The sequence below is a fragment of the Carassius auratus genome, chromosome 4 (genome assembly GCF_003368295.1).
Source record: "Carassius auratus strain Wakin chromosome 4, ASM336829v1, whole genome shotgun sequence".
NCBI classification, from domain to species: Eukaryota; Metazoa; Chordata; class Actinopteri; order Cypriniformes; family Cyprinidae; genus Carassius; species Carassius auratus.
The window spans coordinates 992,235-1,064,323 of record NC_039246.1 but is presented as its reverse complement, the minus strand read 5'-3'; the positions used below and the strand labels follow the sequence as shown (position 1 = coordinate 1,064,323).

The 72,089-nt window shown below is 37.1% G+C and overlaps 3 protein-coding genes and 1 long non-coding RNA gene across 7 annotated transcripts; all 4 read left to right on the top strand.

Moving 5' to 3' along the window:
- Positions 1 to 2,323: 2,323 nt before the first annotated feature.
- On the top strand, positions 2,324 to 19,905 carry LOC113066523 (gastrula zinc finger protein XlCGF52.1-like). The gene is made up of 3 exons (XM_026238406.1): positions 2,324 to 2,380; positions 16,624 to 16,943; positions 18,793 to 19,905. Exons 2-3 carry the CDS (start codon positions 16,682 to 16,684, stop codon positions 19,785 to 19,787), a joined length of 1,257 nt encoding a protein of 418 aa, XP_026094191.1. The 5' UTR covers positions 2,324 to 2,380; positions 16,624 to 16,681; the 3' UTR covers positions 19,788 to 19,905.
- Positions 19,906 to 33,913: 14,008 nt separating this feature from the next.
- On the top strand, positions 33,914 to 54,709 carry LOC113066198 (gastrula zinc finger protein XlCGF57.1-like). Of its 2 annotated transcripts, none has more exons than XM_026237957.1 (3): positions 33,914 to 33,984; positions 34,585 to 34,828; positions 52,470 to 54,709. In XM_026237957.1, exons 2-3 carry the CDS (start codon positions 34,657 to 34,659, stop codon positions 53,837 to 53,839), a joined length of 1,542 nt encoding a protein of 513 aa, XP_026093742.1. In that variant the 5' UTR covers positions 33,914 to 33,984; positions 34,585 to 34,656; the 3' UTR covers positions 53,840 to 54,709. The 2 variants fall into 2 exon arrangements, with proteins under 2 accessions (XP_026093742.1, XP_026093752.1); XM_026237967.1 differs by lacking the exon at positions 52,470 to 54,709 and adding an exon at positions 47,148 to 49,697.
- Positions 40,878 to 42,390, top strand: LOC113067562 (uncharacterized). Its single transcript, XR_003279406.1, has 3 exons — positions 40,878 to 41,190; positions 41,283 to 41,890; positions 41,977 to 42,390. It is a non-coding gene; the product is annotated as an uncharacterized LOC113067562 (long non-coding RNA).
- Positions 54,710 to 59,751: 5,042 nt separating the features above from the next.
- Positions 59,752 to 71,528, top strand: LOC113066374 (bifunctional apoptosis regulator). 3 transcript variants are annotated; one of them, XM_026238296.1, is made up of 8 exons: positions 59,752 to 59,826; positions 60,143 to 60,407; positions 62,749 to 62,953; positions 63,050 to 63,213; positions 66,412 to 66,556; positions 70,134 to 70,310; positions 70,393 to 70,586; positions 70,783 to 71,528. In XM_026238296.1, the coding sequence occupies exons 2-8, from the start codon at positions 60,160 to 60,162 to the stop codon at positions 70,946 to 70,948; spliced, it is 1,299 nt and encodes a 432-aa protein (XP_026094081.1). In that variant the 5' UTR covers positions 59,752 to 59,826; positions 60,143 to 60,159; the 3' UTR covers positions 70,949 to 71,528. The 3 variants fall into 3 exon arrangements, with proteins under 3 accessions (XP_026094081.1, XP_026094073.1, XP_026094077.1); XM_026238288.1 differs by having other exon boundaries at positions 70,390 to 70,586; XM_026238292.1 differs by having other exon boundaries at positions 59,761 to 59,826; positions 60,120 to 60,407; positions 70,390 to 70,586.
- The last annotated feature ends 561 nt before the right edge of the window (positions 71,529 to 72,089 follow it).

Genomic DNA, 72,089 nt, shown 5'->3' with positions numbered 1-72,089 from the left:
GAGTTCTTTTTTGTTCATGTGTGCATTTGCTAGATTATACACCTTTTTGACTAATGCTTCCATTCTATGTCAATGCCTCTTCTCTCACAAAAAGAAAAAAAATACAAACAAACTTCTCATACACAAATGCGCACGCAATAGATGGTGGTGTCTGGTGAATTACTGAGATCTTATGGCACCACTTCCATTTTAGTACGGTTTATAGTTCATGTGTGCACTTGCTAGATTGCAATCTTTTTTTTTTTGTACCTTTCCGTCTGTAATAGGACATTCACAGATTGTTTTTGTTCTTGCCATTGAAAGGTTCACTGTGTGCACTTTCACTGAAGATGTTGAAAAACAAGTTGTTAATATTTTTGTGAAATTTTATGTAAAAGATGAACTGTCTTTAGAAATGATCATTTATAATTTTATTTATTTATTTTTCCAAATCATATATATGGTGATGTTCACTAATGTCAAAATCAACATTTGAATAAATCTTATTACTGTGTGTCTGCCTATATATTATTTCATGAATTTCTGTTATTCATATAACAAGGAAAATGCATAATACAGTAGAACATAAATATTGATAGATTAAAGGTTTGCAGTAATTTTATAATTGTATTTTTTGCAAACCGTAAGTGGTAGGCTTATGAAGCCGATTCGGTGGGGGACATACCCTTACGAAAAAGTACTATAGGAATCTTAAAGTATTTTGGGACAAAATATTATAGTAATCTTATAGGAATACTAGGCCTATAGTAATTTGGGACATACTACAGAAGTACGATAAGACTACTATAGAAATACTATAGCAGCTTAAAAATATTATAGAGGTATTACAGTACATCACAGAAGTATGTTATGTTCTGTAATACCTCTATAATATCCTAGAGCCGCTATAGTATTTCTATAGTAGTCTTATAGTACTTCTATAGTAATATTTTTTTCCCAAAATACTATTTTCCTAAGGGTAATTAGGCCATGCATAACAGACATATAGACGTATATTTTCTGTCATTTAACGTCGGTCATCCTCATTAATGTATTTTAAATTGTTTTCATATTTAGATATGACGGCATAGAAAAAATTCAGTTATGTTAAGTTTTTGTTATGTTAAGTTTTTCAGTGCCATTGACTCCCATTATTTCTCGCCGTTTTACTTCAGTTTTCAGTCCATAATGGAGCGTTCTATTGAGTTTCGCCTCTTGGCTTCTATACTCTTTGTCTCAGTCCTTGGTTGAAATTCCGAGGATCCTCGACATTGGAACGGTCCTTCGACGGATGTCACTGACGTAGCATCCTTGAAATTCTGGCTTCCGAAGATCCTTGACTTTGAGAAACACGTAGAGTATGCTATTCTGTGTCTGCCGCACTACACTAATATGTTATTTTAGTTTAAATCAAATTGTATGTACAACGTAGAAGACATATTTGCGCTTCATTTTTCTGCAAGAAATACAGGAAAGACGAAAAAGACCCATACCAATCATGAAACAACATTGAAACAAGGGAAAAAGAGCATCATTTGTCACAGATGAACTGTATATGAATGGACAACTATACAGAGACACAAACATCGCCAGAATGGAAGGGGAGAAAATAATCATCATCAAGTTAATCATGAAGCTAAATGCATCTCAATAATTTGGAAATGTCTGTAAATTCCCTACCAAAAACATAAACGTCACTGATGTCTAATGTTATGTTGGTTGTGTTTAAATGTGAAGTGAAATCTGGAATTGTCTTGTTCTTGTTTTTCAGTGTATAAAGATTTGCAATAAAAAGATTTGTAAAATTACAATAAAATTAATATAGAAATTGTATCTTTCCATCCAGACCTCATAGAAGACAGATTTGTTTATTTTCCGTGTGTATCTGATATTCATAGTGGGCTCATATGGGGAGGAAAATTATGTTTAGAAATCAATTTCCAATAACTGAAATGAGCTAAATAAAGCTGAAAATGTATTTATTGTGTTTATGTTCTGGGTGAGAAGCTGAGATGGAATAAGATGAATACATGGACATTTTAGTTTTCAATTAATAAACCAATTAGTTAAATCTCTTCGCAAACACAAATGTAATTTTGATCTACAGATTTATAATGAATTTGCAATATTTAAAAGTAATTCCCTATCCTGTAATTTTAAGTTTATTTTTGATTGAGAATGTCACAAATGCACTGTACTTTATAATTAATTGAAACGACTTCACAGTTCCTTGCATTTAGATATAAGACTACATGTACAGCTTAACGATATTGAAATCTTTGGGGGTTTGAATTCTGCAATTCCAAATAAACCTTATAATTTAAATTTGACTTTTATTTTGGTGTGGAGAGGTGACGTCATTGGGCGGCGCCGTACTCCTGCGTCTGTGATTCAGCTGAAGGTTTGTGCTTTTCACCGTTTAAAGTGTGTTTAAATCAACAGGACTCGTTTAGAGAATTATATGTAAAACGCGCAATTAACAATTAGCGAATGAAATGCTAGTATGTTTTATCTAGTGGTATTAAGTTATTTTGTGTGAGTAAAGCGCATCTGCACGAGTAACAGACACGGTGGGTCTCATTTCTCTTCTCGTGTCTCTTGAATCAGTTTATCTGAACACGAATTCAGTCACTAACGGCTAGTGATGAAAAACGGACCTTTATGAACCTCCCAGTCGACTGACTGACTGAATCAATCGATTCGCAAAATGATTCAGTGATTCAAAGCTCTCGAATCACTTAATCTCGCGCTAAAACAACGAGAACAACAAACACAAACGTGTGTGATGACGACTTTTACAAGCCAACTGTACATTTTTCAGTCTAATAATAATAATATATATATATATTTTTAATTCCCTACAAAGTTAACAAATACAAAATTGAACCTTATATATGGGTCATTCCTGGTATGCAGTAACATTGTGGCTTCACAAGTGTTGGAAAAAATGTTCTGGTGCATTCTACCAAAATAGAGACATGTTTAACTATTAGGAATTGATATTAGTCTAAAAAAAAAAAAATTATTGGTAGATTGTTCAGACACTGGCCACGAATATATTCCTGCTAGTTATGAACAACATGTTAATAATGTAAATGTTAAACAATAATGAGCTTTTCTTGGATAGTGTATGTCCCTTATGCAATCTTATTATTATTTTATTTGAAAAACAATAACAAAACAATTATTTATGAATAGAATATGTCTTAATTATTAAGAAAAGGTCCTTTTTGTGCCATTTCTGCAAAGAGGATTGTAAATAATAATAAAAAAATGCTTAAATTCACTCACACACACGCACACACACATACATATATATATATATTTATGCTCCTCGCCTCACAAAATAAGACAAAAGTATAGCAAACATTTAACTTTGCTAATAGAAGTCTATATAGATATATATAATTTTTGAATATATTGGCAACGGCCCATATCCGTGTTTAGTAGTGGCGATTAGTCAGGCACGTCGGCGGGCAGCCCCGTGTTATTGGTGCAGTGGAAAGTGCTGCCGCTGCATGTGAAGCAACCCAAGCCAAAACTTTTGGAAGATTCAACAACAGACCTGAGAGATAAAGGTAGTCAGGGAATTTCACTCTGTAAATGGGGAGGAGAAGTTGGCAGCTCTCACAAACACTGCAGCGAAACTTTAGTAAATTGTCTCTGACGTTACTCCGCCCCGCTCACAGACAGCACTGTGCTCGGAGAGACAGCTGTCCTGGAGCTGCCCAGAAAGGTGAATCACATTTGTTCGGGAGCATGGTTTGATGCAGACAATAACCAGTTTTCCATCCAACTCATTTGTATTTAGGGATGTCAATATTCGATAATTTCTATGATCGATCGTCGTTTAAATGAACGATCAATTAATAACCTTAATGCTGTAAAACTTTGTTGACTGTTTCCCATCAAGGAGTCCGCTGAATGTGCCTTTAAAAAAAAAATGGTTTCGTAGTGTTTGTTGTTTTATTTTAAAACGCACCTGCAATGTTTTCAAACGACATTATTGCCCTATCCTGCCTGCTTCCATTACTGCGTGCCTGCAAAGTGTGACGGTGTGACCCAGCCAACATTCTATCGTGGGGCCCATGTGGGCCCCATATGGGCTGTAAATATGGGGCCTACATGGGTTTGTCCATGGGTTCCATGTGGGCCCTATCTGAATTAACCCATATGAATCCCAACTGGGGCCTAACTGGGGCTAATGTGGGGCCCAAATGGGCAACACATATAAGACCCATATTGGTCCCACTTATGACCCATACAACAAAATAAAGGTGGGGCCTGACTGGGGCTAATGTGGGGCCCAACTGGGCAACACATATAAGACCCATATTTGTCCCACATATGACCCAGGCAACACAACAGCTGTGGGGCCAACGTGAGCCCCATATGACTTTAAACATGGGGCCCAGATGGGTTTGTCCATGGGTTCCATGTGGGCCCTGTATGAATTAGCCCATATAAATGTCATAAAGTGGGGCTAAACTGGGCAACATTCATAATAATACATCTTCTTGACTATTCCACTGGTCATTCATCTACAAAAAAATAAATAAAATTATATTAAAGGTGCAATTTAAAAGTTCAGTATATCAAGCACTTTATTATAATTTAGACATTTTCAATATAAGTTTTTCTACACCAAAATTAAAACCAAGTGTTAAACACCAAAATTACCAGTTTATTTTAAAACAAGGTGATACTATCCCAACAGCTGGTTTTACATAACCAAACGTATGTAAGATAAAAAATAATAAAAAAACACATATACATACATATATTATATATATACACATATATACACACACAGTACAGAGCAAAAGTTTGGACACACCTTCTCATTCAAAGAGTTTTCTTTATTTTCATGACTATGAACCTGAACCCAATCCAGATGGTTTAGGGGTGGCTGGACCGCAGACAGAAGGCAAAAGATCCAACAAGTGCTAAGCATCTCTCGGGGAACTCCTTCAAGACTGTTGGAAGACCATTTCAGTAGGGGTGGTGAAAAAAATCGATTATTGATTAATCGCGATTATGTTATGGACGAGTATGAATCGATTATTAAATTTTCAAAAATCGATTTTTTTTTTTTTTTTTGCATTATTTTATTTTGTGAACAATTTATACCGGGAGTTGAACGTCACGAACGCGCCCAGTTCCAGTTAGCAAGCAGCCAGAGCAGGTGTGTAAAATAGAAAAAACAGGAACGAGCAACCAACCGATCCACCCAGCTCCATCTGGGCTCAAAGCAAGCGAGTGGATTCATTTTGGTTTTCATGGCAGGAGCTCTAGCCCTCTTGGTGCCAGGGTCGAGTTACGGCACTGAATAAAACGGCCGATTTTGTCAAATAGGGTGTCAAATTTCACGCGACCTCCCCTGCACCAGATCGCAGACATGTAATACTTAATCTCTGACTCAAAAAAACGTCATACTCATTAACAAAATCTTCGAGAGCGCATTGAATCAGTGCGAAAAAAAGCGGAGCTAGTGTGAGAGTGAGCCATTTTATCTGACCAATGTTGTCAACGTCAGCGAGTATTGGCATTAGATTATTATTATTATCATTATTATTATTATTATTATCTAATGGCATCAATAAAGCTTCAATAAACCCGCAATGAAGTGTTTGGACTTCTATTCGCGGACACTGACTCTGAAGGGGAATATCTGCATTCAGAAGATGACGGTGATACTGAAAGTGAAAGTATAGCCCTACACCAAGTACAAACGGTGAATCCTTTGCCCAATGTAAATTGTCCTTTGCCAAATGTCAGAAATGTGAACAATGTTTGCAGGGGTCGGAGTGTTCATTGCAAAATTAGCAGGCGTGTTATTGTTGCGGGGACGAGGCGCAAGATTTTTTCCGCGCTAGACATGTATATTTGTCTTCTGACCGCACTTCTCCGCAATCGCGGCGACAGTATTGTAGTGGAGACTTTGTCTAATGCCTCTGGGTATATTAGACGAGGTCGAAGTATTCATAGGACAGTTAGGAGGCAAGGTGGAGAGTAGCAATGACACTGACAATAGTCCGAGCTGTGCACATTCAGCGCGTGCGCGAGGCAGATCTGGCCGCGCTGCTCATAGCAGAAGCAGAGGCGATGCGACACGGGGCATAGATTTTGAACTAAAAAGGTCTTGTCTACTTGTGTTTGTGTGTCATATGAATAATATATATGTGCCCCATACATGGAATCAGAGTGCCTGCTGCATGTAGAAAACTGAAAATCCCAACCACTACATGCATTCGGTTTGTTTCTACCATTTATTAGTAATGATTTACACAGTTTGTTTACTACTTACTGTTGTGAAATGGAAAATCAATAATCGCTAATCGAGAATCGTTAATAATCGAAAATCGACTGTAATCGAATCGGGACTTCAATAATCGTAATCGAATCGAATCGGGAAATCAGACAGATTAACCACCCCTACATTTCAGGTGACTACCTCTTGAAGCTCATCAAGAGAATGCCAAGAGTGTGCAAACAGTAATCAAAGCAAAAGGTGGCTGCTTTGAAGAACCTACAATATGACATATTTTCATTTGTTTCACACTTTTTTGTTATGTATATAATTCCATATATAATTCCACATGTGTTAATTCATAGTTTTGATGCCTTCAGTGTGAATCTACAATTTTCATAGTCATGAAAATAAAGAAAACTCTTTGAATGAGAAGGTGTGTCCAAACTTTTGGTCTGTTCTGTACTATATATATATGAAAATTCATGAATAGACTTTATATGGAGAGACAGAAATACCTTAATTTAATTAATAACATCACTTGTGTTTCAAAGATGAATGAAAGGCTTATGGGGTTTAAAGCAGCAGTGTCAAACCCCTGGAGGGCCACAGCCCTGCGTATTTTAGTTACAACCCTGTTCCAACACACATTACATCTAGTTTTAAAATAATCCTGAAGGGTTTGTTTAGCTGGATCAGGTACTTTTAATTAGGGTTGGAACCAAGTTCTGCCCTCCAGAATCAGAGTTTGACACCACTGGTTTAAATCAATAGAAGAGAGAGAAAAGATTTTTATATTTTGGGTGAACAATCCCTTTTAAACACTTCAACGACAACATAAAACACAAAAACTGTTCAACTTACAATACAGTATTAAAATACTTGGTCTCAACAATTTGTTTGGATGGACACACAAAACTGATCACAGTCCTGAAGACTGCTGTGACCTGATTGCTCTCTTTCCGCCCCTGTTTCTAGCCCCCGTGAACCATTTTGAGAGTCTTTCTGGTTCACAGTCTTGGTCATTGTGTTCTTCTTCAGTCCACCTATAAAAACAAAAGTTTACACATTTAATCATATGAAATGTCCAGCTTTAAACTTGGTTTACATTTTATTTTATAGTGTCCTTGTCACAGTGTAGGTGTACATATCACTACTTAGTAATGTTAATTAACAACATTTTACTTACTACAGTATTAAAATGTAAGTTATCCCCAAAATGAAAATTGTAATTAACTCACTCTCATGTTGTCCCAAACCCCTAAAACTTGTTCGTCTTCTAAACAAAATTGATTTGTCTTCTGTCCCTCCACTGAAATTAATTTTTTGTAGGTTTGCACTGACAGGAGGCTAAGTATATGATGAATTAACTAAATGAACTAAATTAATGTGCAGTTTATTTCAACAATACGTAAAATGTTACAAACACTGTAAAATAGTGTTACCCATATGTTAATATTTACTGCTGTAGATAAGAGAATGACTAAGCCAAATAGTAAAAAACTCATGCTTTACATACATTACAAGCTTTATCAAGATATAACTTTGATGATCCAATCAAGATTTTTAGCCATGTATTGAGGGCCTGAAATTAATTACTCTCTTAGGTGATTCTTTTTAGAGGGATGAGGGGGCATTTTATTTTTTTGACATTTTAAAATATATATATTTATCTCGCCTAAATGTTTAATCATGCACTGCATTTTTGTTTTGACATTCATGAAATTGTTGCACAATAGCTTATAGACAGCACAAGCCTGATTTCATAAGCTGTATGTGAGGCAGTGTTACACCAGGTTCACACATACTCCGTTTGCAGTGTGTACGCAGATTATGTGCAGTATGTAATTGTGCAGAAGCAGCACAGAATCTCCTTGTGCTTTCACACAGGAGTCTACAACTGATCCGTGGCTGTTTACTACAGACAGTACATTTATCCATTATTTTGATTTCAAATCCAAACATTGTTCCTGAAAATGCTTTTTCAGCTTTGTGATTTTTTTTTATTATTATTATTATTATTATTTGTACAGTACAGCAATACAATCTTTCATAGACATGTTTAAATGAAATACAAGAAACACATTATTCAATGCTTTTTACTTTTGCATTTACTCCTAGGTTGATATATTAAAAGGGATAGTTCACCCAAAAATGAAAATTATGTCATTCAATTACATTAAATAACATTAAAAACACATTTACCACATATGACGTCAAAGACGAAAATCTTTTCTTGCCAAGACGGCCAAAGAGATTGTACTGGATCGCCAATTCATTTGAAATCCGGAATCTCATCATCCTCCTCGTAGCATCATCCAGTGAAGAACCACCAAAATCTGCTACCTTTGCAGCCTAAGAACAAACACAAACAAAATCATTTGTAGATGACATGCATAAATCAGTTCATCTGCAGAGTAATCTCAGAACATGAAGTTCATTTGAGATTTTCTCTTTTTTATAGCGTTGGCAATAGTACCTACTTCGGAACTGATATTCTTTTATAATAGTAATCATTTTAATAATAATAATAATTATTATTTTTATTTATATAGCGCATTTCCAATGACCAAAATGTGGCGATACCAGCATTTCCAGCACTTGAGTTCATGCATTTAACATATGTCTGATACTACAATCATCGCTTCACCCTCCTCACTGAGCACTTACACCGATATACACAGGACAATTTGAAAGCAGCATTTCAGAGGATCTGTCTATGAGCAGATATATTAGGGATCCGCTGACAGATGTGGCTTTCATATGCTCCCGTGTGTCTGTGTAAGTGCTCAGTGAATAACATTAATCGGTGATCATTGTACCCAATCACAGAGATATCTGTTGAGCACATGAAAACAATGGCCAATCATAAATGCTTTAATCTGCTCAAAAGTTCACAAAATGCTTGCAGGATATTGCTGGTATAGTAATACTTTAAAAATTTCTATAACAACTGATATCGAAGTCCCTCCCCATTATAAGCATGAGCACATTACTGCGCAGTAGCGGGCCATCAACATAGCAGCCACGCTAAGTGGTAAACCTTACCCAGATAGCAAACAGTCATTGAAACTATGCTGAATCAACATCCCGTTGTCAACATTAAGTCATTGAATCAACATCGAACTCTGATGTTGATTCAACATCATTTTGCACCCTGATTTAATATTGAAACAATGTTGAAATTCTGTCCATAGATCAACGGAATTTCAATGCTATTTCAATTATCAGGAATATTGAAACAATGTTGAAATTTCAACTGAACCAAGGATCAACGTGATTTCAATGGAATTTCAATCGTTTTAAAATGTTAATTTTAAATGTAATGCCATAAATTAAATAGCCTGCTTTATCTACAGCCAGGATGTAAAAAATTAATGGAACATTTAAAATCTTGTATAAAACACAGAACACACCACACTATTTAAAATCAAATTTATGTTTATTAGCCTCTCTACTCTTTATTTACACTTCATTGTCATCTGATGCCTGCATAAGTTGTCGTCCAGTCCCTCCTGCCCGGTCTGGCGAATAGCGCAACCACTTTTGGGTGAAAATTGGGTGATGGTAACTGTCCCCATCTGCTGAGTAAGAGCATCTAAAACAGAAAATAAAATCACAATGCAAAACAAATATAGCATTTAAGTTAAACAGAACATACATTTGAACAAATTCAGTAGCCTAGGCCTATGATTTTTCAATGATCGGATAAGGCAATAAGTCCTCGTGTTGTAGGCTAGATCATATTTCCCCTATATTCAAAGCACTTTTCAAAACTGCCTGTTCATGGATGTATTCGAATTAAAGGGAGGCAAAAAGGATTAGCTTGCAGTGACCTCTTTCATAAGGAAAATGTATGAGGCCAATTGACTCAAAAATTTTTATGTTTATTATTTCATTGGTTCAGAAGTAGTTGTTAACTCCACAAATTTAATATAAATAACTGGATACTAATTAAATAGTTAATGTAGATTAGAGTTACCATAGACAAAAGATGTTTTGACAAAATAATCATAGACAAAAACCGTTGCATTCAGTTTTTGATGAGGTTTTGGGCTGGAAAACCAATTGCAAGCGGTGCAAGTTGTTTGCAGAAATAAAATAAAATGAAATCAAAAATGTTGTTTTGCTTACTTGGTGTGCAATAGTGATCTGTAAAAGAACAGAAAAGACAAAAATCTCTGTTAAAAACAGCAATTAAAATTCACAATCATACAGTGTGACTGTACTTTATACATATGTACTCAGGTAACCAATCTGTTATTAAAAAAATAAAAAAAAGAATATAAACAACATAATATACAAATTAAATATACAGTGGTTTATTCTTTTCAGCTACAGTTGATGTAATAGTAGCATTCAAGAAATAAATGTAAAATATAAAAAACGAAATACACTTTAATGTAGGCCTATAAAATATACAATTCTCATTAAAGCTAATGAATTACGCCCCATTAACTGGACTCCCCCGGCCTCTCAGATCACCATAAATGTTAAAGGGATTTGAATGCTAAAATATGCTATTTTTTTATGCTGCACTTTCTTCCTATAGTGAATATCAAGCTACAATATATCTGTTTGTCAGCTCAAATGTTTCAGTGGTAGAACTTTTGCCTGGCTTGTCAGAGGTCCGGGTTTGGGTTTTAAAATGAAGTACAATAGTTGTGCAAGTACAATTCTGTATCACTTGCGACGCAAACATCCAAAAGCAAATGAAAGCCGATGAGTACAACTGATGAGTAGTTTACACTTTAGATTAGGGGGTGCAGAAAGCTTTGTAAATTATTTATAATGTTTATTGAGATAATAGTACAATGTTGACATTTCAATGATTTATAAGTGATTAATAATATATTAACTAGTAAATATTAACCATTAAGGATTTTGTTTGACTCAGTTGTTTACTGAAGGCCCTGACTGAAACCCCAGGGTACTCAGGGTACTTACTGTCTGACAGCAGGTTCACTCAGACTCTGCTCATCATCACTGAAGAGTCCAGGAACAAAACAAGCCATCTGACACAGAGACAACAATATTTACTCTGCAGTTCCAGGTTCATTAGAAGGAAACAAGATAAAGCAGAGGTAAAATGCAGATAAAAGACAGAATAATATATATAACAACAATAATAACATATGTAATATACAAATTCTACTACTAATAATATAATCTTAAAATAACAGAATCTATATTTTTAATTTTAGGATGAGTGTGACTTACGTTTTGATGTCAGGGACTTCTTAAATTTGGTGAAATATATTCTGAAAAAGGCATATTAATGTATTTCATGAGCTTCTTTCATGAGTATTTCATGAGCTTCTTTTCATGAGTTCACCTGTATTTCTAAGTCAGTATCTCCCTTCAGCAACATTTCTGAAGGGAGATACTGACTTAGAAATACAGATTTACTGAAGAAGCTCATGAAATACATTAATATGCCTTTTTCAGAATATATTTCACCAATTTTCTTTTCAAAAATCTTGGAGTTTCACTTTGTTCTGTATAGTTTCTTTCTGTCCTCCTGAAATCACAGAACAATTTGTATTAATATCTGTTTATCATGAAATATCAAAACTCATGTGAACTTGTTTTCAGCCGATTAACGTTACACTCTCAGTGTAAGTGACGTCATCGATTCAGTAAATCAGCCTTTTCTAAAAAAAAAAAAAACAGACAAATCACCAGCAAAACATTCACAGAGCCATCAAAATATCTCACACACACGACGATTTGATGAAAAGCCCAGAGTTTCATCAAAAAGAGCTCAAAATTAGCCTAACATTACCTGAAAACTGCTAAGATAGATGCTAACGGACTTTTTCGAAGACACTAAACCATTTCTATAAAATAAATTTAATTGAAACATGTCAATAACAAGTAAGAAACGTGTCAGAAACATTTGTATATCATATTTGTGTGATTTTAGCGACTAAACTTACCTAAAACAGCGTAAACCGCAGCGAGAGACGGAGATTACTGCTTGCCAGTAACGGTTTTTTTTGTTGACGCCCCGCCGTTTCCATGGCAACTCTGCTCCCCGCTCGCGCAGAACTCACCGCACACACAGCATTCACACAAACAAACATCTCGAGTTAAAACATTACATTTATAATGTACAGCCTCATTCAATAATCACTCACTATAGAGACGGATTCTTTCTGGCAGCCTGTAAAAGAGTGAAAAACACGACGATAAAGGAGTCAGGACTTCTCTTTAATAAACCGCTTTTACATTTTCCCTCCGAGATACTGCTGGAAACTCAAGGCTTTAACATTAATTTACCGTGACCGTTGTCTAAACAAGTTAACGGTAACATTATTTGAAAATGAGCCAGTCTCTTCAGCTGCCCATAGACTGTATAAAAACACACCGTGTGCCTGTGCTGTCTGGGTTCATATCGAACATTAAGCAAGCTTACCTGTACGCTTGTGCCAAGGGTCCAGAAATGAGCTGTGTCCGGTGCAGTACGTTGGGTATACCACCCGTTGATCTCCCGGTCAACCAAAAATCGATGGATTTTCAATCATATTTCCCGGTCAACTATATTTCGATGCAATTTCTATCATATTTCCTGGTCAACTATATTTCGATGCACTTTCTATCATATTTCTTGGTCAACTATATTTCGATGCATTTTCTATCATATTTCCCGGTCAACTATATTTCGATGACTTTTCAACAACCGCATCCTTTCTCTGTCCACTATAAATCAATTACTTTTCAACACATTCAGGGACCCGGTAACCAAATATCAATGCTTAATCAATCATAAAGATAACTATGGATCAATGTTGTTCCAATATTGTTGCCATCAACATTAATAACATCAGGTTTTCATCGATATGATAATGGTGATTCAACATTTATTTTGCATTGAAATTTCAATATCAACCATAATGATGATTCAGATGGAAAAACAATGTTTATTCAATGTTGGCTTGCTGTCTGGGTATGGAACGGATGACCTAGGTCTGTCTACGGCCTGCGCGCACAGAAAAGCCTTAACAATGGTAGACTCAAAACTGTTTGAAATCCACCCCACCTGCCGTTTTTAGGAGCAAGTTACTTCAAATGTATTAAAAACTAAGTATTTTGCCATTCAAACGCGGTTAATACTATAAATTGTGTGGAAATTCAGTTACCACTCAGGTGGTAAAAATGGAGGCAAGACGGCCACAAAATGCATAAAAAGTGAAGCATAAATGAACAACAACCGAGAATCCTACTTCATTAATGGCAGACAAGAACAAAACTACACCTTTAAGTCAACAAAAACGACATGCTTAAAGCCTTTATAGACATTTTTAACGATAACGCGGCCAGAAAAAAAAATAAAACATCACAATTTTAAAGGCTACATTATGTTATCGGTAATTTAAACGTTCAAAACAATGTTCCCAATACTTGAAACCGTGGATAATTAATCCATTTCTTGAAAATATGCATTTTACCTGCTTATTTCCGATCCGTGACGGCCGCTGAGTGCTGCTGACTGTTAGGAACTCCTGCCGTCCGTGCTGCCGCACCACTGTGCTTAGAAGAGACTGTATCCGCGCGCAGCGCGGGAATTCCTTTTATGCTAATATTAAAATCTTTACAACTATAAATTTAAATGTACGCTTATTTTCAGCCAAGATCATTGACATATGATATTATATGATATAATATTATGTGAAATAAAAACGAACTCAAATTTTAATACAACAGCACTACTTTGTCAAGCGGAAGGTTGTGAGAACATTTGAGAGTATAAAGGAAGTAATTCTACTCTAGACTATAGAGTTAAAATAAAAATAATTTAAAAGGGTTGTCCCTGCTAACATGTGTGCAATAAAAGGAAAATGTATTTTTGCTTAGGCAGGGTAACATTTTAATATTGATAATTTTAATTTTAAAATACTTTTTAAAAACATTCTCTTTATTCGTTTTTTTTTACGTTGGCACAAAAACAAAACAACATTACAATACAATTTTTTTACACTTTTATACAAATCCTGATTTAGCACTAGATTTAATATCATAATAATATACCGGGTATGGAAAAAGAAAATAAGGGTTTGGGGGGTACTTAGAATTCAACTACTGCTTTCTTATTAAAATAATTGATAAAAGGCTTACATGCTGCTGCTAAAATTGTGTCTGGATCCAACTGCTTTCCCAACACTTCTGACAGCAACTGAAAAACTGAAATCCAATAATTAGCAATCTTAGGACAACTCCAAAATATATGATGCTGGTGTTAGACCACACCTATCACATAGTGGGTCTACAGAGGAAAATATATTAGAGAGATTTTGTTTAGACAGGTGAAGTCGATGTATACACATGGAAGAAGAATTAACTTGTTCTTGTGCTTCATCCCATTGCCAATCTTCAATATTTATTCCTAAAAAGTGGCTTTTAACCAATATAGTTTAAAGGTGTAAAGATAAAATTAAGTCTGAAAATCGTTTTGCCCACACAGATCCCACAAATGTCTCATATCTATATGGGACCCACATTGTGAAACACACATGGGACCCACGTAAATTGCCCATTTGTGTCCCATGCCCACATAGATCCCATGAAGGTCCCATATGTTCAAACCTAAATGGGACCCACATTGTGAATCACACATGGGACCCACGTTAATTGCCCATCTTCAGCCCATGCCCATATAGATCCCATGAAGGTCCCATATGGTAAAACCTATATGGGACCCACATTGTGAAAAACACATGGGACCCACATAAATTGCCCGTCTTCATCCCATGCCCACATAGAACCCATGCTGCCCAGGTATAACCCATATGGGGCCCACATATCAATGTTGGCTGGGGACTCATTAAAGAAAATGTCTGGTGAAAGCGAACATTGGGTAGATGATATCAGGCAGGGGCCAAAACTTACTGATAAAGTTATTTTATTGACAACATATTGTAATAATGTAAAAATATGTAATGTAATTAAGAAGTGTATTAATTGATAACAACAATAAAACCGAACGCTGTCATTACTAGCTGTGTTGCTAATGTTTTTTTTATTTTTTTCATAAATCAATCCGCGGGTCACGTGTGCCGAACCGAAGATATTTATCCGAACGGATCACGGATCAATGATGATCCGTTGCTCCACTACTAAACACAAATGAAATCCAGCGAAACAGAATTAAAGAAGCGCAAGTGTTATGACCAGCACTTTATTTGATCCTGTTCTGCAAAATGTTCTATTTAGAATTTTTGCTATTTGTTTAAATCTTGCATTTGCAGTGGAGATCGTGACAGTGCATGAGTGCGTGGATACGAGGACGAGCGAGCGCGGTTTGACTAGATGTATTTGCAGGTTATTGCTCATGTCTCCTTCTGCACATATCCAAATGTTTCCATATTTGCAATGTATCTGAATGTTAAACTATATTATTTTTTTTTTCATGTAAACTCCGGTGTGAACCAGGCTTTAGGTTTGTAGACCTAACAGGGTGGAATCTAACAGGGTAGAAAATTTGAAACCTAATTAGCCATAGCTTATTATAGTATTTATAGTAATAGTATTTATAATTAGCCATAGCTAATGAGCTAATGAACTTAATGAAGTGATCAACATTTAGGTAGCTAACCTTCTAAAGATTAACATAACTTTTATAATTATGTCAGATTTGTTTTTGTTTTTTTAATTTAAGGACAAACATTCTCCACAACATAGCCTAACAGGGTGGAACTTTAAGGGTGGGACAAGCAGGATACAATTTCAAAAAAAAAAAAAAAAAGTTAGGATTGAGAGTTGAAGCTTACCTCATTTTGTACAGATAAATTCCAGTGGGAAAAATAAATAGTCACTTTTATAGAATGGTCTCGATGAAATTGCATTCGATTTTGGAAGGCGAGAAAGTATGTGCTAACAGGGTGGAAAGTGACTTCAGAGACACGGTTATTGAAGAAAATAAAAAATAAAATAAATAAAAAACTATATTTTCACATGATGAATATGTATGATTAGAGCCAGTTTAGCCTAGTCTATAACACAAAACAAATTTTGAATTTTTATCATTTCATGGTTTATATTTCTTGTTGAAGTTGATTACTTTGCACTGAGGACATAATAAAATTTAATGCATATATCAATGAAACGGTGTGTAAAATACAAAATAGTATTTATAATTTCTATTATCCCTGTTTAAGTGATAAAGACGACCTAAATATACAATTTAAGCTATATCTTATATGATTAAATCATTGGGACATAAAATTCACTGTATAACAGGACCCATATATCTGTTTTAGTTTAAGAATTTGAGTGCTGTTTTATGATTATCTCTCCTACAGACTCCCTCACTAGTGTGTTGTCTTGGAAGCTGATTGAGACACACCCAGAGTTTATTTTTTTTTTTTTCTGTTAATTATTCTCATTTTTAACAGGATGAAGTGTCAAAACCCACAGAAAAACTCCCGCTGAAGAGACTGAGATCCACGTGATATGGTTATAAAGATGGAGTTTATTAAAGAAGAGAGAGAAGACATGAAGATTGAAGAAACATTCAGAGTTAAACGTGAAGAAGATACTGAGGAACAAACAAAGATGGTGTTTATTAAAGAAGAAAGTGAAGACATGAAGATTGAAGAAACATTCAGAGTCAAACATGAAGATACTGAGACACAAACAAAGATGGAGTTTTTTAAAGAAGAGAGTGAAAAAACATCCAGACTCAAACATGAAGAAGATACTGAGGAACAAACAGGTTAGTTTTCATTCTCAAAGCTGAACTCACTCATTTAATCTTTATTACAATGTCCAGCTCTACAGAAATGAATGAATGAATGATATTTTTGAAGAATGTCATATGAGAGTCCCAAATGAAAATAGTTTTATGTGACATTGAGATCACATGACCAGACGGATACTAACACTGCATTCTAGTGAACCTGAGCAGGTTCTTCTTCCAAGTTGGGCATTTGTCTGTGGTTAATTACTAAATTGCGGGGAAATGGTTCTCGCATGTGATTAGAGGAGGGAGCAATCACACAATCACATTGGGGAACCAACTAAAGTCATTAACAGTTGCTTTTATTAGTGTTCGTTCATTCATGGGAAAACCTGGAAAAGTCATGAAATTTTTCATGAAATTCCTGAAAAAGTTTTGCAATGTCATGGAAATTGGTTTCACGAATCTCTGTATAACAGACTTATGGGCTATTTAATCATGTCATGAATTTCAGTTGGCATTGTGTGTTTGTATCACAGTTTTACTAATTCCTGCACCCATTTATTCATTGTAGCATGTAGATTAGATGAGTAAATAAATCCACACAAACTATCAGATTAAATCAGAGATGTAGGGTGATTCAGATGTCTTCTCTCTTTCAAAGTGGCTTTACATCAGCGCGTTTCGTCTGCACTATAACGAGCTGCTGTGTGTTGCGATTACAAGACTTTCGCTGAGATTTCGGGATAGAAGACAGAATTTACTAATCAGGTCATTGTTGCATCATCATAAAAATGCATTATGTGCACATCTTATTAACGAAGACGCGGCATGAATTTCGTAAAAGTTTTAATCATCAGATATTAATTTTAGCTCGGCGGATGAGGTGGGGTATCCACCAATATGAGGTGCTGAATTAATTTTGGAGGTTTAGGATCCGGTTTGTTCCACCACAAATTAATAATTCATAATTTTGGGGAAGAATACTTCCTAAATATTTCCTAAACAAATATATTATGTAAAACCATTCAACTAAATTGAAAACCATTAATTTCTATCAGTTAATTATGCAGCCGTGGTTCATCTGTGGGCAGCGCTGGCACCAAAATATTCATCCACTTGAGAGCAAAGACATGTATATATGAAATCAATCTTGGATTTAAATCATAAATGTTTTAGCATCATTTAGTTTCTAAACTATTTCAAGATCAGAGATGTCACAGATAACTTCGTGTATGTTTGACTGAAAAGTCTAGACTTAAATGGAGAGAGCCTGACTCTCTAATGGGGGCTATTAAAGAAAAAAATCTAAGCCAGAATTTTTCTGACTGTGATAAAAAGAAAAAGAAAAAATGGATTAAACAGTGGAAGATTGCTTAAGTACTGACGACTTTCAGCCATTCAAAGCTTTGTTTGTAAATGGGATTTTTCTTTATTGACTGCTTGATTATTATTTGAATAAAAGTTAAATAATGTCCCTCAGGGGAAGCACAGGGAAAGCAGAGGACCTAATACAGAGCCCTGTGGCACTCCATTCTTGTCTCTTTATTCACACTTTCTGTTCTATGATTGGGCTTAAATCCTGACAGGTAATCTTACTATAAAAAAAGGACATTGTTGAGAAGACACTTTTTCTCACATTTTAGAAATAAATGGCAGATTTAATTAAATAATCTTATTTGAGGTTTGTTAATTGCCAATTTAAATGTTTCTGAAACGTCCTGAAGAAAGTGAAGTTAATAACGTTGAAAAGAGGTTTTGTGATTTTATATTTGATACCTCTTTTAGTAGCTTAGTGCATATTAAATATAATATACATGTTGGTTTTCGTGCCATTAAAACTGGTTTTAATCTGCATTTGTCTTCTTCTTTTTTTGCACTTTAGACTTGATATCACTGAAAAAGGAAAGTCAAGAGCTCAATGAAAATGAAGAGGAAGATCAGTTTGAGAAACCATGTGATTTCATAACTGGAAAAAAATCTTTTAATTGCTCTCAGACTGTAAAGACACAAAAAAGACCTCAAAAGACAGGAAATGTAAGTTGTTTCCTCTGCCAACAGTGTGGAAAGAGTTTCAATAGGTTTGGAGACCTTAAATCCCACATGAGAATTCACACTGGAGAAAAGCCTTACACATGCTCTCAATGTGGAACAAGTTTTACTCTTAGAGTAACTCTTAGAAGGCACATGAGAATTCATGCTGGAGAAAAACCTTACACATGTAAACTGTGTGGAAAAAGCTTTACTCTTAAGGAAAGTCTTAGAAGGCACATGAGAATTCACACTGGAGAAAAGCCTTTTACTTGCCATCAATGTGGAATATGTGTTACTCTTAAAGAAACTCTTAGAAGGCACATGAAAATTCACACCGGAGAAAAGCCTTACACCTGCAAACTATGTGGAAAGAGCTTTATTCGGAAATCAGGCCTTAACAATCACATGAAAATTCATTCTGCAGAGAAGCCTTACACATGCTCTGAATGTGAAAGGAGTTTTACGCATAAGAAAAAACTTGATGTCCACATGAGAATCCACACTGGAGAGAAGCCTTTCACCTGCAAACTGTGTGGAAAGAACTTTACTCGAAAGACAAGTGTTAAAAACCACATGAGAATTCATACAGGAGAAAAGCCTTACACATGTTCTCAGTGTGGAAAAAGTTTTACATGTAAACAACATCTTGATGTCCACCTAAGAATTCATACTGGAGAGAAACCTTTCACGTGCCAACAGTGTGGAAAGAGTTTCAATGAACAAGCAAACCTAAATGCTCACATGAGACTTCACACTGGAGAAAGCCCTTTCACCTGCCAACAGTGTGGGAAGAGTTACAATAAAAAAGGAAGCCTTAAAAAACACATGATGATTCACACTGGATAGAAGCTGGTTACATGCGATCAGAGTTTTGAATGTAAAGTAACACCTTGATGTGTACAATCACACTGGTGTGATTGAAATGTTCAGAATGTCATGTGATTAAATTCTAAATTTATATCTACTTTTGTGCTTTGGCTGGTTCTGAGCCAGACACGCTCATTGTTTGTCATATTTCACAACTAAACATTTCTAAAATTCTAATTTAAAAAATGTGCAAAAGTCACTGGGGTCAAAATAATTTACCTTTATTACTCATTCATTAGAAACTAGGATTTAAAAAGACTTTTGTAGAAGTTGAAGTATCAACTCAAGCTTTTTACTCAAGTAAAAGTACTGGTTTTAAAAATGACTTAAGGTATGAAAGTAAAAGTCATGTAAAGGAAAGGGAAAAAATCCCATTAAGAATTATCCTAGTGAATGTGTGTTGTAGGGAGATACCGAAGGTATAGCTTTGAAATACGACAAGACCAAGAGTGTTAAGTCCAGTTGATTAATTTAATAAGTACTATACACAAAACACAGTTCATACAAATTAACAGTTAAATATCGCACATGTATATTCTGTGAAATGCATATCGGAATGGGTTACAATAACTGGGTCATGAATAAAAGACAGAGAAAATCCCTCACTCCTCTTGGCTGAATAACATTTGTAGCTTTAATAAATGTCAGAGTATATTTTACAGTGAAAACTAAGCAGTGTTTTAGTTTTACATTTAATTATTCAGTTTCTGTTGTTAAATAAACCTAATGTATGATCACCTGAACCCCGTGGGTTACACTGATGTAAAAATAACACAAAAAGAATGTGAAACACATGTAGGTTATATATTTTTAAAGACAATTTAAGTTTGTTTTACACACTTTAAGCATTATAATTATAATAAGTATATTTTATTGCATATAAAAAAAAATTCTGTATTGTGCAGCCCTGATTCAGTATTGGGCTATATGATAAAAAATTGTTTGTGATATATTAACCTTTTTGGGGCATCTTAAAATATTAACTTTATGTAATCTTCCAATATAATTGTCTACCACTCTAACTGAAATTTTCTGTTTTAAATACTTGTTCTGTTTTTGTTCTATTCAAAATGCCAACCTTTACCCATATGCCAAGGGTTGAAAAAGTGTCTAATGTCCTTTTTTTGCTCCCTCATAAACTTCTGTACCCCTGTGTGACTCACCAAAGACTGGACCACAACACCTCTTTCCTCAAGAAGAGACAGGCTTCTTTCAAATCCCTCCTTCTCCATTCCTTGGCTCTTTCCAACTTCATTGCTCTGCAAACACAAACAAATACTTAGATCAATGTATAGTAATTCACATAGCAAAATGTTTTTATTGTGTAGTTGTTTACCTGGACTAGTTGGATGTCTATGACCCTATTGGCTTTGAGATCCATCATGGTGTAGCTGCCATATTTTGCTGAATGTCCTACAATTGTGTAATTTGCACAAAGCCAACGTCAACAAAGCCTGACAGCAGTTCCATATATATATAAATATATATATATATATATATATATATATATATATATATATATATATATATATATATATATATATATATATATATATATACACACACATACATATAATTAATGAGTTATTTATTACCAGGTGAATCAGCTCTCATGTCCACACCAAGAGTCACGGCTCCATTAGCAATGGCATTTTCAATAGCGTCATCCTGATCAATCTTCCACTGCCAGTTTATGGTTGGGATAAGGGGCTTGGCCTGATGTTTGTGGAAGCACGACTCCGAGATCCCCTGGATTTTGAAGGCATCCAAGAACTATAAGAAATAAAATACAGCTTCATATAATAACCTGAGGGGTGACGTGAAAATATGACATCGCTATGTTATTATCGATGAGCAAGTGAACAGAACAGCTGCACAGAGCTTTAAGGTTTCCCGCTGGTGTATTGTTTACCATTGGCTGGCTCGACCAATCACTGGAGTACTCACAGTAAGCACAGTGCTGTTTGACACGGAGAAGTGTCCCAATGGTTGTTTGTGAAACAATCACATTCCGAGTGCAGACAGGGTATCTTCAAAAAAGCATAAACAATGTACTTAGTCACTTTGTAGTGTGACACTTCATTGGAGACTCTGTAAAAGAAAAAGTTAAAACAAATTTAAATAAAAGCATAAATAAACATATTATGGTTATGTAATGTGTATGTATCAGAAATAACTTAATGACAATCAATCAAAAGTATGTTAAAACAAGTAAAAGCTAAATTTAAAAAAAAACTAATGGGACTAAATAAAAACCTAAAGGCATTACTACTCACACTTCTGTCTTGATGGTAGCTGGAGTCATCAGTGGACACCTGATGCCCTGGGACGCTCTGTGAAAGGCTCCATCAGTGTGTGCCTGTGTCACACCACACACTCCTGTTAGGCACTCTGGACTGGGTGGCTGCACAAATTAATAGATTTGTTATCAATAAGCAGAATTATTATGATTACTTTACTATTATTCATCACAAAGTTGTAAGACGACGTAAATGACATGAATCTGATTAGTTTTATCGAGTTAATGTCAATAGCGCGAACTCTCTGTAGGGATATTCATATTTTGCTGCTATGTGAAAAGAATCCAGCAAAACGCCCATATATTGACCCCAGAGGCTTAACTTTAGACAAATCACAAATTGTGTTAATATTAAAATATATTCGTATATGATCACTCACCTCAAGAGCCTCTGCGGTGGTGGAGTCTTTGCAGGAGGAGCAGCGTAAGGCACTACATCGCTTTTCAGCGCGAGCTGTGTGGAGAAGCCCATTTACACCTGGATTGCATTGGAGAAGCAATCCTGTGTAAACATTTGTTTGCACACTCCAGCTCTAGGCGGGAACTCGCGGCCTTTCAGGCCAAGTGCATGCAACCACTGGCGCCTAATCAACACTACACATACGTACCATCCTGACCACAGTACTAAATACAGATAAATCTACGGCAAATTGAAGCTATCCTAACTGATGCAATACTATGCTACTAAATATGCTTCTAACAATACTAACGTTACACTAACAACTATGCTAAATAACTACAGAGGCTACATGAACAAGATGGTTTTATACTGCCAAGGGGCGTGGTGAGCTGGAAACTGCTTGCGTCACTTGCCACCGCAACATCCAATAGGAAAAATCAACTGCAGTAGCCACTGTTCAACCTGAAGAGGGCAGCACTCAAGACGTTTTTACACCATATTTTGTAGAATTAAAACACTTTATACTCAAATGTCAAAAAAGTTACTCAAATCAATGAACAGCACTAATGAAGCCCCATTCTTACAGATCATTAACTAAAAAAGGTTGGTTTACGGTTTAGTAACCCTTTAACTGTATTTTATTTTGATAATGAACAGGCTTCAATATAGTAAAATTATGATGTGTTGGCACAATACCAAAGCTGGTTGGTTATACAGGAGCAAGACATTATTCAAAATTCTCAAGTTTTTGCTAAATTATTACAATTGTAAAGCTTTTACAAAATAAAGAAATGTACTTTCTGCTGTTTCGTTTTCCTTTCCGAAAACTTTGGAACGTGTCACAATGAACCGTGATTTAGCAATTTTTTTCTTTCGTTAATCTGACGATATGATTTAAGTGTATGTAGTGTATTATATGTAGTGTATATGCCTATATTCCTTTTTATGTAATCCTACAGTTTTTTAGTTTTTTTTCCATTCACAGAAGAGCTGCAGGTGCGTGTGATCTGTTGAATTCATCTCACACTATCCTCAGATAAACTCTAAGGGCAGTGCATTGCGACTTGCCTATGATGAGTTTACAGCTGAGAGGACATTTCACTTGTTGGCTTCAGCATCACATTTGCATATGCCGGACTACTGGAATTCGTGATTGGTTGACAGCAAATTTCAAATATTAGATGGAACAATAAAATAACGTTATTAACCGGTTAATGGCCATTTCAAATTTTCGATTATGTTCGGAACTATAACATTTGATTTAGTTTCTGGTTGTGATTCTGTTCCTGTCAAAATTTGGTTCCGTTTACTGTTTTCGTTTTCGTTCCTTGAACCGGTTCAGAGCCCTGCTGGAGTGTGATGTGATTTGTGTCATGTGCAGGTGCAATGGATCACACACAAACCAATAAGGTGTCGGAATGGTATGTTTATACTTCTCATCCAATCACAATCAAGTTCACTCCATCCGGATGGCGCCATTTATCTGGATAGTTTTTTTTTTTTTTTTAATGACAAGCCGGAACGAAAACAAGCCAAAATGAAATAGCAGTAACAAACCTATTTTTAAAATGTAAGGGGTAGAAGTAAAAAGTTGGCTTAAAAGTAAAGTATAGATACCCAAAATTTCTACTTAAGTACGGTAAAAAAGTATTTGTACTTCGTTACTTGACACCTCTGGCAAAAGGTCAATTTCAAAATGAGCACAATTTGAGGGGGGGCATTCCACTTCTAGCTGGATATGCTATTGTACCCTTGCTTCTAGAAAGCTTTAAACTATATGCTTTCTAACATCTTCATGTGGCCATAAACATTTCTTTTTAATGTGGCTTTAAGCATCATGCATTGTTAAAGTATCACGTTCACAGTTATGAAACTGTTAAATGTGGTGTTTACATGGAATAATCATAATACGAATTTAACTTATGGTAAGAACCAAGCATCTTCCATCTGAAGACTTATATATAAAATTTGAAAAACTATTGGTTATTTTACAATTAAAAAATACTGTAAGTTAATCAATTGTTCAGCTTGATGATGTTTAACGTCTCTGGCAGCATCGTGAATCCCATTTAGTAACTTATTAGCAACCGTGTTTTTTAGGGGGGTGTAACTGGTGTGTTTCATGACGTACAAAACAAAAAAAGTAAAGTATGTAGAGCTTTTGTGAACAACGGTCCGCAGACAATTTCATCATTGACATACACCTACACAATCTGTAATTTTGGATTGGTTTGTTTTATGAATTGTGTGTCAGTGTTCACTTGACAGATCTATGGTATTATTTGATATTATAAAGTAAAAAAAAAAAAAAGTAATGATTATTTTTTTTTTTTTTGTAAAATAAAATAAAAACAACTGTCACATTTCTCAGTTCATAAAATATAAATATAACATAGTATATTAGTATAATATGTAAAATAATGATCAATAAGAACCTACATGCATTATTTAAAACATTATTTCAGCAGGTTTCCAGTCAGTATCCTCAAGTTGACTCCTGAGGTAAACCAAAATATACTTTGTCTTGTTAATTTTTGTTCTGGTGAAACTTCTTTTCCTGAGGAGAAGAAACCCTAAGTTTTCAAGAAGAGCAACAGCTTTAAGTCGAGCTTTGTTAAAGGAATAGTTCACCCAAAAATCTAAATTATGCCATTAATAACTCACACTCATGTCGTTCCAAACCTGTGAGACCTCCGTTTATCTTCTGAACACAGTTTAAGATATTTTAGATTTAGTCCAAGAGCTCTCAGTCCCTCCATTGAAACTGTGTGAAGAGTCTACTGTCCAATGTCCAGAAAGGTAAGAAAAACATACTGAGCTAAGCACGAATAGTTGTCGAGAACGCCTTCGGACGACTCGAAGCGTGTTGGCGGTGCTTACTGAAGCGCAACAATGTCAACACCGCACAACAACATGTTGTTGCTGTTTCTTGTGTTCTGCACAATATTTGTGAGATGCATGAAGAAATGTTTCTGCCTGACTGATCACGTGATGTTTTGCAAGAGCAAGCGCAAGATGTTTTCCAGGGAGTGGGAGGCCGTAATGCTCAAGCAATTCGGGAGGCTATGAAGACGCTCTTCTAACTTGTTTACACTGTTACATGCACATCCATCTGTGCCAAAAGCTGTGAAATTACACATGAAAAACAAATAAAACATATCAATAATTCTCAAAAAAAAAAAAAAATTATTTTTGAAAGATTAAAAAGTGTGTTGTGCCTGTTTACATCAAATGTAACCGTTTCAAGTACAAAGTATGACAAAGAAAACAATGTAAAAAAACAAGAATAAGTTTAATTGAATAAAGTGTAGTAAGATGCACATAAGACAAAAAAGTGTTGACATTTACAAAAAAACAATGCAATTAGAAAAAAAAAAGTATAACACTATATTAACAACACTAAACACCATACAAAGTGTTCAAATAGTTAAAAAAAATCTTTACTACACAAGCAATAGTATATTATATAATTTGTACAATGAATTTTTTTATTTTTATATAAATTTTTACAACTGCAGTACTGTGAAATATTCAATAATTGTTTTACAATAATTAACTTTTGAAACAGTCCTACTCAAGCTACAATGATGGCAACGGGTTGAATAAGCCATTTTCTGTGTTGTCTGATGTGCTTTGCTGAAAACGGGCATGATGAGCAGGCACATAATAGGAAGTGGGTGCTGGAGCTGACATACGGCTAAGAATTTCACTCGAAAAACTAATTTGGGTGTCTTGTAGCTGACGCAGCATTGCCATCTGTTTAGCCAGCTCTTCCTCCCTTGCCTGACTCACCTCCCTCCTCAACTGGTTTTCATATTCCCTCTGCTCTGCCAAACGGACATGTTCCTTCTCCTCAAAGTCTCGGTCCATATCAAAAAAGAGGTCCTCCACCTCTTTCACGATTAAATCTGTTCTGGACTGGCGTTTTCTGGCTTTTTGGTTTAGTAACCTGAGGGAAGCATGTGATACATGAACTTCAAGTCATCATCCTTAGAGACTTGTAAAGCCCTGTATGATGTCTTAATTACGATCTCACTGATGCTACTATGATACTCAAAGACCTAAATGTCTCTCCTGTGAAGAGGAGGACGTTATTGTGAATTTCCAGTGGTGCATTAGTTACACTACAAAAGTAATCACTAGATAGAAGTTGCATTTTCAGTCTTAACTAGATAACTGTACTAATGACTTACATTAGTTGTCACCATTTACTTATTCCCATATCGACCTCAAAGTTCAACAGAATAGCACTTTTCATTAAAAAATATTTTTGAACCAAACTATTTAAAGGGAGGTTACAATGAAAACATAATTTTAACATTAGACCGTAAGTAGTTTGTTAGATCCATTATTATTTTCTTATTGAACTCTTCTAAAGTCTATGCAGTATTTAATCAGAAGTAACTGTAATTAAATGACAAGACAATGAGAGGAATAGTTCGCCCAAAAATAAAAGTTCTGTCATCATTTATTCAACTTCAGGTCATATTTATTCATTAATTTATTCATACATTTCTTTGTTCTGTTGAACACAAAGGAAGACATTTTAAAGAACGTCTGAAACAAATGACATTGGTGATCAATAAAAACATTGGAGATGCATACTGCTTAATTTAAGCTTTAGTTCCACTTTTTAATGGTCTATTTTTGTCTGACTAAAAATAAAACTATAAACAATTAATATTTTACCTTTAGTTCGCTTTGGAGGATTGACAGCCCATATTTTCCTCTTCTAGCAAAGCCACGTGCAAAGCCACATTAAGCAACGTGTAGTCTGGCATGTTACCCACATGACAAGATTTTATCCAGTCAAAATCATTGTATAATCTGACGAAGTTACTGTCGTAAAAGATAAAACAATCATTTAAGGCGGGCGTACACGGTGCGATTTTTGCTGTCGTACGAGTTCGCATGCGATTTCTTTCAATCGTGTGGAAATCGCGTATTCTCGTATGGTCGCGGCTCGTATCATTTGCGATGAATTACGAGCCGAGCAGAGTGGCTTACGAGCACTTCCCGACCTCCCGATCATTTTTAAACATGTCTAAAAAGTTTGTGAGCTATCGGTTTGAATTCGTGCCATTTGTGCTGTTGAACGAGCCGATTTGTTGATTTATCTGAAGTTGACCAATCACGAACTAGGAAAACCACAGAAGAAGAAAGACAAAGACGGCAGCTGAAGTCTGTCAGCAACAGCGAGCGCTGTATGATGTTTCTAGCAACGTATTCCAATGCCTTTTCAGTTCTCTCTCGCTCACACACGCATATGTAGTTTACAGGGACTCTCCATAGACGTAACGTATTCTATACTGTATATCCCCATACACTACCTCTATCCATCACGAAATGCATGTTTAAAATTTCTATTAAACACCGTATAGTATTTTTTTACGAGAGCACAGTAATTGTCCTCATAAACCATGTTTACATTTTAATACCCATTTCAGATATTTATAAACCATATAGGCCTACAAGAACACACACACACACACACAGGGTAACCAAACGTCCCGGTTTCCTATTGCTGAAAAATAACCTGTACGTGTAGGAAACAGTCACGGCTCGTATCAATATTTTATATGCAGTTATAAGAGAGGGAGAGCAGTTATATTAGGCGCGTTCCACTTGCACCGCTGCACGCACAGAATGATCACCTGTATGACATCAGAGTACCGCGAGAGCGATTCGAATGCATTAGATTTGTGTGCTCTCATATCGCTCTCGCGGTAATGTCATACAGTGATCCTTCTGTGCGTGCAGCGGTGCTTCAAGTCGAACGCGTCTATCAACTTCGTGCGATTGCTTCTGGAATTTGCAGGTTGTAAAATCGTGTCGTATATCATGTCGTCCGTACGATTTTCATATAAACTCACTCGTGCCGTGTGCGTTGACATACGATCTTCCGACCATCCAAATTCGCACCGTGTACGCCCGCCTTCAGTCTGAACGGGGCATAAAAACTCAAACTTACCAGAAGATTGACCACAGTGTCACAAAGTAGGCTAGGACAAGTCAAGCTTTACTCTGCTGTTAAAAGAAACACATATAATGTCTGTTATAAAATGTGTGTAGATGATCTTACTTAATACTTGGCCACAATTAATAAGAATACTGATCAAAATACTAAAATGAAAATTTTGAAAATTACATAGCAAGAGGTTGACAAAATTCTGGCTATATTTTTTTTCACTGTTAATGAGAACAGCTGCTACATTTACATATGTGCTTTATACCTGGAGACGTGGCAGGTAATGTTTTTAAAGTACAAAATAGTACTAAACTGATGAAATTATGTGGTGATATATCATGGGGTTTCTCTAATTGAACAGGGCAATCGTGACTACACAACTTTTATAAGAGGTTAAACCTCCTCATGTTGAGTTGCAAGCCTAGTTTGTGTTTGATGTCACAAGAGTGGACCCTGGTAGTTTACCATCATACAATAGCAAGACCACATCTGATTGATGGTTTCTGCTAAAGTGAGGAGAACAGGGGACTCCCAAATGTGGTACTCTTTTACTGGTCTAATTACACGTCCAACAAGGATGCAGAGTTTGTCAATCGCCTGGGTTCTCTCAGTCTCCTCTCTGCTAAACTGGTCACTGTGTTCGAATGAGGGATGATTAATTTTGCCCTAACTTCCTCCAATGAGGAAGCCCCTATTTTCTGACTGCCTTGTCAACTCCTTGTTAGAGACAGAGCCAGTGAATAACCTTGATGCAGATGTGATTGCACCACAGGGTGCCACTCCAATTAAGACTTTGAATGTGGTATGGCTCTTGTAAGTTGAGTATGTTTCAGACTGGAGGGCAATTGCCTCTTTGCAGTCAATAATGTCCCTCACATTTGGGTAGTATTGCTGAAATTGCACAGGCATTGTCCGTCTCACCTGCTCCTGGGTCGTCCAGATTTGAACTGATCCTAGTTTGACCATGTTATTATAATTTGACTCACTGTAGAAGTGCTCACTTGGAAACTCCCTCTTTAAGACCGGCAGTGACTCGCAAGCCAAACATGAAGAACTCATCAATGAGCTGCACCTTGCGCTGGGGGCTTGGCTTCACCTCTTTCTCCACAGTTGAAATTCCAATCCTCTTGGCTTTGGACCAGTACACAATATTGGATGCAGAGGGCTCAATAGATCCCCCGAACACAAAAAATATGTTTTTGTTTGAGAACCTTGTGAAATACCTGAAGTCTTCATCGGACACAAACCATCTTTCCAGCAAAGCTCGAGAGATGGTAAGGGTTGACACCAGTTCCTCCAGCTCCTTTATTTTTTCCAATGCTTCATCAAGAGCACCTAATTAAAAAGGAACAAAATAAAACTTTTTATATATATATAGTGTTAAAAATGACAGTTCTGATGAAAAAACCCACCTCAATTTGATAAATATTACAGATTTATGCAATGTTATAACATCACTGTAAAGTCTTTATTCACCTTAATATTCCCTCATGTTATTATTATGACAAATCTGAATTTCTGTATTGTATTGAATTTGTTAACTGCATTGTCTCCATTGTTGCACATTTATTTATACCTTGAAAAGTGCTAGCTTACCTCACAGTAAATGCCGACCCCTCTTCTCTCTTCATTATAGCCCAAGTTCAATGCTTTTTCAAACTTTCATCATTGGGAAAGCAATGAAAGGAGAAGTATGGCTGTTTCTTCTTTGAGTTGAAACACAAAGGTAGGCAACAAGATTGACTACTTTTAGTCTCTGCAATTATTCTGGACGTGCTTTTTCCAGATCAGAGTTTTGCCTACTTCCGGCTCACTGACGTCACGTTGTGAAATAGGCCTATGATTACAATATTCTTCCAGCCCTAAGACACCATGATTATTTATAAAGTCTGATAAAAATCCACTTATATGCTATAGTTTATTATATTTTACCAACAAATGGTTAGCATGCCAATTAAAATTATTTCAAATAAAATAATAATAATAAAATAAATTCAATTATTTTTTCAAAAATTGAGGTCGTACCATTTCCACGTTCCTGCAGTGGATTCTCCCGGTTTGGTCCAAATCACAGTCGGTGGCTTCCTTCGCTCTTAAAAATTATTTAATAAGCAAATGATGTACAACCCAACAGACTTTAATGTAAAATATCTGGTTAAAGTACCAGAATCTCCCAATTTAAAGTTTGATGGGGAGTAAGAGTTTTATTACAATCACAGATAAAAACAAACCCATCTGTTTTAGTTTTAATGATTTTTTATTTTTTAATAATCATATGCCTTTTTTTGACCATCATTAGGGCAAAGTTATGACAAAAGACTTAAAATGGTAAAATACGTGATATTAAAGGGTCAGTTCACCCAAAAAATTAATTCGTCCAAGTTCTACTCGCCCTCGAAGCATCCTAGGGGTATTGTGACTTTTATTCTTTCAGAATAATCCAATTAAAGTTATATTAAATATTGTCCTTGCTCTTCCAAGTCTTTCAATAGAGGTGAGCGGGTGTTTGTTGTCCACCGTTCAGAAGACGTGAACTAAAGTGCACACATCTGTAATAAAACGTCCCTCACATTCACCTGTATGGTGAATAAATCCCCCCTGTAAATGAATCCATGCATTTTTGTTAGATAAATATCCAGATTTCAAACAGATTTTCATTCTCGGGTGAACTAAACCTTTAAGAACCAGGGGAATATAAAATCATGCAATTTATCAATTTTGTTTTTATCTTGATTGGAAGGAATATATGTTAGATAACTAGCACTACATAAAACAACTTTCAACCTAAATGTACAGTTTTACTAATTTATAAATCATTAAAAACAAACACATAAAAACCACCAAATTCTGCAAAGGGTGTACAGTTACAAGAAAATATGTAAATATTATCTTTTTATTTATTTTTTTGGCTGATGCCGATGTCCTTCACTGTTTTGTAGTACAAATAAATTATCTGTATGAATTTGCAATAAAAAATATCCATGAAACATCCATGCTGAGCAGCATTTCTCCAGCCAGAAAAGAGATGTTCATTGCGTCCTCATCTGTCCATACAAATTTGTTAATACATAATTTGTCCAAAAGACATAGATGAATACTGTACATGTATGCATTCACTAACATAACTGTACAATTGACCAAATTATCATCTGTTGTATACAGTGTTGTAAATTTAAAGGTCCCGTTTTACGCGCTTTTTTGAAGCTTTGATTGTCTTTACAGTGTGCAATATAACGTGTTCATGTTTCGCGTGTAAAAAAAACAGTATTTTTCACACAATTCACCTATCTGTATACCGCTGTTTTCACTGTCATAAAAACGGGCTGATGACTTCCTTGTTCTATGAAGCCTCTCCTTCAGAAATACGTAACGAGTTCTGATTGGGCCAGCGCTTCCTGTGTTGTGATTCGACAGCAGCTGAGCGTGCGCTGCCCTCCTGGTAACGTGATTGGGCTAGAACGCACGTGCTGGAGATTATTTACATGTTGATTATAATTTTCGGGAACCGAGTTAAACATCATTTGTAACCATTAATCTCAAAGTACAGCGTTCCTGGGAAGCCCAAACAAAGATAATTGGACTCCAAGATAAAAAAAACAGCGTTTCAACGACATGGCGACAAACACAAACAGCTCTTCCTTCTTCTCCATCGGAGCGCAACAAGACCACGCCCCCTTTTTGTGAATTCATGTGGGCGGTGGTTAGTCAAAAAAACTGTTTTAGTGATGTCATTACTACAGGAACTAAAGGGCTGTAGTCCAACCGCGTCGTTTTTTGTAGATGAATTCTGTTAAATAAAATATCTCGCTTGGCATTGAACTTTGAGCTTTAGAATTTTACAGATATTATTTATACTCTAACAACAAGATTACACACTAACTAAAGTTTAATACATGGAATCATGAAGAAGGGGACCTTTAAAGTGACCACACTAAAAAGTTATTACTATTGCCAACAAATCTGTTTCGACTTGGATTTGGGAAATGGCGCTTGAACAAGTGTTCATTGGTTGAGAGAATTGTGAGTAAAAAGTAGTGAACAAACATAGGGAATAAAGTTAACATACCCCTGGTGCTGGGTACAGGCTGGCAGTATACACAGGGCTGTTCCTCAGCACCCTGGCATCATGCACAGACCCAGGATATCCCACAAAGATGTCACTAAATTTCCCCCAGTGATCAGTGATGGCCTGGAGTTGAATGAAGTGAAACAGTTTCCTGTTGTAGTAACAGTGGGAGTTATTTGCCGGAGGTTTCATGCGAACATGACATCCGTCTATTGCACCAACTGCCCTGCTGAAAGCTGGTGACCCAGCCATCTGTGACAATCCTGCACCCATTGCCTCCAGGTCATCACCGGTCGGAAAAGAAATCACCCTCCTTAAAATTACAATTATTGCTTTGGTCACTCTGTGCACAATATCATGCACAGAGGACTTGGGGATATCAAAGGTCTGTGACACGACTCTGTAGGATGCTGCATGGGCCAGCCAGTAGAGGAACACAAGCACCTCGATGTCCCTGTCCCACCCATGGTCAGATTCCTGTCAGCAACGAGGGACCTGATGGATGGCAAAGACAGGCGAAGATGGGCACGTGGTCAGCTGCTTCATCCAAATAAAGCTGCAGAATTGGCAAAGCTCCGTTTAGATGGCAGTAGGATGTAGGGTCCACTGCCTGTGAATGTGAACAATATAAAGAACAATAAACTTAAAGCATTGTTCCGTGTCATGTTGATCATTATTTATATGCTGGTCAATTTAAAATTACATTCTGCTTAATTTACTTAAATATATATTACTTTCTGTGAGAAAATGTGCAATATAATTAAGTATTGATCAGCATTTATCATTATTGTTGTGCTTAAGTGTTGGGGTGGGAAAGTAAATATTACTTTTTAAGTAACAATACTTAGATTTTTCCAGTATAACGTTAACAGCCTTCGAGCAGCTGTCCGACGTCTCCTCTGTGCAGACATGATTGCAAATGCTAACATTCAACGGACCTAAGTGTGTATATGGTTGCCGATCTACTGAGGTGTTGGTGCACCTGTCGGTCATTTATTTTAAGTTGTTGCGCTTTTTTTTAATGTCACATGATAACGTAAACATGGCGGATCGCATTCATATTGAAATTAAGTACTTACTCATTAAGTATGCGATTTCGGAAGCAGCCACAGTTAAGTCAAAAGAGTGAAAGGTGTCAGATTTGCAGTCACTCTCTCAGAATTGGTATAGCAACACTTATGCAGCAGCATTGACTAGTCTTATGTAATTTAATAGCAAGGTACGAAAACATATAGTATAGTGTTGTAAATGCACATTAATAAAAAATATATATATAATGCATAGATTTACCTTTCTAATAATTGTGACAATGCTTTGTTATGCATATAGACTTCAGTGTGTAAACGGGACTTTTATTTTGATCTGAAGATGTGACGTCATAAAGTCGCGCCCCTTCAAGCCCTAACGCGCTCCCTGCATCTGTTGTGATTCGGCGGAAGAAAGGTTAGTAGGGTTTAAATAAGTTCAAACCGTTCTGTTAATTGACACATTTTACAACCTTACGTAAAATCTAGATGCTTGAATATAATGTTGTAATAATTTATTTAACGTTATTTTTGCGAGTAAAGCCCATACTCACATTAATGACAGAAAAGATGCGTCTAATTTCTCTCCCTATTATATCGTAAATAAATTTATCCTTCAAGTACGACGAACGAAGTGAGAGAAACGGAGAATCCGAATCATCTGAACCGAATCATTCGTAAAATGATTCAGTGATTCGAATCAGCGCGCGCTGACAATAAATGAGAACAACAAACATGTTCAGCAATGACAGCTTTTACGGACCAGCTGCAAATGTTTACATGAAAGTGTAATCTATTTAATGTTATGTATAAATTATTGAATACCAAATATAAAAAAAAATGAACACCTAATATTAACTTTATAATTTGCTTATTTTATTCAGATCATTTGAAGTCCGTTAACGATCTCTTTAACTGACTCCCTTCTCAGTGTGCTGACTACTGAACTAGGGAGCTGATTTAGACGCACATAGATTTAGCATGCATTTATTTTTCTTTCTTTAAATTATTGTTATAGGACAACGCATCCAAACACAGGGAAAACCTCCCGCTGAAGCGACTGAGATTCATGTGACTCACAATTATAAAGATGCCATTTATTAAAGAGGAGCGTGAAGACAAGAATATTGAAGAAACATTCAGAGCCAAACATGAAGATACTGAGAAACAAACAGAGATGGATTTTATTAAAGAGGAGAGTGAAGACATAAAGATTGAAGAAACATTCAGTCTGAAGTATAAAGAAATTGAGGAACAAACAGGTTGGTTTTACTTCTTAAAGCTGAACTCACTCATTTGATTCTTATCAAAATGTCTAGCTCTACTGAAATTAATGATATCGTTGAAAAATGTCACATGAGTGTAGAAATGTTGAGACATTCAACAGAAATGTTGCGATCACATGACCAAACAAAAAAGAAGATCCTGCTTTCACAATTATGACATCATGCAATTGAGAGTACCAATAATACAAAACTTGCCATATGTATATGTATATGTATATATATATATATATATATATATATATATATATATATGTATATATATATATATATATAAACACTTAAATTGACGCATTTAGCAGACACGTTTATCCAAAGTGACAAATGAGGACAATGGAAGCAATCAAAATCAACAAAAAGATCAATGATATAAAAGTGCTATAGGGCTTGGGCGCCGTGTTGCATTCTGGGACATGGCGGCCCTGCTGGTGGCATCGCGAATGTAAACATACAGCAAGTCGAACGAGAAGAAGCAGAGTTGGGAGAAAGAGAAAAGATGGTAAATCGCGAAAGGTTGTGGGATTTAAAGGGATACACAAAATATGGATGTCAGGGACCGGTATGTGCACATAATCTGCAACATTAACGGTTTGGATCCATATGAAATTCCTAACAAAGAGTGGAGCACCGACGATTACTTGCTGCCGCACTTTTGCATTACAGATTAGGGCTGTCACTTTTGTGAAAAAATCATTTTTGATTTTTAAGACATAAGTGTTCATTGAATCAATTGTAAAATGGATTTTCCATGTCTAAAAAAAGACGTTTCCTTTTTCAAGCACAAATAACAGACGAACGTAAAGAGATCGCTGGAAACGCACAAGTCAGCAATATTTCTTATTTATTGGCATTAAGTTTCGTGCAGAATAGCAAACAGCAACAGGAGTGCAACATTCTCTAAAAATATATATGCAGAGGGGACGGCTACCATAACAAAATAACAACATCACTGCAGGCTGCAAACCGGCTGCATTTATGATTTAAGCATTTCAAAAATCTCCAAGATTATTTTAAATGATGATCAATCCATTTCAAACAACTGTTAAAAAAATGAAAGTTTAAATGGACTTGAGAACAAGCCATGTGGCCACTTGGTTTTTTTTTTTTTTTATTGAATGTAACCGACACTTATTCTAGGCGGCACTAGGCAGGCATGCGCAAAAAGGCTAGGGCCATTACAAATTTATTGGACAGGAAAACAAGTCGATCAACATTTTCGGGGTCCAGAGCAGAGCATTTTTTATTCACTGTATGTCCAGCTGTTGAGAAGACACGGTCCGACTGCACTGATGTCCCAGGGACACTCGGGTACAGCTGCGCAAGGTGGGGGTATTACCGGTCGCTGTCAGCTTGCAATGGTCCTTTTCATAACTCACAATAGGCGCGTGTTTTCTGTCTAGCTTTCGCAAACCATACTGCACTTTCAGAATTCTTTGTTTTCTTTTTCTGCTTGTTTGTGAGTTTTGTTACATGTATATTTTTTAATTGTTTAGTTATTTTAAAATTAATAGTGTACATATTTGGTTAAAATCAATTCCTTATTTTCATTTTCAAAACTTTTTTTGGTTGGTCCGATCGATTGTGCAATCGATTTTCGAACTAAAAGTGACAGCCCTATTACAGATATCCTCGGCTACATTGTTTGTTTTATGAGCACCTACAATTCAGAACAGTTCCGAAGCTACAAGTCATTGGAGTCTCATGTGCAGTTCACAAATGGATATGTTCAGGAGTTGCAGATAATAAAACCAGCAAACAGTATACGTTACAGTAATCTGGACAAAGGTAAGCTGCGCTACACCTTGCTGCTAGTTTGGTAAACGTTAGTGCTAACAACCATTCACATGTACTTTTAACAAAAGTGTAGTTAGAAGCTGTCAACCCTCCCGTTTTTATCCGGGGTTCTCACGTATTTGAGCTATTTTCCCACAGTCTTCCCTGTAAAATATCCCGTTTAGTACTTCGATCGGACCTGTCAGTCTCTGTACTATTGTCCTGTTGCTACCCCTTGCCCTTCCAACGAAACATATGTTTTCAAAGCATCGTTTTGTTTACTTGAAAGCAACCTTAGCACGATTTCACGCCAATCTGCAACTAAAGTCACGTTAGACCTAGCTTCACAAATCGCTTAACGTTAGTTAGTTTTGTAGTACGACTTTTTGCTGTCAGCAGAGGGACAGCAACAAAAAGATGAATGTTGAAATTTCCCATATTTTGGATGAGTAATCCGAGAAATTTCCATTATTTTCAATGTTGACTTAAGCTATATAAATTAATATTCAGATGTTATGGTCTCCCTGGTCGCGCCTCCAAGCAGGAAAGCGGTGTAAAGTTAATCCATTCTCATTTTATTTTCCCCATGGCGATTATGTGTTGCGCTATTACACCCCACAATACTGCAACGGATGAGAGGTAGAGTTGAGTGTCATCAGCATAGCAGTGGTATGAAAAGCCATGTTTCTCAGAACCTAATGATGCCATGTAGACAGAGAAGAGAAGTGGTCCAAGAACTGAGCCCTGAGGCACCCCAGTAGTTAGATGTTGCAACTTGGACACCTCACCTCTCCCAGATACTTTGAAAGACCTATCTGATAGTTAAGATTCAAACCAATGAAGTGTGGTTCCTGAGATGCCTTTTATCAGTATGGTTGATTGGAGGATCTGGTGGTTAAAAGTGTCAAAAGCAGCAGACAGATCAAGCAGGATAAGTACTGAAGATTTGGATTCCGCTTTTGCCATTCTTAGAGCTTCAACAACAGAAAGCAAGGTTGAATGTCCACTTCTGAAGCCAGATTGGTTGCTGTCAAGGAGGTTGTTCTGTGTGAGAAATGCAGAGACTTGGTTGAACACAGCTCGTTCAAGTGTTTTTGCAATGAAAGTAAAAAGGAAAACTGGTCTGTAGTTCTCTAAAAGAGATGGGTTAAGAGTGGGTTTCTTAAGTAGTAGAGTTACACGAGCCTGTCTAAATGTGAGGACAAAGGAGTAAGGAAAATGTTTCAAAAAGCATGCGAGTTCGACAAATTGTTCATTTTGTTGTATTTTCTGTAACATTAGTATTGTTCTGGTTAAAGTAACCCCAAAAGTAGTACAATGGCCATATCCCATATCAAAATCCAAAATGTGTCATTTCCCAACCTAAAATATATATTTCACAGTCACCATTCTGCAGATTGACCATAAACGCGGCTAAAAGACTTCCTACCAGTGGTTATGCAACCCTCACAAAAGCTATATCATTGGTAGAATGCAAAATGTGTCAATACAAGCATTTTAGTCAAATGTAATTTATGCTATATTTCAAAACCCTAACCCACGGAAGAAAATCAACCTGCTGCAACAGTTTAAAATCTGCCCAGTTCCGTAGAAAAAAATTTGGATTTGGCAACCCCCCATCCATCACGAGCTGCCTCCAAAGTGATTTGTGCTGCGTTTCCACCGAAATTACCTGGAACTTTTCTCCCAGGAATTTTTTTGTCCCCCCAGACCTGTTGCCTTCTGCATTTCCTCCGCGGTCTAAAGTACCGGGAAGATTATGTTAAATTGTCTGGTGACGTAGTACTGTGTGCTATTTGTTCTTCCTATCAGTGACAGATTGTAATCATTCTTGTGCGACAGAAAAAGTACTATGCAGGAGATTCAAGGAATGCTGCTTCTGCTCAAGGTGTATTGGTTTACTCAAGGAATAATGCACCAAATGGCAGAAAACAGATGAGCACTGATAGTAAAGCGTATTCAGGAAGCTCGTAATGGTCGATATAAAATGAGACAACGTGTCTTATCAGCAATTTGCTGACATCGACCATGAGATGGCTGGGACAAACCCGCACCATCGGGCAGAAAGAACAAGATTGGTAAGAAATTATTGAATCAAAATTATCCAGAGATGTGACTAATGTTATTATAGATTACGTAAACTTATTTTTGCCACTTTTGTGTGTTCTAGATTTGTGAGTACTATCGAATGCGTCGCGTTTCGCCATCAGTTTGGGTACACGATAGAACAACTGCATGATGCGACAGCGTGGTTTCTACTTTCGCTGAATTTCCAGATGTCTAAGGATACTTTTATGTACCTCTGTCATCGATTGTAACCTCAACTAGAGAGACAAGACACAAACTACAGACTTTGTGAACCCATCGAAAAAAGAATCACCATTACACTGTGGATTTTAGCGACCAACTCCAAGTACAGAAGAATCTCTCACTTATTTGGAATTGGAGTTGCTACTGTGTGTCAATGTGTTCATGATTTTTGCTTTGCTGTTGAGAAGGTACTCACGCCAGAAGTTATTAAACCATCAAACAGTGAAAAGTTAAAAGAAATGGCTACAATTTTTGAATGCAGATGGGGGTTGCCACAGTGTGTAGGTGCAACTGATGGGTCACACATCCCCATTCTTGGACCTGAGGACTATCACACAGTATACTTTAACCGAAAGGGCCGGCATTCAATCATCCTGCAGGCTGTTGTAGATGGAAGTGGTCTTTTTTGGAATGTCTTTGTTGGAGCACCAGGAAGCCTGCATGATGCCAGAGTGCTGCGTTTGTCAGGTTTGTGGGGCCTAGTGGATAGGGGTTTGTTACTACCTGATGTAACAAAAAACATGATGTGGGGTACTTTGTCCTTGGTGATGCAGTTTATCCTTTGTCTGTAAAAGGTTTCATCAGCCAGATCTTCAAAGTACAAATGACACCTTCAAAACTTGTGTACAACCAAAAAACAAGCAGAGCCAGGGTGGTGGTGGAGAATGCCTTTGGCAGACTAAAAAGGAAGATGGAGGAGGTTGCTAAAACAGAATGACTGCAAGTACGCACAAGGTCAAATCCCTGCATGTTGTGTTCTGCATAACCTTTGTGAAATGAATGTTGATGAGTTCAGGGAAGAATGTGTGACCAGTGTCTGGTCACTAGTGCACAATCGATCGGACCAACCAAAAAAAGTTTTGAAAATGAAAATAAGGAATTGATTTTAACCAAATATGTACACTATTAATTTTAAAATAGACGAGTACATGCAGCTGTTACTCGACAGCCAGGCTGAGGAGAGAGAGATGAGGAGCCAAGAGTTGGCATTCCTCCAGTCAGAAGCTAGAGAAAGCAGGCAACAACAGAGACTTTCAGGCTGGGTTTCTGTCTGTTCTAGGAGAGTTCGTACAGTCTTTCAAAAAGAAGCCACTTGACTGAACAGTTTCTCGTTTGCACTTTAACATTTGTCTTTGCACTTTCTGAGTTTATATTTAGTAGTCAACATTTGAAGTGGATCAAAATCTACAATCAAAGTGGTCCTAACATCATCTTGTAAAGTCAACTCTGAACTTTTGATCCACGTCATATGATTACTACTGTATTTTATATACTGTTGGAATTACTGCTTTCAGTAGTTGAACGAAAAAGTAGAGTTTTTTTTTTAGGCTGGGCTTTAGCCTGTTATTGGTCAGGTTCTAAAATACATTTGCACATTACTATTTAATTGTTCCAAAGTTTTATTAATATTTGTAAAAAAATATATATATTTTTTTAAATTTTGTCAGAAATACTAATGTAAAATAAAGTTTGAAGTGTGACTATTGTTTTCCAGTGTCTTTTGTTTTCAATCATTATCTAGCACTTATGGTACTTTTTAAATGTTCTGGTTAGAAGTTAAAATGTTTAACACAGTCTACATTACACATACAATATGTAAAAGGAGATACTGCTTGAATTCCCCAATACTAATAATATTCATAATACTGTGAGGAAGTACTGACTTACAGTTCTTATTAAATTAATCCATTAAACACCAATAAGCTGTGTATTTTAAGTTAAAATCCAACACACATTACAGACTCTCATATTACAGTGATACTGTAGTATGCACTTTTAGTAAATTGAATTTATTAAAAGAAAGTTGTACACAGTTTTGTTGCAAAAAAAATAAATAACAGGTGTATCAGCATGAAAAACTGTGCGTGCATCTAGTCCCTCAGCCTCTACAGTGGCCGACAGAAGCACCATCAGGCTGGTTTAAGATTATGGGAAGATTATGTTAAATTGTCTGGTGACGTAGTACTGTGTGCTATTTGTTCTTCCTATCAGTGACAGATTGTAATCATTCTTGTGCGACAGAAAAAGTACTATGCAGGAGATTCAAGGAATGCTGCTTCTGCTCAAGGTGTATTGGTTTACTCAAGGAATAATGCACCAAATGGCAGAAAACAGATGAGCACTGATAGTAAAGCGTATTCAGGAAGCTCGTAATGGTCGATATAAAATGAGACAACGTATCTTATCAGCAATTTGCTGACATCGACCATGAGATGGCTGGGACAAACGCGCACCATCGGGCAGAAAGAACAAGATTGGTAAGAAATTATTGAATCAAAATTATCCAGAGATGTGACTAATGTTATTATAGATTACGTAAACTTATTTTTGCCACTTTTGTGTGTTCTAGATTTGTGAGTACTATCGAATGCGTCGCGTTTCGCCATCAGTTTGGGTACACGATAGAACAACTGCATGATGCGACAGCGTGGTTTCTACTTTTGCTGAATTTCCAGATGTCTAAGGATACTTTTATGTACCTCTGTCATCGATTGTAACCTCAACTAGAGAGACAAGACACAAACTACAGACTTTGTGAACCCATCGAAAAAAGAATCACCATTACACTGTGGATTTTAGCGACCAACTCCAAGTACAGAAGAATCTCTCACTTATTTGGAATTGGAGTTGCTACTGTGTGTCAATGTGTTCATGATTTTTGCTTTGCTGTTGAGAAGGTACTCACGCCAGAAGTTATTAAACCATCAAACAGTGAAAAGTTAAAAGAAATGGCTACAATTTTTGAATGCAGATGGGGGTTGCCACAGTGTGTAGGTGCAACTGATGGGTCACACATCCCCATTCTTGGACCTGAGGACTTTCACACAGTATACTTTAACCGAAAGGGCCGGCATTCAATCATCCTGCAGGCTGTTGTGGATGGAAGGGGTCTTTTTTGGAATGTCTTTGTTGGAGCACCAGGAAGCCTGCATGATGCCAGAGTGCTGCGTTTGTCAGGTTTGTGGGGCCTAGTGGATAGGGGTTTGTTACTACCTGATGTAACAAAAAACATGATGTGGGGTACTTTGTCCTTGGTGATGCAGCTTATCCTTTGAAGATCTGGCTGATGAAACCTTTTACAGACAACGTACAAATGACACCTTCAAAACTTGTGTACAACCAAAAAACAAGCAGAGCCAGGGTGGTGGTGGAGAATGCCTTTGGCAGACTAAAAAGGAAGATGGAGGAGGTTGCTAAAACGCAATGACTGCAAGTACGCACAAGGTCAAATCCCTGCATGTTGTGTTGTGCATAACCTTTGTGAAATGAATGTTGATGAGTTCAGGGAAGAATGTGTGACCAGTGCATTAAACCAGCCTGATGGTGCTTCTGTCGGCCACTGTAGAGGCTGAGGGACTAGATGCACGCACAGCTCTAATGCAGTTTTTGACGACAACGTAGTAGGCTGCAGTATCACTGAAAGGCTGTAATGTGTCTTGTTTTCATGCTGATACACCTGTTATACAACATTGCAACAAAAACTGTGTACAACTTTCTTTTAATAAATTCAATTTACTAAAAGTGCATACTACAGTATCACTGTAATATGAGAGTCTGTAATGTGTGTTGGATTTTAACTTAAAATACACAGCTTATTGGTGTTTAATGGATTAATTCAATAAGAACTGTAAGTCAGTACTTCCTCACAGTATTATGAATATTATTAGTATTGGGGAATTCAAGCAGTATCTCCTTTTACATATTGTATGTGTAATGTAGTATGTGTTAAACATTTTAACTTCTAACCAGAACATTTAAAAAGTACCATAATTGCTAGATAATGATTGAAAACAAAAGACACTGGAAAACAATAGTCACACTTCAAACTTTATTTTACATTAGTATTTCTGACAAAATTAAAAAATATATATATATTTTTTTTACAAATATTAATAAAACTTTGGAACAACTAAATAGTAATGTGCAAATGTATTTTAGAACATGACCAATAACAGGCCACAGCCCAGCCTAAAAAAACCCTCTACTTTTTCGTTCAACTACTGAAAGCAGTAATTCCAACAGTATATAAAATACAGTAGTAATCATATGACGTGGATCAAAAGTTCAGAGTTGACTTTACAAGATGATGTTAGGACCACTTTGATTGTAGATTTTGATCCACCTCAAATGTTGACTACTAAATATAAACTCAGAAAGTGCAAAGACAAATGTTAAAGTGCAAACGAGAAACTGTTCAGTCAAGTGGCTTCTTTTTGAAAGCCTGTACGAACTCTCCTAGAACAGACAGAAACCCAGCCTGAAAGTCTCTATGTTGTTGCCTGCTTTCTCTAGCTTCTGACTGGAGGAATGCCAACTCTTGCCTCCTCATCTCTCTCTCCTCAGCCTGGCTCTCGAGTAACAGCTGCATGTACTCGTCTCGCTGTTCTTGTCCACGCTGCAGGACGGCTCGGTTAGCGACTTCCATGTCTCTCAGCGCATCAAGGATGTCACTATCCCTTTTCCTCTTCCCTAAAGTGGAAGAAATATAGTCAACATATGGTAATAAACACGCAAATCCATCCTGACACAAAAGGAGTCATCAAAAATTATTAAAAAGATTTTTGCCAAAAAATCTTCATTTTAAACTATTTGTGTTGGCCCATCATGTTCCATATTTTAATATTTGATCATGGGCAATGTTAGTTTTAAATATAAAATAAACAAAATATCACAAAACCATTAACATATGCAATAGGTCAGTTTTGAAGTAACGTTATAATTTTGGACAAAGGACAAACGTGGCTAATACCTTGGCATGTGTGTGATTCAGTGGGAAACACGGGACAAGGGGCTACTGGTGATTGCAAGGGAAAACACGCTGGCCTCTGTTGCCTGCAATTCATTCAGCCCACTCGTTTAGTCTGGAAAAACATGGTGTAAAAAAAAGTTAGGTTGATTTAACATGACAACGATTTTAAGAAGATATCATTTTGATGTGATACGTACGTATATTTATTTACCTTCAGCCCACTGGTCATCGGATTGCGGAATGGCTTCCAACAATGCAGTAGCGGAGTCTTGTCACCGCTGCACCAGAAAAGGATGGTCTGTGTCCTAGCAATGCGTCCAGGCTGACAAACCACTTGTTAGTACGCCGATCGGAACCACTTCAATTGTTGTGATTCGTTATTTTCTTGTAGTCTTACTTTAGGTTTTTCAACTTCTCTCTGCATTGTTTTCCAGTTTGCACTATGCAAAGCTCGCATAGCCGACATTTTCAAGTATACCTGTTCATTGCGGGTCTCCGTTTCCAGTTCCCGCTGGATGTCCTCTTCCGCAAATAATAAATTGCTTAATAAAGCCTGCACCTCATTGTCGTTCCAACGATCGTATTTTTTATTACATTCCATTGTTGAAGACAACTAATGTTCCTACCACAACACATTTTGGAAAATGGTGGATGGAATTTACTGCTGCGTGGAGTCGACCAATCAAATGCGGCCTGAATCCGACCAATCAACATGTTCAGTGGTAGTCCCACCCCTGAAAGTTCTTGAACTTTTGAAAAAGTACCACCTCGCCAGCAGGGATATTTTTGGGGTGAAATTTTTACCCGGAACTTTATTTAGTTCCTGGTTCCTTAGTGGAAACACACCAAGTACCAGCCCAAAGTCCCTAGTTCCTGGGTAAAGTTCCTGCGGTGGAAACATGGCAGTAAATACTCACCATATTGATAGTGGCTTCCTGATGCATGAAAATTAAATTGAATACTAGAATGTTTGCGGGAGCAAGGCGGTTGGTCAGAAATTGGGTGTAGGATTAAGAAAAGGGCTTTAATACAAAAATGCACACAATGTATGGCAACTATAGAAAGCTAAATCTGAATCAGACATTTTGGGCAATTTAGAAACCCTGGCCAGATGCATATTTTAGGTCCAAATAGAGGACATGACCATGGAAAAGAGAACGTATGGTCACCATATTATAATACATTAGAGAATGATCATACAACATTTGCGTTCGCCAGATGACCTGTAAATGTGAATAATGTTTCCATTGCAGTTTTGAAAATTATTCTGTTCTAGAATTGCCTAAAAACATGCCTAATGGGAGCTATATGGGAGTTTTGGGAAATTGATAGGTTTCCATTGGGTGTATTTTCAGTTCACTATTAACTAATTTCAGTTTGTGCAATTTGAAGGGTAATGGAAACACAGTTAAGGCTGGTTCACACGGCAGGATAATTGGGCCGATTTTAGCCCCGATTCAGCCCTTCCGACAATCTTAGGATGCTCCGATTATCGTAAAATAATCTGATCAAATATTCCTGCCGTGTGTGGTGTGTTAAGACTAATCTCCTCTGCTCGGAAGAATGTCGGGACCGCTCCGATCTCAAATCGGGGATATCCAACATGTTGGATTTATTTTGCCCGATTTCTTCTCATGTGTGGTGTCCCCCGAGGACAAACAATCACGCAGCCTGTGGACTGTGGGTGTAGCCAATCAGAAAGCGAGGTGACGAGGCAGTGATAGTACCGGGAAACAAAATCAAAACAGCCGGCGTATATAATATAACAAATACAAATAAAGTCGATGGGCATAACTACATCCACAACTGCAGTCCACCAGAGTACATGGAAACTAATATATGAACGTTTATTTCAACGGTTATTAATCTGTGTAGTACGTAACAACATTTCTATGAGATAAAACAACAACTTATCTCCATATCATGATATAGCAAGTATAGTCCATGCTCGCGTCGTCTCCACCTCTTTGACCATCGCCTTTTCTTATTTTTCTTATGTTTTTTTTTTCCCGTTAAAAACAAAGCACAAACTATGGCCACTGCATCCTCTTCGTCCGCCATGATTGTTTACTCTGAAGTCACGTTTGATCTCGAGGGATTTTGCGAGATTTCCCGTCTGACCTGGGAATGCTCGGGAGTCAAATCGGTTCGTGTGTGATGTGTTGATATTGCCGTGTGGCTGCACACCACACACGGAGCGACCAAAACTGTTAGACCCGTGATTTTTTATCGCCGTGTGTGGGGTCTCTCAGGTTTGGAAAATCTGCCGACAATTTTAAAATCGTCCCGTGTGAACCAGGCCTTAGTGAACACTGTGACTAGTAAGTGCTCTATTCAATCAGCTAAAGCTTATTTGTTGATCTTGCAACATTTATAACATGAAAGAAGGCCATGATTATTAACAAAACAATTTGTGAATGCATAACCACAAAAAACAATGTAATGGTACATCTCTTCATCAAGATCTAGATGGATGGAGGTCCTTAAGTAATCAAAGGATTAACAATATCAATGAAAAGTTCTGGTATTACAGGTTACACGTCTCTCAGTAGTTTAGTAGGTACAGGATCTAGCATGCACGTGTTTGAATGTGATGCTTTTCATGTCATGTTTTAATGTCTGTTGCTCCATAACTGGTGATTAGTGGTCAACCGGTATGTGTCTCTTGACTGAGACCGATATCTTGGAAAGCGGGTGGTCGATAGCCGATATAATTGTAAAAAGAAATGTATTATTAATATTTGACAATGGATTAAAAAATAAATGTGTAAAATAAACACACTTACACTTTAGAAGACAAAGTATTTTTTTTACAAATAAATATTTAAAAAATATATTTAAAAATAAAGTAAACACTATAACCAATGGGGCACTCAGTATTCTGGGAAGTTTGTGTGCATTGGGAATTATCTTTATCAAATAAAGCCAGGGTAACACTCATTTTACATACAGCACACAGTGAAAATGACATGATTATGACCGTGGATAAATGCATTAAGTGCAGCATAATTTGAAATGAAGAGTTAAAAGTTTAAAACATTCAATTCACACAAACTGGCCATCACACAGAGAACACATTATAATGCTGGATACACATTTCACAAGATCTCACAGCTGGATTTGACTTAAGTTTGCAAGGTTTGTGAAATTAAATGTTAATTTGTCGTTCAAACAATTGTTTAAATTATATAAATCCATGTTTTCCTAATGCTGCCAGCAAACAAAACATTATTATAATGCTGTCCTTTCTATTACTAATAATATAAAAGCAATCATAATAATACTTTCTGTATACATTAATTCCATTGATTAACCGTTTTATCTGATTATTAGGTACACTTCTACTTCTAGTCTTTCAGAAAAACCTAATTGGCCGATGCTAATATTTGAAAAATGCCAAATATTGGCTGATATATCGGTCGAGGACTACTAGTGTTAACTTGTATCGGTCTCTTTTCACCTTAGAACTGATGGCACTGAAAGAGGAGAGTCAAGAACTGAATGAAAGGAAAGTGAAATATCAGAATGAAGAACATCATGATTTCAAAACTGAAGAAGAATCGATTAGTTGCTCACAGACTGAAAAGACCTCCCCGCCAAAAACAGCTGAAAAAACACAAAACATTGATTCCCAAATGAGAACTCCTACTGGAGAGACCTCTTTCACCTGCCAACAGTGTGGAGAAATGTACAATCAAAAAGAAAGTCTTGAAGTTCACATGAAAATTCACACTGAAAATAAACAGTTAATATGCCCTAAGTGTGGAAAATGTTTTGCGCGGAAAAAAAACCTTAGGACACACATGAGAATTCACACCGAAGTGAGACCTTACACCTGTGATCAGTGTGGAAAGAGTTTTATACTTAAAAGTCACCTTAAAGCCCACATGAGTATTCACACTGGAGAGAGACCTTACACCTGCCCTCAGTGTGGGAAGAGTTTCTCACGAAATGGAGGACTTACGATTCACATGAGAGTTCACACTGAGAAAAAAACATTAATATGTTCCCAGTGTGGAAAATGTTTTGCACAGAAAAGAACCCTTGATGCCCACATGAGAGTTCACACTGGAGAGAAACCTTTCACCTGCCCTCAATGTGAAAAGAGTTTCAGGCTCAAAGAAAGCCTAAAGACTCACATAAGAAGTCACACTGGAGAGAAGCCTTTCATATGTAGTCAGTGTGGAAAGAGTTTCAGATATAAAGAAAACCTTAATTATCACATCAGTATTCACTCAAGGGAAAAGAGTTTTAAATGTCATCAGTGTGAAAGGAGTTTCATAGACACGAATCACCTTCAGGATCATGTCAAAATTCACATTGGAGAAAAGCCTTTCATGTGCCATCACTGTGGAAGGAATTTCACAAAAGAAGGAAAACTCAAGATTCACATGAGAGTTCACACTGGAGAGAAGCCTTTCACGTGCGAACAGTGTGGAAAGTGTTTCAAAATTAAAGAATACCTTAAGATACACAAGGTGGTTCACACTGGAGAGAAACCTTACAAGTGTCCTCAGTGTGAGAAGAGATTCACATGTCCAAGCAGCATGAAACGTCATTTGAAAACCCACTCTGGGAAGAAACAGACGTTTTCCTCAGTGTGATAAGATGTTTAAAAAAAGTAGTCATTTCTACCATCATCTGCTCATTCGTTTTGGAAGTCATTCAATTTCATTCTGTGTACTAACTTTTTTTATTTAGTAAAGGAGATAGATAACCGTGTATAGGTAAAAATAAATGGCTGTTAAGTAACTGAGCTGTTTACGTGTGATGATGTCTCATTTCCACTGTGTGGTATTGTACAGTTCAGTAGAGTATGATTCGGGACAGGTAACCCTGATCGTACTTGCATTTCCTCTGCCAGTAGTACCAACGCTCTACATTGTGAGTAAATCACTTGCATATGCGACTAAGTCTTCACTCTGGGCGACTAAATGATGTCTAATATTAGCCAATGTCTAATAAATATACACATTTTACTCGCCAGTGTGTGAATTGGAGGCTATGAATATGTTAAGCACAGATATATATAGTGCTTCAGTTTCACTCTCCGTCAGGCGATCTGTCCTTTTGTGTTTTTTTTTGTGCGCATCTCAATGGATGTGCAACGCACCTGTATTTGACGTGTTGTAAATTCTGGTAGTGGGCAGTGCTAATGCGCAAGCTGCAATCTCATTGGCTGGCGCTCCCCTATTATCATCCCTGTTATGATTTTAGCAAATCAGTTCGAGTGAATGCACAAAACCTGTTTAATATTCATAAATCCAGCAGCTCATTAATTTTTAGTAAACATTAATGCGTTTCATGGTTCTCATTAGTGGAATTCATATCATTATTATCCTATCAGTTTTTTAGCTAGGTTTTTTTTTGTTCCCAAAAATTATTATTGTTATTTTTACAGAGACACTGAATGACCAAAAGAAACGCCACCAACTGTCCAGTTAAAATGCTCAGTTAAAAAGACTAATATGCATTCAAACATGGTTATCAAGTTTAATTTTAATTACTAAAGTTATATTATTAAATCATACTTTATTATTAGAATGCTTGATGCACTAAAAAGATGCTTTTATCCAAAGCGACTTCATGACTGCATTCAGGGTATACATTTTTCTACCAGTATGTGTGTTCCCTGGAAATTGAACCCACAACCTTTTGTGCTGCAAATGCAATGCTCTACCACTGAGTATTGGAGCAGTAACCTGTGCAGCGAGCATAAGAAAGGTATAATATGTAACCATTTGCAACTGCCTGTGAGCAAACCAACTGAAGTTGATATGTAAATGAGACTGTCAAGCCACACTGCCATCCAAAGGCAAAGCGCTGTAACTACACATCTGGTCAAAAAGTCCTAAAAAGAGCATTGTGACATATTTTCTTTCTTGTGACAAAGTATCCTGGTTCAATTTTGTCATATTTCAGAGAAATGAGTGTGTCAAAATTGCACTAATGTGACGATCAGGAACCCAGGGAAAAAGGAGAGGCTCTGGTAGTTCAGCAGAGACGTTGAGAGGCTCTGGTAGTTTTGCAGAGTTTAGACTGGATTCAGGAAGATCAATGAGGTCTTGACTCTGCTCATGAAGATCATTGGTGACCTGACTCTGCTCATGAAGATCAATGGTGACTTGCCTTTGCCTATGAAGATAGTCGGTGAATTGACTTTGCCCATGAGGAACACTGGTGACTTGCCTTTGCCCATGAAGATAGTCGGTGACTTGATTTTGCCCATGAAGAATACTGGTGACTTGACTTTGCCCCTGAGGTCTAACTGGGGTAGTGCTTAACTCATGAGTGTCAACGGTGACCTGACCCGACTCTGGAGGGTCAACCGGGACCTGACCGGACTCTGGAGGGTCAACGGGGAGGGTCAACTGTGGCAGTCATCTTGTGCAGAGGTGCTGGACAGGCGGCCATCTTGTGCCATGTCTCTGGACCCGCAGCCATCTTGTGCAGTGGCGGGCAACTTGGGCTGTGGCGCTGTGCGGGTGGCCACCTTGTGCTGTGGTGCTAGGCTTGTGGCAATCTTGCGCTGTGGCGCTGGGCTGGTGGCCATCTTGTGCCGTAGCGCTGGGCTGGTGACCACCTTGTGCTGTGGCGCTGGGCTGGCGGTCCTCCTGTCTGTTGACCCGGGTCTAGAGTCGGCCATCCCACCGGGAGAGACAGGTGTGGCTGGGGTATCCCACGGAGACCGATGTTGTAGGTAAAAGATGAACCCCCTAAAATCAAAGGAGTCCAACTGATCAATTTCCCTCTCTGGCACCGGGTCATCCAGACCGGCATTGAAAAGGTCCTTCAGGGACGCATCATTATATCCAATACCATCCGCCAGGATCCAGAACCCTTGTGCCACACCACCCACTTCATTACCCTCTTGACGGAGAGTGGTTAATTTGCAGAATCTCGCCCTCCGCTCCTCCACACTGGCTGGGGAACGGACACGAAGTTCCACACCGCTGGATCTAAACATGATGAAGTCCTTCTGTGACGATCGGGAACCCAGGGAAACACAGGAGACGAGAGATTCAAACACAGTGAGGGGTTTTAATGACTGACCCTCTGATGTCACATGGACTACTTCGATGATGTTTTTCTTACCTTTCTGGACATGGACAGTATACTGTACACACAGCTTTAATGGAGGGACTGAGAGCCCTCGGACGGGTAAGTTATTAGTGGGGCGGCAGTGGCTCAGTGGTTCATGTAGGTTGTCTACAAACCGGTAGGTTGGTGGTTCAATCCCCGGCTCCACCTGACCAAGTGTCGAGGTGTCCTTGAGCAAGACACCTGACCCCAGCTGCTCCCGACGAGCTGGATGGTGCCTTGAATGGCTGACACCGCAGTCGGTGTGTGAATGTGTGTGTGAATGGGTGAATGTGAGGCAAATTGTAAAGCGCTTTGGAGCCAGCTGCTAGCAAATTTTGAAAAAGGTTATTGCTTCATATCCACTCTGACATCATAATAATAATCTGATTTATAAGTGCATTGATGTTTGTTGATTCGGATGTCTCTCCGCGTTTCTGGCAGCTAATCCAATTGTAATTAGTTAGCTGGCTCCGGTAAAGTTATATAATTCATCAAAGCATTCTGTAGGAAAGTTATACAGAACGCAGTCTTTCCCCTATTCACAGTCATATGCCATATTACTACCAGACCATGCAAATAAAAAATTCTTAACTGATAAGTAATAATTTGTTTTGCCCAAATCACAATTTCATTTTTTAATACATTCGAGGAAGGCTTTATGACCAAGTAGAATCCTCTGCAGCCCGGTCGTTCCAGGTTCACAGCTAGCGGGATTTACGCTGCCTGCAATTCCCTTCATCATCCGCGTTTTGATTTAGGCAAATCAAGGTGAATGATTAGGTGAATGCAAACAACATTATTATCATGAGGTCAACATCCAGCTAGACAAGAAAAAATGCAATCTACCTGAGGTATGACTTCTTTCACTATTTCACAGGCCAGTGGTTTGTGTGTAATGTGTGTGACATTTTTTGTATGACATTAAAATTCCCTTTAGAATAATTGCACATAAATACGTTAAGCAAACAAATTATATATATATATATATATATATATATATATATATAGCTATATATATAGCTATAGAGCTAACAGTGGCATTAACATATGGGCATGGGTAACATATACAGTGAAAACAAGATCGGTGCCAAGATTGATCCCTGGGGATCACCACATGTAGAATGCGCTACAGAAGGCAATTAACGTAATTTAGCTGCTTCAGACAACGTGACCTCAAAGTCACAGTCTTAAGTCTTGTTAAAAAGGTACTAAATTATGTGTTGGGAGAAAAGCAGTTGTGTGTTAGTTCTGTGTTATGAGCTCAGGTTTTAAAGAGACAATACTGCTTTCGAAATTTAACCTGCTGCAGTCTGTGAAATTTATGTAAATCAAAGAGCAAAAGAAAACGTCAATCACTTTTCTGAGTTTTGTTTAATAAATATTAATTTATAATCAATTAATAGTTTATGCATATACAGTTTATGTGAAGATTTTTAAAATGTTTTACAGTAATAATGACTATAATTAATGGTTAAAATTGGGAGGAAATTAATTTAACAGATCAGTAGCAGTAATTGTATCAGAATTGTATGAGACTGGTCTTCACTGACATTAGGCTACTTGGGAAAAGATGCCATTAAACCATGTATTTTAAATACACAATCTTTATATTGTTTAACAGTCATTTGGAGATTCACTGTTGAATTGTCACATAATATTTTTTTAATTGATTGATTTGATTCTTTTTTTTTTATTTCACCTCAGACCTGATGGCACTGAAAGAGGAGAGTCAAGAACTGAATGAAATGAAAGACAAAGATCAAAATGAGAAACATCATGATTTCAAAACTGAAGATGAACCGATTAGTTGCTCACAGAATGAAAAGACTTCCTCACCAAAAAAAGTACAAACTACAAACCTTAGTTCCCACTTAAAAATTCATACTGGAGAGAAACATTTAACCTGCCAACAGTGTGGAGAAGATTTCAATCGAGAAGAAAGCCTTAAATCCCACAAGAAAATGCACACTGAAAAGCAACCGTTCATATGCTCTCAGTGTGGAAAGAGTTTTACACGGAAATATCACCTTAATGCCCACATGATCATTCATACTGGAGAGAGACCTTACACCTGTAAACTGTGTGGGAAGAGTTTTACACGAAATCGAGATCTTACGACTCACGTGAGAGTTCACACTGGAGAGAAACCTTACATGTGTAATCAGTGTGGAAGGAGTTTTAAACAAAATAGTCACCTTAACGCCCACATAAGAATTCACCCTGGAGAGAAGCCTTACACCTGCGAACAGTGTGGGAAGAGTTTCACACTAAATAAAGATCTTAAAACTCACATGAAAGTACACACTGGAGAGAAACCTTACATATGTAATCAGTGTGGATGGAGTTTTACACAAAATAGTCACCTTTATGTCCACATAAGAAGTCACACAGGAGAGAAGCCTTACACCTGCCAACGGTGTGGAAAGTGGTTTACACAGAAAAGAACACGTGATGTCCACATGATTATTCACACTGGAAAGAGACCTTTTACTTGCAAACTGTGTGAAAAGAGTTTCCGATTAAAAGGAAACCTTCAGACTCACATGAGGATTCACATTGGAGAGAAGCCGTTTGTATGTCAACAGTGTGGAAAGAGTTTTACACAAAAAAAACTTCTTAATGCCCACATGAGAGTACACACTGTAGACAAGCCTTTCACCTGTCCTCAGTGTGAAAAGAGTTTCACAGATAAAGCAAACCTAAAGACTCACATTAGAATTCACACTGGAGAGAATCCATTCACATGTGATCAGTGTGGAAAGAGTTTCAGATATAATGTAAACCTTATTTATCACATGAAGTTTCACTCAAGAGAAAACGTTTTTAAATGTCATCAGTGTGAAAGGAGTTTCACAGACACAAATCAACTTCAGGATCATGTTACAACTCACATTGGAGAAAAACCTTTCATGTGCCATCACTGTGGAAAGAGTTTCACAAGAGAAGGAAGCCTCAAGATTCACAAGGTGGTTCACACTGGAGAGAAACCTTACAAGTGTCCTCAGTGTGAGAAGAGTTTCACATGTCCAAGCAGCATGAAACGTCATTTGCGAACTCATCCTGAGAAGAAATGACAAAGAGGTTTAAAAAAAGGAGCGATTTCTACAATCATTTGTGCATTAATTTTTAAAAGACAATTCAATTGTACTCAGTGTATTATAATAATAATTTGCATTCACACAGAAAAGTCATGCAAAAGTGAGACCCAGTTTGTGTTTGAAATCAAGGCTACGTTCACAACACAGCTGAATGCAGGCTACATCTGATTATCACTAATGATTTCTTTTACTTGCATCACTCATCTCTTTAAGCCTCACCATAAGGATTTTTATTTTCTTTCACAAATTCGCCTGCCCATCCAGTCCTGCTAATAATGTTAAACAAACTTGGTTTGCTGTCCCCAGTGGAGGCTCATACCCGAGGCTCACCTTGATTTCATTTGAATGTTGTAATATCTGGACACCCTTACGAAAATTAACCATGGTTTTACTACAAATAAAACCAAAAAAACATGGTTACTGTAGTTAAACCATGGTAACCACAAATTAACCATGGTTTTGCTATATTAACCATAGTTTAACCATGGTATTTGTAGTAAATCTGTGGTTTTACAAATGGCAGTCAATACGCCAAAAAACCATGTGTAACTACAGTTTTACTATAATAAAACCATGGTTATTTTTCGTAAGGGCAAGTTTACTGATTGTGGTACTCTGGAAATACCAGGCAACTTTAAATTTATGATCAGGAAAAGTACTGAAATATTATTCTAGTTATACTTGGGTCTGAATGAATTTTAATTGTATTTATTTTATTTTGTTTATCAGCACAGTTTATTCTTTGTAGTGCTTCTAGTAACTTGCATCTACGTGTACATGCTGTTTCCTCTAATTAATTTGCTGCAATAAACAGTCCTAAGCAGTTTGTCCTTCCTTTCCTTGTTAATTACAGTATATATTAAATAAAGTATTTTGAAGAATGGATTAATTCACCAGACTGCTTGTAAGTTTTTGTTCTTGAAACTAGAGGGGACACCCTTACCTTCCAATGGTGGTAGGACATCCGCACCATCAACCGATGGGAAAACAACCAGTTGTTGGTATCTGGTTGGAACTAAGGGCTGGGACGGGGACTCATACCAAAGCTTAAAATCTGCCAGAGTTAGATACACTCTTGGCAGTCCACCTCTTATGCTGTACAGGAATGGTCTTGCTCCATTCACCTGGCAACCAGAATAAAGCTGAGGCCCTAGAAGGGGACATAATTTGTTTATTGTTTAAACAATGGTTGAACTAGCACACACCACAACCTGTCCATTACATAGGTGGAGAATGGAGCAGGTATGGTGGTCCTCACAGAAGTTGGAGGGGGAGAGGGGCTGGGAGGAGAAGGCCTGTGAACCATTACAGAGGATGTAGTAGAGAGCCTGGGGGGCCTCCTATCCACTAAATAGGGCTTCAGTGAAGCCTACTGGGACCCACCAAAGCATGACTTGATGAACTAAAAAGAGAAACAAAGTTAATTGCATTAATTGCAATACGCCAGGAGCCGTGTCTGAAGCCTCAAACTGTGGGGTGCAGTTGGAGACTGAATGGCAGTAGCAGGCTGCTAAAACAACAGTAGAAAGGCATAAGATGTACCGAAACTGCATAACAGTATTTTAACAGGTATGTGATGATGCATTAAATATATTTTCAAAATACATCTGCAAGAAGCATTTGCTGGGGCCAGACATTCCAGTGGCAAATTGAGGAGCTAAGCATGCCCTGGAGCATCAGACCCAATGCAACATTGAGTAATAAAAGCAATTTTAGGATGATTGTAATTAAAACCTGGACCTAGGCTTGAGGAGGAATTCGAAAAAATAGGTTCACGGCTTAAAAAAAATTGGCCGAAAGGCAGTTCGGACTTGCTAAGGGAAAATTGCTGTGTCTGTTTTCAGCATGAGCCAAGGAATTGCAAAAGGCTAATGCAATCAAAAGTTATTAGCATTTTTGTAAATTTCAAAACTAATAATAAATCAGTGGTTTATTACTCTTGACAAATAGGTGACTCAGTTACCAAATTGATGTGGCGTGGCCAGTGTGAGGTGACAATGGCACATACATAGATTGGTGCAAATATGTCAAAGCTTTCCTCAGATGCATTTTGGCATCTTAACCAGAAAGTTAGTTGATGCTCTAAATGAAAACCATTTTGTATATTAACACAAAACTATTTGGCAGCTTGGTCTGAAGATGATCCGAGTCAAATTTTGTGAAAATTGGACCATTCTAGGTGGAGTTCGACAAAGTAGGTTTTCAACATGAATCAAAATGGCGGATAAGAAGAACTTAAGTCAATTATAGTAGAATTGGTATCAATGCTCTCTGCCTGATGCAAGGAATCTATCAACATCAGTTTCATTGCAATATTATAATTAAAAATGCAAAAGTTATTAGTATTTTCATAATTTGTGGCACTGCACATACATTTTTTGAGTGCCATCAGGGCATGGTGCCGAAGATGCATACCAATTTTCGTAATAACAAAATTCAAAATAGCAGATGCTCAAAATGGCTGACACAGAAACATTTGGTATGGTTTGACTTGGTTTTTGCCAAACCACTCAGAAGTATAAGCAAAAATATGTATTTTTCTTACCTCCTGACCACTAGGGAGCACTGCGACACTGCAGGTAGTCTCAGGTCATGTTTATTATAACACACATCAAGTTTGGTCTCAATACACCAGATGGGTGGAGATACAGCCTCATATCCATTTTTAAGTGCTTTTTGAATAATTCCTTTGTGGGATATTCAAGAAGATTGGGAAGAATCCACTTGAATTCCATAACTGTTTGCCAGCATGATCACCAGATTCTTATGTCCACCCTCAGAAAGATGGGTATCTCATCAACTGCACTCCTGTGGTTCAAGTCTTAACTCTCAGATAGATCCTTCAGGGTGTCTTGGAGGGTGTCCTCTATGTCAAAACTTCTTGCTACTGGGGTTCCTCAAGGCTCAGTGTTTGGACCACTTCTCCATCTACATGTCGTCATTAGGAGTTGTCATTCAGTAGCATGGATTTTCTTATCACTGCTATAATGTAGATACTCAACCTTTACTTCTAAGTTGAGTGATGTGACTTGACGTTACACTCAGTCAAGTATGGTGACCCATACTCAGAATTTATGCTCTGCATTTAACCCATCAAAGTACACTCACACTGTGAACACACACCCGGAGCAGTGGGCAGCCATTTATGCTGCGGCATCCGGGGAGCAGTTGGGGGTTTCGGTGCCTTGCTCAAGGGCACCTAAGTAATGGTACTGCCGGCCTGAGACTCAAACCCACAACCCTAGGGTTAGGAGTCAAACTAGGCCACAACTTCCCCGATTCTTATTTCTACCATATGATTAGACAGTAGCGGTTCGCATTGCAGCTTGTCTGAGAGACATTTCTAGCGGGATGAAGGACCATCACCTTCAACACAACCTTGCTAAGACAGAGCTGTTCATGGTTTCAGCCAACCCAGCACGTCATCACAACTCTATACAGCTGGGTTCGTCAACCATAACTCCTTCCAGGAATGATAGGTTCCTTGGAGTTGTGATCAATGATCAGTTTCACAGACCTATTTCTACAACAGCCCGTTCCTGCAGATTTGCCATATACATCATTAGGGAGATTAGACCCTTCCTGTCAGAGCAAGCCACGCAACTCCTTGTCCAAGCTCTAGTTCTCTTCAGACTGGACTCTCCTGGCGGGAATTCCTGCATGTACTATCAAGCCTCTGCAACTGATCCAGAATACATTAGCAAGAGTGGTCTTTAATGAGCTTAAAAAGTGCATGTTACTCCTCACCTCATCAGGTTACACTGGCTCAGTCTTTGGCCATTTTCAAAAAACATCTGAAAGACACATTCACCAGCACCTTTTATTCTATTTTAATCTGTAATATTTAATTCCATATTTTTTATACAATATTCAATAATTTCATACAATATTTTTGCTTTTGCTTTACCACTGCTACATTACCTACACTACTGAATTAACTGAGTTTTCTATTTACTTCAACTGCTCAGTACTTCACTAATAATAATGCTATGACCCATTTCAGGAGCTGCCAAAATTACTATTTAAAATCTAAATATAAGCAAATCTCACTCACATTCATTAAACATATTGAAATGTTAGGACTACTGATTCAAGACACCAGTGAGTGAATGTTAAAGGGCAGTTTACTTTCGCTTTAGTGCATTTCTCAGATCACAAGTGAAAATTCTCAAAACTACTTGTTCAACCTCCACATCATCTAGTCACTAGTCCCATCATAAGTTTTTCTAATTGTTTCGAACAGATTGCAAATGCTTTGGTCCAGTCATGCAATATTCATATGATTGTGTATATTTATCTGCTGTTTCCTACGTTATCAGTTGCTTATATCATGCTGATCAAAATATCAGTCTTACCACTCAAAACATTTAAGCATTAGTTCCTTGCGTAAGTCATTAAAAGCAGAATGGTTTATTTAGTTGCCCTAAATGGTCAAGCATATTTTCCACACATTTCTATTTGACTTTTTGTAAATATACTCTGAATTGAGGTGGTGAATCTCGACTTCACTGGTTGATTTAACACTTTACATTCACTTCATTAATGATCAACATGTTAACTAAAATAGCTCAAAGGTGCATCTAATGAACCTTCAATCGGCAAGCATATACCTTTATAGACAGAGCACAACACAGTGTTACAAATTCTGACAATGGATGAACAACCAGGTAAAAAACAGGTTCAACAGCTGAGACGAAGAAGAGGAGTAAGAATGAAAGTGGAAGAATACAGAGGTAAAACAAGGGACATAGGTAAATATATGAAATAAAATGAGGGCCACTATTGTGGACCATGTTGTCAATCATGGCCTTATCATGGCTGAGGCCAACTGAGTCCAGGGACAGTTGGCGGAAATGTAACCGACTTACTGCATTATCACAAAAGTGATAATCAGTATTGTAAAGTAACCTGACGTGGCCAAGTATGGTACTCAAAGAATCAATTCTTATCTGCTCTAATACAAGATACACAAATTTGTATGGTCCTGTAAAGCAGACAAAAACATGATTAACTAGATATGCAGCTTTGTTGTCTCTCAGGGTGTACTCTGTACTTTGTTGCCAGCTATTTTGAAAATAATGGCTCCTTGTCAAGTTATTTTCAGAGGACTGTAAATCTATATTGCTATACAAGCAGCACATTGTCTACTCTAAAATATATCTGAGTTTAATTTATATACCATTTTCCCTTGAGGAGATATCTTAATATGGTTGCTGAAATGTGAGGGCTGTACTCACTTCTGTGAGATACTGTAGCATACATGAATCACTTCTCAGCAGATCTATACAGGTGGAGCTGGGGAAGGGGGAGGGTTTCTGAAGAAAGCTGCAACTGCTACAGCAAGCACTAATCTCTTATTTTTAAATGACAAGCTCATTGGCTACCGATACAGGAGATAACCAATCAGCTGTGCCATGTGATGATGTCATTGGGATAGATTGAGTTATACCTATTGGACTATGCCATCGGGAGTTTCAAGCCATTCGATAATATGAGAAATTCTGATTTCTTATGATTTTATAATTATTTATTAATTGTACAAATTGTTATATGTTGATGTTATATGTTATATGTTTTTATGTCTGTAACCTTGTTAATTGTGCTGCTGCCTGTCTTGGCCAGGACGCTCTTGGAAAAGAGATTTTTAATCTCAATGAGTTTTATTCTGGTTAAATAAAGGTAATAATAAAAATAAGCCAGAACTCTCTATTTATTAAGAGTCTCCTGTTCACTATATAAAACACTTTGAGTTTAGTGTCAGAAAAGCCTCAATAGTTTGAATATACAGGTATTGTAATGGCATTCAAGTACCTGACAACTCAAATCTAAAACTGAAAGTATTACTGTCAGGTGCCTCTGTGTTTCAGTTTAGTCATGTGCACAAATAGAATACTTTCGTTTTCTGTTTATTCTCGGTCACTTGACGAGACCTGAAGATCTGAAAATCAGCCAACATTTTGACAGTAAGATTTACATTTATAATTATATATAAACATATACACATATATTATTACATACCTACATTTATACACATTGGTGAGGCAGTGGAGAAATGTGTGTTTCATGTGGTACTGTTGTTGGAGGAGATCAAAATTAATGGAAGTACAAAAATATGTGTGTTTGTTATATATATCTGCTAAACAAATCTGTTTGATAGGATGGGAACTTCTGAACTAATTAGTGAAGTTAGAGATGTAACTATAGTTTGATGATCTATCATTGCTTTAACCTGCACATGCTATTAAAACCCTTTCAGTTTTCTGTTCTTTTTTTACTCAGTTCTGTACGAGGGCAAGATGACAGATGAATGCATCACAATAGAGTCGGACCTCAGTGAGTTAGATGAGGACATGGAAGAACTGGCAGCACCTGAGTTTACGTGTCACTGTTGCTATGATGTCCTCGTAGATCCTACCACACTTAACTGTGGCCATAGTTTCTGTCGTCATTGTCTGGCAGAATGGTTACATTCCTCTCAGCGGAACAAGTGTCCAGAATGCAGAGAGAGATGGCAGGGTTTTCCCAGAATCAACATCCTCCTCCGGTGAGAGAACCATTGCAGTCTATACACACACAGCTGATTTTTTGCCAGTTTTGATACCGATTGCCAATTATTATTATTTTTTTAATCAACAAACAAGAAGGTATTAACATACGAGTACATAAACAAGATGTTTATATGGTCTTTTACTGGCAGAACTATCTGCAGTCACTAAAATGCAGTGGTTGCCTGTAATTTTCAATCACAATCCAAAGATGTTCCCCTCCGAGATACATTCCTGTAAACCCCACCTCAATTCAATAATCTGGATTTTCTTCCAATATTATGTGCATGGTGAGGATTAAGCTTACTCTGCCTGCTGCATTATTTTCTTCTTTGCTTTGGTCTTCAGCATCTCTGGCCTTTTACAGACATCGTAATATTTCAACACAAATTACATTCTGGAAAATGAACGCAATGCACTCCAGAGAGCAACCGAAAAAAAGCAAAGACCAGTTGGTTTTACATAAAAATAAATAAAAACCTTTTCAAAATTGCATAAATTGATCGTTTTTATTTAATCTTAAGTTCACACCTGAGACCTTTGTGCCTAAAATGTTCCATGAAGAACCAATTAAGGGCTGCTATATGAAGAATGATTGAGGGTTAAACTGTCTTAAATTCAGATTTGATGGGTGTGAAATATTTTTGGTCACATTACAACTAACATTTCTGCACTCTGAAGTAGCCAATGACTATTTAAAAAATGTGGACAGACCAAAGGTAATATGTTAGAGCCTGAAAGCAGCTGTTTACGGTGGCCAGTGATTGGGGGTTTACATGAATGTTTCTGAAACTGGGCAACTGACTGTCTTCAGAAGTTTCAATTGCATTTTCTTTTCCTCTTACCTCCAAGTAAAGTATTTATTAGTGAATTTGCATTATTATTTAGCCCAACTGCTGTTTTAGTCTCATGTATCATAACTTCACACATCTCAAGTCAGACCATTCTGTTTTTGCTTTAAATCTAATTCAAGTCAAAAACTGCTAATTTTCTATATATATGTATTCTGTTCCATTCTATATGTATGCATCTATATTTAGATAATAATTAAAATGCAGTGGTTATGCAGGAGAAGGCGGCAAATGCATAACATTGCTATCTGCACTTTTGAAAAATGACAAGTAGGTGCTGTGACAATTCCTAGTCAATCTAACACAGTATATGTAGCAATGGAATAGAAAGTGCTAATATTAATGTCATGGGTCAAGTGTTGTCCAAGAAGATGCATCTTTAGCTGTTTCTTGACAATTGCTACGTACTCAGCTGCTTGGATTGAGTTTGGCAGGTCATTCCACCGGCAGTGAACAGTCCAGGTAAACGTCTGTGCAATTTAATTTGTTTATTTGGTGTAAAGAAATGTTAATGCAATTTAAGGTTAAAAAAAAAAAAAAACATTATTTTCCACATAATGTACATTACTGTTGCTCCTCTATGCCTGGCCTTCTGAAATGCGTAGATTTTTACAAAGCAAAAAAAAAAAAAAAAAAAGCGAGGTGTGCTCTGATTGGCCAGCTATCCAGTGCTTTGTGATTGGCCGAATACCTCAAACGTGTGACGGAAATGTTACGAACCTTGTTATACTGTGATGCATGTCCAGGTCAGGACAACAGTGCCACAAAACAAAAACAATAAACCAAGGCTTTTTTCATTGCGTTAACATTTGGGCGGCTTTATGCAAATCTTTTCACATCATGACGTAGACGTGGGGGTGTGAAAGAATGAGCCGTTTTAGGAGGTCGTGGATGAGTTTAACTTTTATAAAGAATATCTCTTTGGGTTTGAGAACAGCTTGTAACACTCCAAAGAGAAAGAAAAACTTGAAATCACATCATATGACCCCTTTAATGCTTCTTTGGGATGGCACCACAGTGTGACTTTCACTGCACAATGCAAGCTTCTGGAAGGCACACAAGTCTGAAGTGGTGAGTTCAGGTATGGGATGCAGAACCAGTGGTTGTTCTGTAGGCAAACATCAGTTTCTTGAATTTGCGACTAATGGTAACCAATGCAATGGGATCAGGAGAGGTGTGACGTGCGCTCTCTTTAGATTGATGAGACTGCTGTTACTGCTGCATTCTGGATCAGGTGCAAAGGTTTGATAGTACATGCTGGAAAGCTTGACAAAAGAGATTTATAATAGTCAAGTCTGGATAAAACAAGAGCTTGGACAACAGGCTGTGTAACATTTGCTGACAGTAAGGGCCTGGTCTTTCTAATGCTGTATAAGACAGTTCTGCAGGAATGGGGAGGTTTAGTAATGTGTTCTGTGAAGTTTAACTGATCATCCATCCAACTTGCTAATTCAAAGCATTATTTAATATTGGCATGTGTGTGATCTAGGGATGCAGTGGAGAAGACGTTTCCGGCTAAGATAAGCAGACGGAGGAGGGCTCTCCAGAGTGACAAGCGTTTCCATTATTTTATCCAGATATTCCAACAGTATGGACAAGTACTGAAACAACAAATCCCTGTATCTGAAGGCCTACAGGAAGCTATACAAACCAGCTTTTGTTCTGGAGTCATTATGGCATTGATCTTCATGGGGGTGAGAAACGCTTTCTCATATTCGTAATCAAAGACTGAAGAGTTCTTGATGGGGTTCAGTTGTGCACAGGACATAACATCTTGTGAATGTTTCTAGGTTGTATTGTTGCGATATCACTGGATGAGTGCTGATTCCGACATCTTGGTCCAAAGGCCAATCAACAGGTGGAAACCCCATGATGTCATTCTGTGGGTGGAGCATCTGGGTCCCTGGACCAATCAGTACAGAGAAATGTTCCAGAGAGCACAAATTAATGGCAGGTGTGCACCATCCACACACACAGAAACACAATTCAAACATTATTACATTGATTTTCATTTTAGTGTCATTTATGTCTTTATTAGTTATTTAAAATAAAATGTCAACATGTCTAGTGAGGGGGAAAAAACAGTATTACAGGGTGTACTGTCTTTTATTCATTATGACAACAATGGTTCTCAAATTAAAATGAACAAAAACTGAATTAAATTGATGCTATTATAATGTTATACCGATTTAGTGTGTAATGTTGCTGTTTGTACATTAAAAAAAAAGATTACAAAACACAAAGTCCACTCCACAGTGAATTATTCTCTATATCAGTAAGTACAGGTAAGTACTTTCTCAAATGCCTGCTTGTAGTCTTGAGTTTTTACTAGTCAGCAGCTCATTTGCATTTAAAAAGACTCACATGAAAAGGGCATGTCATTTTTCTACCAAAAATGAGTGTTTACAGCATGGAATAATAAATGATTTGTGGTGCGTTTTGAGCTAAACCTTCACAGACACACACCAGGCGACTCATTTAATATTTACATCTTATATATTGACTTGAGCGGCATTGGTGGGAACGCCCTGCAGAGACCTTATTATGCACTTGATCTTTACATTTTGTGAAGATTTCTTTAGATTTTTGCTTGGTGCAGAGCCAAAAAATTTGCTGTGTGGTGTTCTGCACCTTTTATAAGTTAAAAAAAAACCTGATCTGAAGATGTATATGACTGATAAACAGACGGACTACCGGAGGTAGCACTGAGCGGGTAGTACAAATAGGCCACACTACTGTCATTAGTCCTGTACCCTGCACAGCTTACAGCAACGCTCCTTCACATCACAATCAAATAAATAAAATGTGGTTTTGGGAGAGACTGGGAGCACTGTCACTGACATGTTTTAAAGCCGTAATCAAAGCCAATGTCTCTTTTTCGATCACTGATTAATTCAGCTGACAAGAATTGAACCTTTTTGAAAACAAACTAACTGGCTTCTCAATTCCAAAGTCCTCCTCCTGCATGAGGACTGCCCCAGCACCAACCTGGCTCATATCCACATACAATATGAATGATCTGAGCGAGGTGCCCCCAAAACAGGGTCTGTTCAAGGAAGTGTTTTAACATGCTAAAAGGGACTTTGACGAAGAGAAGACCAAACAAATTTGACTTTATCCCTCAACAGATCAGTGAGAGGCACCATAACAATAGAAAAATGTATACAAAATGCCCTCTAATACCCCTTGAGGCCTAAAAATCGCATTAACTCTTTTTTTAGTTGTTGGAACTGGAAATTGCTCCAATTTCGCTTGGATTTTCACATTAACCTGCCCTTGCCCAACTATACTGCACAGATAGGTCACGGTCGGCCTCACAAACTCACTTGTGCTCAGAAACCTGCAATCTTCCCAAAAGACTACATACTTTATGCGCCAACACAAACCCCAAGTTTGGTTTACCTGCGAGTTGACGTGTGGTTTTAATATAAGCGGACACATCCCTTTTAACACATGGCCAAAAGAAATGCCTCAACACTCGGTCATACATTTTATCATTGTGTGCCACCTTGAGAACTGCATCAGATCCACTGATCAGACATTTTTGTCAGATTGACATCTGACTTTGAAAACCAATTTGCATACCAGCTGCATATCGCATATCATATTAAATGACTACAGTTGGTGATAACCAACAGTAACCAACCTACCGATTGCCTCTGATATCTACTCCACCACCACCACCTCCCATCACGTGCCTTGTTCTCCTGAGTTTAACTGACTGGTCCATCAGAAAGAGAAATACCCTGTTACAGAGTTGTTACACAAGCCATGATCGAAATTAATGCTGGAGATTTCATTGTTACAGTGCTTATCCACTGGCACGGAGCAGAGCGAGTGCTTTTAATTTATTTATAGAAGCTGAGATTCACGTGCGAGTATGTTTTACTCTATGATGTAATAGTGTGGATAAGTTACATGGTCACAATTACTTTGTCTCTTCTTACAGATCGTTTGTTATGAGTTTTTGATGTAAATCACAGCAGCGTCCATCTATGAGAAATGTACGCTGTCAAACATACACAAGCAATCATATCAGTGGCCGTTTACTTCTGAGTCTAGAATCCTCCACGACTATTCAAACAGAGCACAGACAACACAAGTAATGTAACTCCTGACTCTGAGCTGAACTGGTGTATCTAATATAATTTTAACCTCATTGAGGAACTCAATGCGAGGGTTAATTACGTGATTGATGGTTGTTCATGTCTATGCGATTTAACGTATTGCTGTAAACTTGGGATTCCATATTTCCATTCTCTTAAACTCATCTTTTCCTAACTTTCGATCTTCCTGCAACTTGTGTGAATGTGTGAGTGCGTGCGTTTATGTGTTAGATTAGTTTATATGTCTTAGATTTATCTAATAAAGCCTTATTCATATTGAAAAGAGAAGTATCTTGTGTTTTGTTCTTACAAGTTAATGTCTTAAACTGCCGATCTTGTTACTGTGCTAATTGATAGTGTTTCACTATAGTTTGGATGATAAACGGCTCGTTCAGTGAATCGCAGGGCGTCTCAGTAATCAGCTGTGAAACAGTGATTCTGTTCAAATTCCCTTTAAAATCTTAAATGATTCCCTTTGAGCTAAATTCACCTGTTTCCCTTACAGGGGGTTTAAAAACAGCACAGAAATTACTTTATTACTTCAATATTATGATGCTTTTTTGATGTAAAATTCTTGATAAAATTATAAGTGGACCTCAGAGAACAGTACAAAATAAAAAACAAAGACAGTTCATGACCGTTTTAATGACAGCTGAGATCCTACAGTGTTACATATGGATTGTGTTTGTACTTGTATTATAAATCGCACAGTGTACACCTGACATTAGGTGGTTAGTAATTTGACTCTCCCATTGTGAATATGAGATCAAGTCAATACTGCAGTGTTGCAACTACAGTACAGAAATATATCTTTTAATGGTTTTTGAAACAAATGCTTGCCAAAATCAAAGTCAGTCCAACACATTTTGAAATTTGAGACTTCAATCATAGATTCAAAACTAATGAAAACAGAACCACTAGAAAGCTAATTAGGAATAAAATAATTTGAAACTATATTATGCTCCATGTATACACTTGTTACAACAGTTAAAGGTAACTTATCACCAATGATATGTATGTGTTTTGGTGTTTTGTTTTTTTCCCAGTTTGTTAGCTCATCTCAGAGACGAAGACCTGTCCGCTGCTCCATTCAATGTTAATAATCCATCACACAGACAGGTCATACTGGAGGAAATCCAGAAAATCAAAGAGCTCAAAGTCAAACAACCACAAAACCTCTGGGAGTACAAGGTGTGTCTTTTGTTTTTCTGGTTATTATCAGTTTTGCATTCAATAAAGTGCTCAGTCATATCAAGATTTTCAATGAGAATTCTCAAAAGTCACTAAAAGTCTGCATTGGTCTATTGCAAATAAATAGTCAACAGTTGTGCTATTTCTAATACCTGTTTGTTTGCTAAACCTAAATTAAGTAACCTCAATCATCAACGATGTGTGACCTTGCCACTTGGCAAGTAATTTGGAGCTCATAGGAAGAGTAATGTGAGGACTTTATCTCCTTGTGCAAATAATCCTATAGCCAAGAACCTCTGTTGTACTGATTTTCTTGAGCCTGGAGCAAATTCTCCTACCTCTGTTGACCCATTGTGTGGAGGTTTTTACTTCCCCTTTGAGGGAATTTCTACATTGTGTCAGAATGCTTATGTGTCAGGAATGCTTCTGCATGTCTCATATTCAATACTCTGGAATTTGTGAAGGATACTCCACTGCCCACATCCACACTTGACCTGTGTGTGGTCTGTATAAAAAAGAAGTGTGTACAAACAGCTCTCAAGGGAGCTGGCTGTGTTGATTGTGAGTGTCTGCCAGGAAAAATCCCCAAACCTGTCTGTCTTTGTGGTTTGGATCTGGTGGCTTGAATTGTCAGAGGAACTTGAGGTGGGATGTTCCTTTCTCAGTTCTCACCTGGTGGTGTTAGGCCCTGATGTTGTTAGCCTCAAGGCAAGAAAGTTTAAGGCTTCGCCCTTCTTTCTCCCCAGCTTACAATGAGATTGTGACCCATGCCTGTAGCCAAATCTTGTAATCCTTTCCCCATCCATATAATTTGTCCTTTGCTTTAAAATATTTTTTTTGATTGTGGAATAGATTAACTGGGGTATGGGGCATTGAAGTTACACTGGACATTTTTTTGACACTGAGATTAGATTCATTTCACACGTGCTTCAGATGCAGACCAAGACATAGGCCATTCTGACATAGGAACCAGGGTTACATTTGTAACCTAGACATTTTACTGTTAGAAATGTCCTCCTCTCAATTTTCTCTTAAGAGTTGCAGTGCACTACAAGGCTTGTGTCCATAATATAACTCAATTCAAAAGTTCGCACTTACATATAATCAGAAGTGCAAAACTAAGCATATTTGGCGTGCTGTCATGAGGGTGGGCTCCGAGCTCGGAATATAGCCCAAACCCAGAGAAATCCCAGAAGAAGCAAATGAGCATGCAGCAGCCAGGGAACAAATTTGTCTTTAACCCCACAAAATTGCATTCAACGAAGAAAAATTGGTTGGAATTTGCCAGAAGCCAGGGTGACTAGGACAGCCCATGCAGCATTCGACAGGAACTTGCGGCTTGCAGCATTGAATGGGTGAGCCCTGCTGGTGAATAAAGAGCACGATGCCAAATTAGATGGAGGACTCTCACTGCTTCCAGTGGGAGTAGCAGCTCACTGCATTGGACTGGGGGAGCACTACCTGAATTGGGTCTGCTTGATTGAGTTCGAAGACCAGCGCAGCATCCAATGGGAATGGGGAATCTTGGATGGGTAGGCCCCACCTGTAAACAGTTGGGAGAGCTCAACCAGCATTTCGGAGTGGCAGAGAAGATTTTGGTCAAATTAGCCATGTCGCTGCCTCCAAACAGGGAGCCCACACTGCATCATGAACAGGTGCACCTTGTAAATAAAAATGGCGAACTCTCCCTGCATTCGAACAGGGGGCTCAACCAGCTCTTCACGGGGTGGAAATAAGTGTAGCGCATGAACAGGGGAGCACGTGGTTATTGTTGTTATTATTATTGGTCGGACTTTATGAGTATAGTATTAAATTAAAAGTACAAGAGAAAATGAGAAAGAGCTCACTGCAGCTGCAGTGGGAAAATTGAAGTCAAATTCAATTGATCAAATTTCCATGGTTTATTTACGACAATTCTTCTCATAGCTATTGTCCGTCAAGATGGAATGACAACGGCTTTGAGAGCTTGTTGTGTTTTTGTTATTTTTTTTGTACCTGTCATTATATTAATTTGTAATTTTGAACAGGAGTCGAGGATTTGTTGGGTAAACATTTTTGAAATCCACCTGACAAGCTGTGTCCAAACTAATTTCACTAGAAACCTCCAGCTAGTTGGAAATAAAATCAGCAGGACGTTGCAACTCCAGAGACAGGATTGGACACGTCTGTCTTAAACGCCAAAAAGATTTTAAGAGTAACATTTTAAATTTGGTCACCCAATCATACTGCGCATGCATGATTCAGCATGAAGCCGACTGACTCACAGCGTGTCTGAACCAAACTGATTCTTTTGATGATTGATTCTGAACTGATTCTGTGCTAATGTTATGAGCGCGGGTAAACCGAGATCTTGAATGAAGGGCAATCTGACGAAATGTAAGTTCATTTAATAAAAAATACATCGCAATGCACTATGTATAGTAAGTGGATCAGGGTTTCTGTGCTGATGACACTTAATTTATTTACTTTATATCTTCAAGACTTAACCCTTGTGGATTGTTCAAATTCACTACCCTTTCGAGTTGTTCGGGATGAAAACATCCACTCAATTAAACTTTGCAATCAAAAAATGTTGTTATAATGGAAGTCAATGGGGCAAAAACAGCCACCAACAACAAATTAGGGAGAAAAAATGTAAAACTAATGCTGCACAAAAGCTAACAATACATCAAAGCCAATCTTGTTACTAATCTTGGATATGCCCAAGACTGTGAACTGGATATTTTTTTTTTACCTTTTATCACAATCACTTTTTATATTGAAAATATGTAATTTTGCGTTTTTTTTCTCCCCAAATCAGTGACATCATTTATGAACTTGGTAATTAAAAAGTTAAAATCTTGGAATTTTTTTCAAAATTTGCTAGTTTTGATCAGGACTGAGGTTGATTAATAGATTTATGCAAAAATGTGAAAAAAATATTTATCTGATACATTTTTACAGCAGTTTAATTTAGTGGATGTTTTCATCCACAAACATCCCGAAAGGGTAGTGAATTTGCCCACAGTGCACCATTGAGTTTTTGAAAAATGTCAAAAATATTTTTCCCAAAATAAGATCAAACACAGAAAAAATTGTGGCCAAAATAAGACTCAACTTTACCCCCTAGTGGACGAAAACTTCCCCAACAACCCACAAGGGTTAAATCCTCGTATGCACATTATTGCTGTTACTGTAATTGGGTGCGTGGTTGCAAAACTTAATTGTAAACTTTTCATGATTATGAGTATTTAACTGACTAAAGTTGATTACTGACTTTATATGTTTGAATGTTTGATAGACGTGACACCATTACGTCATTGCCAATGGCGTCATTACTTCGAGCGTAAAAGAACCGCTGAACCGTTTTTTTCAACCGGTTTATTGAATCGAACCGTCCAAAAGAACTGGTTCGCGGAGAAGAATCAAACTTCCCATTACTATCACAAAAGTTTTTTCATTTATTTGTCATATGTTTTGTACTCCATTCTTTTGTAACTGCTTTATTAAAACTTTGATTAAGAATATGTACTGCCTATTCTTTTAATGGATAATTACTCTTGTAATTGTGGGTGTATAATTCTCTTTCCTGGTCAAGGCTGCAAATTTAGGAAAATCACTGTTTCTCCAGTTTGGTCTGAGAGAATTTCCACGTCTCACTTTTCTCTACTTGTACCTGTTTGATTATGAAGAAACCTTTTTACCCTTCATACACACTTGCTGTCCTGCACGTATAACTAAAGCAATGGAGGACATCCCACCTGACAACATGCTGGTTGGTGTCCTAGAACTCTCCCCATTGTAAACTTATAACTGTTGAAATATTAGAATAGTAAGTAACTGTGTGTTTATAGCAGGAGCCAAGCCAACATCAGTGGGTGAACTTTCGCTTGAAGGTTTGTCTGATGCCCTATCTGCTACTGATCGACTTTGCTTGGCAATGGCTGAGCGTTCATTACTGGATATCATGGATTGTCATTGGAAATGCCATGGTAATGACAGTAATGGAGTATATTTATGTCTGGACACTGTGGAGAAGACGACAGATGAGGTACACATATACATATTCTATATACATAACACTGTACATACTGTAAATACAGTGTAGTTATGTGGGTTTTGTTTGATTCGATCACAAATGACTTAGATAACCTGAAAGATCTTAAAACACTAATGATTCATAAACAATATCACATTACACTCCATATCCACAAGTCAAATACTGTGTGTTTGTGTGTTTATTTCAGTACTCTTCCTAAGATGATTCTGCAGAAGACGTTCAATATGTTCTTCGTTGTGCTGCTGTGGCCTCTGATGCCTCAGTTCTTTTGTGACTTTGAATTCTACTGTGGACTCTTTTTCAGCTCATTCATTTATATCGGTGTTCGGAAATCTTTTTTTAACCTTGCATAGCAATAAAGACCAAACATTTTAGGATTTTTTTTTTTTTTTAAGAGTCAGCTAATTTTACATACTACGGTACAATAGCTATTTCATTACAAAATACATAAGCATAATTTTCTTTTAATGAAATAGCTTATTTTACATAAATATTATTATGATTTGTGGTCAGATTTACTATACTGAAAGATAATTATTGTTAAAAAGAAAAAGTATATTATGGAATATTCTTATGAAATGTGATTACATTACAAGTTTCCACAGTTTTCCTAAGTAATGAATTCATTTCTCATTCAATAATCATTATTGTGTGGTTGAGTAATTTGATTAATACTCATGATTTCTGTATTTTTACTATCATTGCTGGAGTTTCTGTATTTACTAATTTGTGAGACCCCATTCACAAAAATGCTGTTGTCCCTTTTTATTTATCATATTTATCATAACAAGTACATTGTACTGGTAGTTTCTCCTGACAGCTATACTATTCTCACATTTATAACGTGTCGATTTTATAAAATAGTACTAGAAGTAACTATGTTTTAGTGTGTGGCCATCTCTCTATTATGACTTTACTGTCAAGGAAAATTTTTGTAACCGTTTCATTGTCTATTTCTATATTACTTTTATGTTCAATAAAATATTTTTACAATAATATCTTTACTGTCCTCTTTTATGTTTCTAAATTATGGTCTAATTGATTGCAATTTGCACAGACCTATTGTTGTAATATTATGATTTACTTTTATTGTCCATTTATACTGAGGCTGATGTATGAAATTACAAATAGTGTGTAGTCATCACTTGAATCATCATGTAAATAAGTATTTAAATTCTAGCTTCTTCTAAGAAAATAATTTACTCTGTAATAAAACAACATGTCAAAGTGAATACTGAACATCAGTTCTCAGAATCTGCAGAAAAATATCTTCAAGTGTCAGCTTAATGTTGTGAATTAAAATAGAGTACTAGTAGTGAGAATGTCTAATATAATGTCTTATTCATCCTAATAACAACAGGAAATGTAAATATTAATTTATTGTGCTGTTTAGCCATAACCCTTAAATGCATACCTGGGGTCTTAGCGATCCAGGACATCATTAACTGTTAGGTAGCAACTCCCAACTTTTTACTCAATGTCTGATATTATAGT

Coding starts and splice junctions, on each gene's coding strand:
- LOC113066523 (XM_026238406.1), top strand. CDS start 16,682: ATGGTTATAAAGATGGAGTTTATTAAAGAAGAGAGAGAAGACATGAAG. Junction 16,944..18,792: donor AGATACTGAGGAACAAACAG/GTTAGTTTTCAT, acceptor TTTGCACTTTAG/ACTTGATATCACTGAAAAAG.
- LOC113066198 (XM_026237957.1), top strand. CDS start 34,657: ATGCCATTTATTAAAGAGGAGCGTGAAGACAAGAATATTGAAGAAACA. Junction 34,829..52,469: donor AGAAATTGAGGAACAAACAG/GTTGGTTTTACT, acceptor ATTTCACCTCAG/ACCTGATGGCACTGAAAGAG.
- LOC113066374 (XM_026238288.1), top strand. CDS start 60,160: ATGACAGATGAATGCATCACAATAGAGTCGGACCTCAGTGAGTTAGAT. Junction 63,214..66,411: donor AGAGCACAAATTAATGGCAG/GTGTGCACCATC, acceptor TTTTTTTCCCAG/TTTGTTAGCTCATCTCAGAG. Junction 70,587..70,782: donor TGGAGAAGACGACAGATGAG/GTACACATATAC, acceptor TGTTTATTTCAG/TACTCTTCCTAAGATGATTC.